Source organism: Xenopus laevis, chromosome 4S, assembly GCF_017654675.1.
Source record: "Xenopus laevis strain J_2021 chromosome 4S, Xenopus_laevis_v10.1, whole genome shotgun sequence".
Taxonomy (NCBI): Eukaryota; Metazoa; Chordata; class Amphibia; order Anura; family Pipidae; genus Xenopus; species Xenopus laevis.
The window spans coordinates 15478781-15537525 of record NC_054378.1 but is presented as its reverse complement, the minus strand read 5'-3'; the positions used below and the strand labels follow the sequence as shown (position 1 = coordinate 15537525).

The following is a 58745-nucleotide window of genomic DNA, read 5'->3' as shown; positions in this document are numbered from 1 at the left end:
CTTATTGAATACAAGTTGGCCTGTTTGTGTTATAACATTCTTATTGAATACTAGTTAGCGTGGGTGTTCTAATGTTCTTATTGGATACAAATTGGCCTACGTGTGTTCTAACTTTCTTATTGGATACAAGTTGGCCTATGTGTGTTCTAATGTTCTTATTGGATACAAGTTGGCCTACATGTGTTCTAATTTTCTTATTGGATACAAGTTGGCCTATGTGTGTTCTAATGTTGTTATTGGATACAAGTTGGCCTATGTGTGTTCTAATGTTCTTAATGGATACAAGTTGGCCTATGTGTGTTCTAATGTTGTTATTGGATACAAGTTGGCCTATGTGTGTTCTAATGTTCTTATTGGATACAAGTTGGCCTACGTGTGCTCTAACTTTCTTATTGGATACAAGTTGGCCTATGTGTGTTCTAACTTTCTTATTGGATACAAGTTGGCCTACGTGTGTTCTAATGGTCTTATTGGATACAAGTTGGCCTATGTGTGTTCTAATGTTGTTATTGGATACAAGTTGGCCTATGTGTGTTCTAATGTTCTTAATGGATACAAGTTGGCCTATGTGTGTTCTAATGTTGTTATTGGATACAAGTTGGCCTATGTGTGTTCTAATGTTCTTATTGGATACAAGTTGGCCTATGTGTGTTCTAATGTTGTTATTGGATACAAGTTGGCCTATGTGTGTTCTAATGTTCTTAATGGATACAAGTTGGCCTATGTGTGTTCTAATGTTGTTATTGGATACAAGTTGGCCTATGTGTGTTCTAATGTTCTTATTGGATACAAGTTGGCCTAAGTGTGTTCTAACTTTCTTATTGGATACAAGTTGGCCTATGTGTGTTCTAATGTTGTTATTGGATACAAGTTGGCCTACGTGTGTTCTAATGTTGTTATTGGATACAAGTTGGCCTACATGTGTTCTAACTTTCTTATTGGATACAAGTTGGCCTATGTGTGTTCTAATGTTCTTAATGGATAAAGTTGGCCTATGTGTGTTCTAATGTTGTTATTGGATACAAGTTGGCCTATGTGTGTTCTAATGTTCTTATTGGACACAAGTTGGCCTGTTTGTGTTTTAATATTCTAAATTGGCCAAGCCCCATTGTTGCTCTAATGTTCTTACTGGATATAATTTGACCTATAAGTGGTAAAGTTTTCTTATTGAACACAAGTTGGCCTAATCCTTTGAAATTCTAATGTTCTTATTGGCTACAAGTTGGTCTAACCTTGTGAGTGTTCTAATGTTCTTACTAGGTAACAGTTGGTCAAGCCATAGAACTATTATAGTTTTCTTGATGGGCACAGATTGGCCTAGTCCAATATAAATTGTAATGTTTTTACTATAAACAGATTGGCCCAATCCTGTGAAAATGCTAATGTCCTAACTGGCCTCAGGTTGATCTATACCTGTGAATGTTTCAATACTTGAAACAGGCTGGTCTAGCCCTCCAAATGTTCTAATGCTTTGACTGGGTATATTCTAGTCTAACCCTTGCTTTTTTTCAAATTTGGATAGATACCTTGGAAGTCCAATAATCAAATGCATATAGGAGTCCTACATAAGATCAACTGTTATATATTTGTGTGATGCTTTGTGCATCTAAACAGTTCAGGGCTATTGAGACTGATAGCAAGAATCCAGCTGATGAGTTTTAATGGTGAAGAAAAGATATCATGGCCCAACATGTTCCTAATTTGGATATTGGAGTATTTGTTACATTTTAGTTATGCCAAGGAGGAAGTAGAGAGAAAGTAGAGAGGCAGTCATGCCAGGATTTGTAAATGAATCCCTATAAATAAGGAAATGAGGGATTTGGTCTCTTTATGTAAAGCCTTCTTTTTCAAACATACAATTCTAGTGAAAAATTCATTTTACATAGAGTTTTTATAAAAAACAAAACAAAAACTTGAGCTTGGTATCAGAAACTGAAGCTGCTATTACCTAGCCTAAAATAAAGTAGAACATTTATGGAGGCCAGACACACAGAGATAATATCTTATAACTGATGAATTGGGCAGTATATAGATATATTGATGATATATTGATGACATAACAAATGATACATCCTTAAATAAAGACAGGGGCATCATCCTTTGCTAATGTTGTTCTATAATTGTCATCAGAATGACTCCAAATCTCCAATACATGTCATAATTTGTTTGAGAAAAACTAACCAAAAAAAATCTCAGCCCAATTGATGAAATTACCAATATTCATGAGACCAGAATGTATTTTCCACTCATTCCTTTGACATACGTACATGTCCAAAAATTCTATAAAATCTAAAAAAAATCTGTAAATGTATGACCAGCTTTAGTGCCCAATTTATAAATTACACAATAAGAAATTTGGCAAAATTTAATCAAGTTCTATTTTTTCCCTAAATTTCATTATTTATTAAAGCCCTAATTTGAAAACATGATTGTATTATTTCTACATAAGTTCCTGTTTTTGGGAAAATAAATGCAAAACAAAAATAAGAATAAATAAAAATGAGAATTTCCTGCACATTAAAATGGTATAAAAAATAATGAGATTTAGTGAACATTAGTTTAATTTCCAGTGTCAATTTCAAGTTTGACAAATATTTCACTCTTTAATTTTAATCAAAGCTTAGCTCTTCTACCTCCAAAACAATCAAAGTTTAAGGAAAAGGAATTCCGTTCTGGAAAAACAGTTGATACTTAGAACCCTATAAATCCAGTGGGAATTCCCAGCCAAACACTTTTACCTCCTCGTTATGAGAATAAAAGTTTGGAGATATAGGAAGCAGGAAATCTCAAAGACAGTTTAGGTTTATTAAAGCCTACACCAGTACATTGCATTGCACAATAGACTCTCTGTTTGACCTTTCACTTCTCTAATGAAGAGCTGAAAACACATTTAAAAAAATAGAATAAAAATCAAAAGCAGCTCAAATGTTGAAGGTCTACCCTAAAAATTTTGTTCTTAGTATCAAACAGACCCTAAAGGGAAACTACACCTGAACATTGCAGGCCTGTAAACATATTTCACATATTATCCCATTTTGAAAAAAGTATGAAAGTAAATCATTTTGATAAAATAAATATGGATTAGATTTATCGAAATTATAAAATAAATATGGATTAGATTTATTGAAATTATAAAATAAGTATGGATTAGATTTATTGAAATTATAAAAATTACTCTAAATATCATTTGCTAGGGGGACTATAATACTTATACAAACCTGAAAGAGAAACTATATTCCTTGACATTTCTATAAAATGTAAAAAAAGCTTTTTCATAAAAAAAATATATTTTCCTAATGTATGAGGCAGATTTATTGTAATTCAAGATACATTTTTCTCCATCTAACTTTTTTCAAATTTGATTTATTAATTGAAAAAAATGTTCAAAAATTTTAATGAAAAGGTGCCTGAAATCTGGCAAGCTTCCATAAATCAATGGAAGGTGTATTTTTTTTTTAACATTTATACTATTTTATTTTTCATGTTTTTTTTACTAAACAATTTTGAAAGGAAAGGAATGGAACAATTATATTTTAACTGCCATCTAATTAACATAATTAATTTAAAAAAAAATATAAATCCAGTAGCAACTGAGAAAATCTAAGATAAAAACAAGATTTTTCTGAATTATAATTTTCAAGATTTTTAGCCAAGAAAAAAACAAATCTAGACAATTTTCAATGAAAAGATTTGGTAGCTAAAAGTTCTATTTCAGTCTCTGGGAGGTGTATTTTGAAAATTTGTAGAATACAAAATTGTAAATATTATTGGAACAATCCAATTTTTTGGAAAATTAAAACAATCTTGTTTAACATATTTGTAAAAATGCTAGTGCTTGAGAGAAAGAAGTGGGACTGTGAAGAAAACATAATTTGTTAAAACTGTGAATTATTTTTCAAATTTTGAAAAACTTTAAATTTGAAAATTAATCTGCCTCCCCTTGTCATTGGATGCTCTTGTATACTATAACACTGCCATTTTAATTAGTAAAGTGAGTCCCTCTAGCTTGTCTGAAACTCTGTGCTCACACACAAACCAAGCGCACGCATACATGCTAGGTTACATCAGCCAATGAAATGACAGTACTGGTCCTTCTACACTTCCACACTTCTTCCTGTTCTAGTCAGAACTCTCATCTTTCCTTGTCAGTTTATCAGTGAGTGACACACAGACCATAAAATGGCGGCTCGAGGGAAAAGATGTAAGGGGGAACTATTTATTGGACCTTTATGCCAATCTGATAATAATCTTTGATAGGCCACTGATAAAGGTATAAATTATCTGTTGGCTTAGTTTTCTTCACAATTTAATCTTCCTTTAAATCAATAAATCTTTAAAGGGGAACTGCCAACATTGCAAATATTATGCAGAAAGTTATTTTAAGCAATTCTGAAGACTTAGTCGATACTAAACTAAAAACAACTTTATAGTTTCTTTTGCTTTGCTGGTCATGATATTAATGACTACCCTCCCCCCCCAGGCTGAAGACTAGAACATAAATGAACCTTAAAATTCTGACTTATTTCCCAGATATTTCAAATTAGCAGTGATTCTGAACATCAGGTCAATCCTGATTTTCCAGTTGGTACAAGATGTTGTCAATTAGATCCTCCTACTGCCTGACAGTGTTTATTTAATGGGTTTTCACTCTCCGAGAGGTAATCGCTTTGTTTTAAAGGCAAATTTATTGGTGTTGGTGTTTCTGAAATATTTCCTTGTAAATATAAATATTATGTGGGAAGCTTAGATGCTGTTTAAGACAAAGCTGCTTTCATGTAAAGGCTATAGTAGTCTTGGAAGACTGTGGCCATAGACCATAGAAGTTCAGAACCACCGGCAATGTCATTTCTATGGCGACTTGGGATTAAGGGCTATTGGCTGGAGCAGACTCCTTATTCATTTTACTCACCATTCCACTTGAGATTCTGTAGGTTGTTGTACAGGATGTGTCCGACTGAGCCCGTTGCCTGTGTAAAGTCCTGCAGGGTCATGTTGCACAGATGCTCACCGGAGATGTCAAAATCACTGAAAGGGATACAGTTTGCGTCCAGTTGGTTGGTGTCTATTAGTTGCTGTAGCCATTCCCACACCTGAAACTTGCTCCAATATTGAGGATGAATGTCGTGCCACTGGCCCTCAATATACCCTGCAGCTGGCAAACAAAAAATTTGGTCAGGGGCTTTCTTCTCTCATTATAATGCTATACCACTTATGAAACACTTGTTAAATCGATCAATGGAATATTTAGCTCTTGTAATGACAAAATGCTCTGGTTCCAACCTTACTCTCTCTTCTCCTCTGTTGGCCTCATTCTGGACTAGAGTGTTTCCCTTGATTGTCCCTTTCCAATCCTTTAAACAGCACCCAACAGCAACTCACCCAAAACACTTGGGATTCCCAAGTCAATAAACCATAAAAGAAAACCACTGATTCTCTCCAATGACCTCATGTAAAAATATATTCCCGAACCCAGAGATGCCATCCCTAGTGAGGACCCAAAGCAGTGAGTTTGGGGAGCTAGGGAGCATTAGATGCCTTTTGTAATGTTGGGTAGTCTCTGAACAACACTAAAATGATTGTAAGGAACATATTTGTAGGCTTTTAATACACTGAAGGGGCTCTAATGACGAACCACAATGGAATGGGTCCATTATATTAATATGCCAGATCTTACACCTAGGCAACCCAGAATCTCTGTCTTTTTAGCTAAAAAAAACTTGACTAATATGACATTTATTGCCCCATCCAAAGCTTGAATGTTCTTACTATCGCAAGAAGGGTATGGGTTATTCCAGGTTGGTTGGTGAACAAGCAGGTTGGTGCAATGGTTAATATTCATAATGCTGTTTCCTTGTAAAATCATGATCTGAATCTGAAACAAAAAGGGCAGTAGAGACAGTTAGTAGAGGCAGGGCTCTTCATCTGGTGATGGGCCACAGTTATTCATTTACAATAACAGGACAACTGCAGGTTGGACAGTTCTAATATAAATTGCTACTGGTGCTATTTTGTCCTACCATGACCACTTTGACCTACTACGGACATCTTACACCTTCTATCCCCATACCTGCTATAAACTTCTGCTCTCTGGAACCCATTGACGATATAACGAAAGCAAGTTGTCAGTGTAGGAAAGAAAACTACAAAGCAGATAAGTAACCGGCGAGGTCAAGAAGAAAAAGGGGGCTATGGAATTTATGGAGGGAAGTGAATATTTTTGGAGTGTTTTAGAGTAGACCACATGTTCCCACATGCATCACCTTGACAAAAAGCAGAACAAAATATAATTCATATCACCACAAATTATTTACAAGCTATTTCCTCTTAGAGCTTCATTCTCCTTTCGGTGAAGACTGCATTGCTGCTCCAAGGGACTACCCTTCATGCAGGCCCCTTCTGAAGTTTATAGAACCTTTTTAGTGACCCAACACTGTCTGGGGAATATGTGAGCGTGACTTCACTATTAACTATTTTATTAAAGTTTGATGCCTCTTCTTCTGCATACCATCTACATAATTCACACTGGTGCTCCTCAATCCCTGGCTACTCCAGATGAGTACCCACCACAGATAAGGGAAGAGTTTCCCTACAGTGTTTATTACAAAGCAGCAACTGAAGGCACAAGTTTTTGGGGGCATCCTACCCTTTGCATCTGAGCAAGGTAGTTTGTGCTGTCTGGCTTTACTTTGCAATAAACACTGTTGGGCAATACACACCAAGAATTCCATGTGCCTTCTCCCTTCATTTGTGGTCTTCTAAATAATGTCATGAAATGTCTTATAATGATTTTATGATTTAATACAGACCCCAACCTCAGGAATATTCACCCAGGACTGAATGAAGCAAGGAGTGGTTCAAACAGTTAGTTGTTTTGTTATCCTGGCCATTCGGAGTCAGTTGTGGAACCACATATATTCCTACAGGACAATGGGTCTCCTAGAGGCAAATAGGTATTTTGCCCAGGCCTGATCAATGTTACCTGTGAGCATGGGTGTGTCATCCTCTTTACTAAATTTAACTTGATCCTTCTTCAGAACTACCCTTTGTAGCTGGTTCCTAGACTAGAAGACCGCAGGTTGCAAGTATTGGGTAGGGTTTTGCTAGCAATAAGTTCCTTTGGTAACTTGGTACCTTACTGAGCAACAATTTGTTGCACAGTGAGGGGTTTATACAGTAATGAATACAAAACACCCAAGAATTTTCAGCCATAGGTGTTAAGGTAGGCATATTAGCAGCATTGTCTTTTGTGAGTTGCTCCACAGGCAGCACCATATCTCACACCTTGTCCAAATTCCCTCTGTATTTAATTACCTGCTGTGACAGAAGAATGGTGTTATATTAGGTCATTCTCACTGTATCAGATGTTTTGGATTTGACTAGAAATCAGCTGCAATACTTAGAAACTACTTTGCATTATTGCCGCATTTCAGCTTTATCTCAAAAAATGCAGATATCGTTTTAAATAATGTCGGAATGAGAAAAATTCATATTCTGATATTAGTCTGGGGCAAAACAGGTGCCTTTCATGCACAACCCCGGGGCTGTCATTAACAGTGGCAGAAATCACCAAACAGACTTTGTTATTTATAGAAAGGAGGAGAGTCTCATGTTGTTGCTATGTTGTTGAACTTTCAGCACCTTTACAGTCTTCATATTCATTGGGTCCTATAATAGTCTCTCCGGTCCCTGCCCAGAGACTATTATCCTACTGCTACTATAGGCACAATCTTCCCCTACTATACCTGCTATCCCACAGTCACACTCCCTTCCCAGAGACTATTATCCCACTGTTACTATAGGCACCATCTCTCCCTACTATACCTGCTATCCCACAGTCACACTCCCTTCCCAGAGACTATTATCCACTGTTACTATAGACACCATCTCTCCCTACTATACCTGCTATCCCACAGTCACACTCCCTTCCCAGAGACTATTATCCACTGTTACTATAGACACCATCTCTCCCTACTATACCTGTTATCCCACAGTCACACTCCCTTCCCAGAGACTATTATCCCACTGTTACTATAGGTACCATCTCTCCCTACTATACCTGCTATCCCACAGCCACACTCCCTTCCCAGAGACTATTATCCACTGTTACTATAGGCATCATCTCTCCCTACTTTACCTGCTACCCCACAGTCACACTCCCTTCCCAGAGACTATTATCCACTGTTACTATAGGCACCATCTCTCCCTACTATATGGGCAGGTTCACCAGTCACTAGTAACCAAGAAAACAATCACATGTTTGTTTTAATTATTTTAACTTCCTTAGACCCATTAAACCTAATTGTCTGGGTAGATTTCTGTATTTGCTATTTACTTTAGCACTCCTAGTAGCAAAGACACATTTAAACTTATGTTTGTTAAAATGTCATGCAGAAAGTAGAAAGTCTTGTGAGCCTTTATTTCTGTTCCTGTAAGTTATATGTCCTTCTCCTGTCCATAGGACTCTGGGAGTTGAGGTACAAGAATACATCTTAAGAAATGCAGGTTGCATAATGTATGTTTGTACTATATATATGGCTAGACTGTTTAATAAGTAAGGATGATCAGAGTAATGGATGAGTAATGAAAATGAGGACCGCCATAAAACCAGGTATTGAGCCGCTGCTGCTGGCAGGTAGGTAGGCAAGCTGTTTTCTGTGGATACTAATGAAAGAACAAGCCGTTTGACTTGGCAGACTCAGCAGGTTTCTGCACCTGTTCCCTGACTCTGATACTGTCTCACATAAGCTCTGATTTGCTAATAAATAAACATCCAAAGCAAAGAAAGGCATCTGCCTCAACAGCTCCCATCCCTTCATATGAATTTCTGCCGAACTGCTAAAATTAACCCCATCACGCTTTATTTATTACCTGCAAATATTTTCCTATGTTAGTATATGTATATATATATATATATATATAAATATATATATATATATATATATATATATATATATATATATATATATATATATATATATATATGTAGAAAGTATATTAAGTGCCACAATCCTGGGGGCATCACATTAAAAGTGTGATGATAACAATCTTTATAATTTATTACAGAAGAAAGTACTCCGCTTGTAACCAACAATTAAATTATCAATAGGTCACTTTTTTATAACAATATGTATAATTGATACTATTCAACTTATCTCTGTCTCAAATATTTGTATCCTTGATTCCAATTTATTGATTCCAATTAATTAAATTGTTGGTTACAAGAGGGGTACTTTCTTCTTTAATAAATTATCGCGATCAATTAACTCTGACAATAGTCAGACCCCGGCAGTAACTATCAGGATAATATTTAGGGATGCACCGAATCCAGGATTCGGTTCGGGATTCGGCCTGGATTCTGCCTTTTTCAGCAGGATTCGGGTTCGGCCAAATACCGAACCGAATCAGAGTCCTAATTTGCATATGTAAATTAGGGGCCCCATAATGCCAGTAAGGGGCATGCAAGCAGATCGCTGTTACCCACTTCCATATATGCCCTTAGGAAAATCACATGACTTTCATAAAACAAGGAAGTAGAACATTTTCCCCTTCCCACCCCTAATTTGCATATTCGGATTCGCTTCGGTATTCAGCTGAATCTTTCGCGAACGATTCGGGGGTTCTTAGGGGATTCAGTGCATCCCTAATAATATTATTATTTTTTAAGTGAATTAGGGCATCCATCTATTTTTTCTACTATAAAGTGTGATAATAATGTAATAATCTAAGAATTATCATTATTGATCCAGCCTTAAGGCCTACGACCAGAGGGGCGGATTACTAACATATCGGTCAGGACCCAAATCACCAGGTGGGCATTCCTACCTAATATAGGTCAGAACCCAAACATGAGTTGCCATGTTTTTAGTGTTTATAATGGCGATGTAATATCACCAATATCATGACCACAGGCAACCAATAAAAAGGGGGTCTTTCCAACAACGAAATAAGAACATTTCCCCTGGACCCTCTGCAAAAACACCCGTTTGATGCCCCCTCCACAGTCCCCCCATCTATGTAAAAATGCATATTAGAAGGCGTCGGCTCCTACTTCATTCCAGAGGGATTGTCACTTTGGCGTTAGATTGTTTTTGCCATTATTTCTTTTGATTGCAGATAAAAAGCCCCTGGTTTGTCATTGAAAGTCCCATTTGCCGGCTTGTGGTGACACCGGGTGACAGTTTGCAGCACAAACTTTTTAATGCACAAACTCATAGTTTTACTTCTGTTTTTGTTTTTCAAATCAATTTAGGATTAAATGTGAAGGGAACGCGATGGGCGAGAACCACATCCTCGTGATTGTGCTGGAAATGTGAGAGAATTTTGGAGACCGCTGATTTCTGCCCTGTTCCCCAGACTGGTTGGAAAGATTGAAGGGTTGCACAAGCAGGGTATTGACTCACAGATGTTGTAGGGATTTTCTCATTTATCTTCATGTTTTTGGGCATCATCAGTGGTGTATCCATAGGGGGAGCAGGTCATGGGGCTGCAGTGGGAGCTTGGGGAAGAGGGGACTTAGGTAGGTCCCTGGATGTCCATGGTTCCTCCTGCCAATTGCACCTGTGGTACCCACAATGCCAGTGGAAGGCGGTGGTGGAAGCTATCCCAGCTTCTAAGGAACATGCATCCATTGGGCAGCTAAATTTTAGCTCTGGTTGTGGGATGCTGGGACTTGGATTTCAGCAATGCAGTATTCCTGTCTTACTTGAGAACATAAATGTTTTAACAAGGATGTTAAAGTCTTTAAAAGTAGAGTTTCTCATAGGACACAAAGTATTCCTGTACCCACTCCACCCCCAGCGTCACCATTTGCTAAAGTTCAGGAGGATCCCTGTCTTCACCTCAATGTACCATATCCCATATCCCTCAAATTTTAAAGGGATGCAAGATTAGCCAACAGGAAATAAAGGAATTTCTCCAGATCTGCGCTGCCAGACAAGGAAACATTAAAGTTATTCAACCTCTGAAGTCCCTTTATTTCCAGTTATTTTTAGAATGAATATTATTTAGAATAATATGTATCAATTTGGCAAATTTGGAATTCAACTTGCCCGTATTTTCAAGCTTTAGTGCTTTCAAAATAGACTTTGAGGACAACTTATCCATTTTTGAATTTCCTTTTCATGGCGATTAAACTCAAATATTTTCCCCTGGTTGTGATTTTATTTTCTCAACGTCTAGCAACAACACCTCGATCTTTTTAATTCCCCAAAAAAACATTTTTATTGCTGTGAAAAGCATATTGCTTCATTCATTTTCTAAGCTTTTTCAACTTTTTTTTTTTTAGAAAAAGTAAAACATTCTAAAATAATTTGAACATTGAAAATACAACTCCCATCATCTCAAAAAGCTTGCCAGGTTTTAGCTGACAAATATTTATACATATAAAACCTCAAAAACTGAAGTTTGGAAAAACTCAAATTGAAAAATAATGAAATTCATAATTTTCTGCTGAGATTGTCTCGAATAGTGGCAAGAACTGAAAATAGAATTTCAATAAATTTGTTATAGAGGAGGGTTGAGATACAACATTTACGAGTGTTTGCATTGTTGTGTGTTGCACCCACATGACAAAGGAGTGTGTATAAACAATACAGTATGGGGCAACTGCTCAGCTACTGATTGAAGTTTGAATCAGGTCTAGTAACCAAGATCAACCAGTTGCTTGAACCTATTACTGGTCAACAGTAAGAAAGCACCTGATTGGCTGCTATGGCTTACTGGATTTGACCTTTTTATATAGTGCAAATGTGCACAGAACCATAACCATGAAACATTTCAAGTATAAAATTATAATACACTAAAGCCATGAATATCTTGTGAATTATATCGTTATAAACGGTGAGTTCTGATGTCATCAGTTATAAACGGTGAGTTCTGATGTCATTTCTGTCACATGACTCACTGAAATTTGTGTATTATAAATAAAGTACCCCCAGTTGTAAAATATGAGGATATTAGAAGTTACCTCTGAGTTCCATGACCTGTATAAAAACACTCAGGCCTTTGGCCTCGTACTTTTATATGGTCATGAAACTCCTCGGTGACTTGTAATATCCTTATATTTTACAAGAGGGGGTACTTTATTCACTATATAATGTGCACTTAATGTTCTGGTACATACCCCCTTCTTACTGAAGTGACAATGTTTTATGAGGACTTATTTTGGTTCTTATTTGAAAACCTTTGCAATTAATGTAAGGGAGTACACAACTCAGCTGCAGTTTAGATAGAAATAAAGAAATTAATGGGACATATATGGGGTTATGTAACCTTTATTTAACAAATTATACAATATAGAGTTAGAGTTCTATTGTGTCGATAGAAAATTCCATCTCTGTTTGAATCGATCTTTTTCTATTAATCTACAGAATCTATCGATTTATCATCTATCTATCATCTGTTTTTCTCTTTCTTTATCTAACTCTCTCTCTCTGTTTCTATCTCTCTCTCTTTCAATCTTTCTTTATCTATCTCTCTCTCTCTGTTTCTATCTCTCTCTCTCTCTCTTTCAATCTTTCTTTATCTATCTCTCTTTCTTTATCTCTCTCTCTTTCTCTTTCTTTCTTTCTTTTTCTTTTCTCTAGCTATCTCTCTTTATCTGTGTTTCTATATCTCTCTTTGTGTATCTGTCTCTCTCTCTTTCTTTAACTATTTCTCTCTTTCTATATCTATTTGTCTATCTATCTATCTATCTATCTATCTATCTATCTATCTATCTATCTATCTATCTATCTATCGTCTATCTGTCTCTCTCTCTATGAATCTATCTCTCTGTCTGTCTGTCTGTCTCTCTCTGTCTCTCTATGTTTCTATCTATCTATCTGTCTATCCATACATCCATCTATCATCTATCTATCTATCTATCTATCTATCTATCTATCTATCTATCATCTCTCTCTCTCTCTCTCTCTCTCTCTCTCTCTCTCTCTCTCTCTCTCTCTCTCTCCCTCTCTCTATCATCATCTATTATAGCTGAACTATACATTACAATGACAGAAGGATTTTCCATAGACAACACGTCTCTTTAGGACTAGGATTACTGGTGAGGGGCTGATACAGTGTCAAAATACAATGGACCAGTTGATAAACGTGGCAGGACAACTATTAAAGCTATGTACCCTGAACATTATCTCTGCTGCAAAATTCATTCATATTAACAGTACATGTATCCTTTGATATCTTAGAATAAAAACAAAATAAATAAAGAATGTAAATTACAAAAGTGCTTAGAATAGGAATCTCCTTAATTGTACATTCACTAAAGGTTTACTTATCCTTTAAGAGATACTCTCTCCCTTGTACAACTATAGTTTCTGCTTACAAACACCAGAGGTGACGCATTATACAATCCTGGTTTAACCTTATACAACATATTTATTTCTTCTTTTTTTTTTACTTTTTGCCTTTCATTTTTTCCCCCCCAGACACCAGATAACAGTCAATAGCAATTGTTCAAAGAGGATTTTTTTCTACATGGGGCAGATTAAGAAAAAAACATTATATTCTGCAAACTGATACTTTTCTTTTTTCTCTTTGCTGATCTCCCACCGACTGGACCCAACACACCATCAAACCACAACTTATTTCTGCAGCACAACAACAACAAAAAGGTAAAAAGTTCAGTCCATTGTTCAGTTCCCTAAAAAAAACCTGCAATGAAAATCTTGCTCCGTCCTCACTAGTTTCTTTCTTATGAACCGAAAGTATTTCCCTGGAGCCCTGGAAAGGCTTGTGGTGTCAGCTCCTTTGAGACAGAGAATTGTTTACGGATTTATGGCCGTCTCTCAAGTGGGTATGTCAGATTTTTTGCTTTAAGTTATTATTTAATTATATTAAATTATTTTTAATAATTCAATATAAATAATCATGTCAGATTTTGATGATGCAAAATCCTTATCAAGTCATATGTGTGGATTCTTATCAAGACATAAAATATACCATGTTAATATAAGATTATTAAATCTCAATAATAGGGTATTCATTTACTTGTACAGATATCGGACCTGTTATCCGGAATGCTCAGGACCTGGGTTCCGGATAAGGGACCTTTGTGTAAATTGGATCTCCATACCTTAAGTCTGTTAAAAAATTATTTCTATATTAAATAAACCCAATAGGCTGGTTTTGCCTCCAATAAGGATTAATTATATCTTAGTTGGGATCAAGTACAAGCGACTGTTTTATTATTACAGAGAAAATCATTTTTTAAAATTAGAATTGTTTGTCTATGGGAGACGGCCTTCCAGTAATTAGGAGCTTTCTGGATAACAGGTTTCTGGATAACATATCCCATACCTATACAGGTATATCTGTATTTCATGATGCTCAGATTATTGTTTTTGGAGTGTATTTTTTTTAACATATGACAAGGGTGACCATTATCTCTGTGCCAAATAGCACAAATTACTTCCATATTGTCTCTTTTTTTTCTAGACTTCTCTTGCTCTTATCAAATTCTCTCTCTTAATAAACTGACTGCTGCTGTTATAATATGTTTGCTTTGGGGCTCTGTATAACTATCAAATACACAGTGCCAGTAATAAATATATAAACAATAATAATAATAATAATAAATCAATTAAATAATCTAAAATAAAATAAATGACTCTGAAAAAATGGCATAAATAAATTAATTATTTTTTAAAAACACAGTACCACAAATGAATAAATATTTTTCAATTGATCTCACTAATTAATCTCAGAAACACAGTGCCTTAAATTCATAGGGAAAAAATGTAAGAACTCTCGAAAACACAGTAACAGTGGAATAAATAAAAATGTTTTTTAAAAACTTTCAGTTAATTAATTAAAAAAAAACTCCAGAAAACACCCACCATTAATAAATTAATTAGAAACCAATCAAAAGCACTGCTATAAATAAATTATTTAAAGGGGTTCAACTTTGAGTTAATGTTTAGTATGATGTAGAGAGAGCGATATTCTGAGACAATTTGCAGTTAGTTTTCATTTTACATTATTTGTGGTTTGTGCGTTATTTGTCTTAAATTTTTGCAATCTGATAGCTATAGATACAAATTCCCCTAGCAACCATACACTGATTTGAATAAGAGACTGGAAAATAAATAGGAGAGGGCCTGAATAGCAAGTTGAATAATAAAAAGTAGCAATAACAATACGTTGTTTTAGATGGGGTCAGTGACCCCCCCCCCTCCCAATTTGAAAGCAAATGGAAAGAAAGTCAGAAGAAAAAAGCAAATAATTGAAAAAATCTATAAAAAGTAAATATTGAAGACCAACTGAAAGTTTGCTTAGAATAACATACTAAAAATTAACTTAAAGATGAACTACTTCTTACATATAAAAAAAAAATAAAATGAAAAACACAGTGGCAGAAATAATATTTTGCATTATATGATTATCTGTTATTAACAATACAAGGGATCCTATGTCCCTCTCCTTATCTCTGCTGATACCTGTTGCTAGCAGAAGCGCATAGACATGTTGCAGACAGAGGAACGTACCTGCTCGCAGGTGTATATAAGGTAGCATGCAGAGAGCACAACAACAGCAGGCAGGCAGGCAGCTTATCGTATACAGGGCTTGAGCAGTGACAGGTAAGATGACAGATAAAATAGCAGTACACTCTGACTGCTCTGACTCGCACGGGCAGGGACTTTATTGCTAAATATTTGTGCCCGATGCAAGGTTCCAACCTTAATCAGCCAATCAGGGTTTTCCCTTTCACCACTTCCTTTTATATCTCATTAGGTCAGACAAATACATCAGGATGGCATTGGCTGCCTCATTTACATAAGGGTAAAGCAACAAAACTGGTCGGGCAAGGTGACTTTACACCGTAGAGGGGAGAAGCTTGGGGGGGGGTTGAAATATATTTCTACATTTGTGGATTCTTTATGTAATATATCTATGCAGGAAATGTCATTTTATAGGAGAAAGAGGCAGGTGTAAGCAGTGTCGGACTGGCCCACTGGGAGACCAGGAAAACTCCCGGTGGGCCCAGGTGTCGGTGGACCCTTTTGCTTCTAACAATTTGACCTATTTCATGGTGATTCTCTATTTCTTTATGGGAAAAAAAAGTTTTAATAATGGAAGAATAGCGCATAATAAATAGATATAGGAGAATAAAGTGGACCCATGGTCTAAGGTTTTCTGGTGGGACCTTGGCATCCCAGTCTGTCATTGAGTGTAGGGCAGGGGCATTGCTCTTTGGGCACTGGGATGTTTCTGTTGGGTCATTAACCCAAATATTTGAGGTACTGGCATAGATCGGAAATGACATCCAGTTCTAACTCTTGAACATTGCACGAAAATTTGGAAAAGCAAGGGGTCTCTATGCTGGTCCTGGAAGGAAAGGTCTGGGAGACGTCTGGGGTACTGGTACTTGCAAGTACAACACTGCCAGGCATTCCAGGCACCAACTTGAAGAAGTGCATTTGCAGGATAGAGCTCTTTGCCAATTCCAATAGGACCAATGAGCTCCCACAACAGAAAACAATGATTCTAGGGTCCTGGCACGTAATGTACCCTGGGACAGCACAGAACAAGAACAAGAGGAACTCCAGCCATGATAGGATGTAATTGACTAGAACAACTAGGGGGTTCATAACAACCTGACACCCTGATTGAGCTTCCCTTTCCCTTGAGCTTTGGAGCACGAACCAGCAGGGACCTAAGATTTGGTGGGCCATTACACGTAGAGGGGGGAGGCATTATTTTTTGCACAGAGAAGATGGTCCTTGAGAAATGTCATTGCATCTGGTCATACCATGTTCAAACACATAAAGAACAAAGACACAAGCAAACCTATAAGAGCTACTGGGTTGCGATAGTGGGTTGCCCACCCCAACCACAACATCACAGTGCCACAACCCTTCCATTGTTCCTCCTTGGTCCATCTGTCTCCGGCTTGGAGAAAAGGAAGAGTTGAGCACAGGTTCTTTGCTCCAACCTTTTGGTCAGGCAAGAACATTTTTTATATTCAGACGCTAGCTGGGGCCTTATCAAGGCACTCATGACTCTTATTCTTACAGCACTTTTACTGTCCCATCACCCTGCATCTCTTTTATATGTTTTTATATGTTTTTTTCACTTGGGACAGTACAGTCCTTTTTGGCTCTCTCCCAAAAGACCTAGGGGAGGACTGTGCGGCCATTAGGGTCCAGTCCACCCTGAACCTGGCTCTACGTATTTGCAGACCCCTTGGAGAAAGGGACCCTTTCTAGCTGTGAGATAAAGAGAGTCTGAAGACCCTTTAGCTCCTTTTGGACTGGGGTATGGGGTTAAAGGGGCTTTCCGTCACCTTTAGGCAAAGGTGACTCAAAAGACACTGGATTAGCTTTGGAGGCCTCTGGCCTGGGGTTTTTTCAGATGTTTTTTGGAGCCCATCTCTTTTAAGGGAAGACTTACTACCATGCACTGTGCACTTTTTGGGCACTATTTCGAGCTTTCAATTAAAAAAACTCTGCAAGCAGCACCAATACCACAAGATACTGCAGACTGTCCAGACAGAATCACAATCAATTATTGAATTGGATGGTTGTCCTCCATATATGGGACAATCAGCTGCCAAGTATGAAGACCATCTTGGCCATTGTGTGGCCTCAGAAACATCTGGAGATTAGATGGGACCGTTTATAATGAAAGGTTTGCCCAGGTCTAGTAACCCATAGCAACCAATATGTAGTCATTGAGGTTTCTCTTTTCAGCTTTTCCAATGTAGCTTAGAACAATATTTTGATGTCTTAGAAAGACATCATTGGAGTTCTTTGGAAAGGCTGGGAGGGGGATGTATATATTTCTTGAGGGGTCAAGTGTAGGGTTTCGGCACTTCAGGGAAACATTGTACATGACCCATACCTAACCACATTCCTAAATGGTAAATCGAGGATTAGGGTCATGCCCTTGATACACCTTGATAAATCCCACTAAAAGGCCTTGATTGTCTTTAGAAATTCCTTCTACTTTTGGATATTTAGTATGTAATTATGGACTGCTCTGCGCCAATTGTAAAAGTGCCTAGAGATCTGACCCATACATGGAGAATGGAGCTTCACACGGGTAACACAGCTAAGCTTTAGGGGCTACAGCTGTCGAGCAGCAAGTAGCCTAGGCTATAAAAGGGCAAGCAGTTAGGATAGAGCTCATATCCTTCCCTGTGATGCAGATTGGCATATTTCTTTATTTTTTGCCACCCTCCCCTCAGCTTACCATCCCCCTATTGTTGACAGTTGGGCAACAAGACACGAGGCAAATATGTACACAATATCTTGTATTCCATCAGACGTGCAGTATCAGAGAGAGAGAGATGTGCAATAACCACCCACTATTAGTTGGCAGCCTGACTTGGCACTGACGAATGCCATTGTATACATTTAGCTGGCAGGCAAGAAATATAACATTTAGGTGCCAGGGCTTTCATGTCTCTCTGGCTTATTCCTCAATAAAGGGACAGTAAAGCTTGCATTGAAACATGCAAATAACACTGTATGTACATTTTTCTTATCTTGATTGACCTATAGTTTAGTGCTACTGTAGGTGCTCATTTCCCCCTTCTTGTTTAGAAAGGTATCAGGGACAGTGATAAACTTTGCCTTCATAAATTCCTGCTATTATTTCCTTAATATGAACATATATGAATACACACATATATATAACAAAGAAATCCGCACTCATAGGTCTTTTGTGATGAAAAAAATGGCTTTATTCAATGTTTCGGCTCTTAGACTCGAGCTGTCATCAGGAAGGGCCCTTCCTAATGACGGCTCGAGTCTAAGAGCCGAAACATTGAATAAACCCATTTTTTCATCACAAAAGACCTATGAGTGCGGATTTCTTTGCTCTATTGATATTGATATATGTTCCAGCACCTAGGTATTTCCATTGTTTTCTGAGTGCACCTATCCAGTAGTTTGTGTATATATATATAGTCTCAGCGGCACTCACCATACCATCCGTCACTGGCCGGGTGCTCACCAGTATTTATCCCTGAGAGTCGAAACGCGTCGCAACTATGGACGAATTAAGTTCTTTTTTTGTTTCTACATTGCCTAGAAATTGCTAATTCGCCTTGGGTGCTCTCTCTAAGGACAATATATATATTGGGGACCTTTATCCTTGATAAAGGTCTCCAGGTGGGACCGAAACGTTGGACAATGCTGTGTTACAAATAAAAACACTTTATTTCACCTTTACTAGAGTGTGCTGATCCCTGCATCGATTATATCATTCTAATTGATCGTGCACTTCGCCTGCGACAAAGACAGAGTGCGGAAACCCAAGCATCTTTATATATATATATATATATATATATATATATATATATATATATATATATATATATATATATATATATATATATATACAGTGTATATATATATATATATATATATATATATATATATATATATATATATATATATATATATATATATATATAGTACCTATCTAGCGCTACCAATCCCTATTGTAACACTTCCAACACTTTCCTCTTGTCTCTGTGCCATCGGTTCCCCTATTTCATTTGAGCAGTCTGGATAAACAGTGGGGATAAATATACATAGGAGGGAATATAGACATGACCATTGCCGGCTGCTGGACCTGAAGCACATTGCACAGATCTATAATACCCAGCAATCCTCGCAGGGCAGGAATGTGTAATAAGGGAAATAGTGTCACCTAGTGGCTACAATGAAAGTCACAGTATGGCCATGGTGGCAGTTGCGCAGATTTCCCCACCATCACTGCTACTGCCCCTTCTGATCCAATACTCTGCCTACCCCTAGTTCCACCCCTGAGTAAATCCCCCCCCCCTGCTTAGGGTTGCCACCTGGTTGGTAAAAATGATGGTTGATCCCAATGTTATTAATAGAGAAAAAAGATAAATATATAGGAAGGCCAGTATTTTCCAGAAAAGGTGACAACCCTACCCCTGTGTGGAAAATGACAATTACGGTAGATTAATAGGAATGTAATGTACCATAAATGGATTCATTCATTTTTATAGTGCTTCACAAACTGAAATGCATGTTTCACAATTAAAACCCGACAGCTCCATTGGTAGGACGACTGCCATTATTCCTCCTACATTAAACAGAAAATAGGGATAACAAAAGCAAAATTGGACCCCCTCTGTTATAGAAAGTTACTATTGCCAAGGCCCAGCTTCCTGAGAATGAAAGAGCAGGCAGTAACCTGCCCTACAGTTTTCCCTTGTATACAGTATGTCGTATGCCATTGCCCTGACACATGGGAGAAGGATTATGCAGTTCCTGCGTAGCTGGTGTATGATTCAGAGCACAGAAACATGATGTATAGCTGTCGGTCCCCCACACATTGTGTAACAGGCAGCAGTGGGGGCAGTTGCTAAGTCTTACACCTGGTAGTTACTGCATGTATGTGCACAATCTGCCTGAATAAACACACATTGAAATGCAAATGTAAGTAACCATGTCTAAACATGCAAATCTGGTTGTACCCTAACATATATATCCCTGGTGGGGGGTGGGGCACTGCCGATAGCATCAGAGGATTAAAGGAACAATAACACCCAAAAATGAAAGTGTCCTAAAGTATTGACAATATAATGTAGTGTTGCCCTGCACTGGTAAAAATGGTGTGTTTGCTTCAGAAATGCAACTATTGTTTATATAAACAAGCTGCTGTGTAGCCATGGGGGCAGCCATTTAAGATGAAAAAGGGAGAAAAGACACAGGTAAACTCTGTAGTATACAATGGGATTCTGCAGTGCTTATCTGTTATTTACTGTGTATCCTGTGCTTGAATGGCTGCCCCCATGGCTACACAGCAGCTTGTTTATATAAACTATAGTAGTACTTATCTGTTATCTACTGTGTATCCTGTGCTTGAATGGATGCCCCCATGGCTACACAGCAGCTTGTTTATATAAACTATAGTAGTACTTATCTGTTATCTACTGTGTATCCTGTGCTTGAATGGCTGCCCCCATGGCTACACAGCAGCTTGTGTATATAAACTATAATAGTACTTATCTGTTATCTGCTGTGTATCCTGTGCTTGAATGGCTTCCCCCATGGCTACACAGCAGCTTGTTTATATAAACTATAATAGTACTTATCTGTTATCTACTGTGTATCCTGTGCTTAAATGACTGCCCCCATGGCTACACAGCAGCTTGTTTATATAAACTATAGTAGTACTTATCTGTTATCTACTGTGTATCCTGTGCTTGAATGGCTGAGCTCATGGCTACATAGCAGCTTGTTTATATAAACTATAATAGTACGTATCTGTTATCTAATGTGTATCCTGTGCTTAAATGACTGCCCCCATGGCTACACAGCAGCTTGTTTATATAAACTATAGTAGTATTTCTATAGCAAACACACCAGTGCAGGGCAACAGTACATTATATTGTCATTCACTTTCATTTTTGGTGTTAATGTTCCTTTAAGCTGTACTGAGTTGGAATATTTAGTAATGTTTGGTAAACCCAAAGGCTCCCTGACTATGCAGAGACCAGCTGTATTTATTCCATATACCAGCTGTGTGTGTCAACACATGCGGCATGCAAGGGCATCACTGGGTTATGTTGCGCTTTAAAGGATTTGGGGGGTTAAGTAACAAGAACAATACCAGTAAATCCTTATGTGTCCCATGAACCTTAGATTTTATCATTTTCAGCTAAATCCGGTGGCCGAGCTGAAGCGGAGGGGGTGTACCCTTCACTTCAATAATTGGCACTGTCCAGATTTAGAAAAGGGGGCTACTCAAGCCCCCTACATAGTTAGAATAGAAAGAGAATGAAAGATCATAGAAAAAAGGTTGGCAGAAAGATACTTGTGAACACAGTGCAAAGTACATTTGCCGATCCCTAGTAGAGTAACAATTCCGATTTTGCAATATAATATTCTTCCTTAGACTGTCGTGGCATTGCAAATTGAAATGGAGCATTGCAAACTTTTAAGAAGTGTTGGAAGGTGTCATAATCTTCATTTCTGGAAATGGCACGCAAAAGGTTAAAGATGAGATTGCTATGTCTTTGGTCGGCTTTCATCTGTTCTGCCACTAGGTGGCGCTCACGGTGCAGGAGGGAAGAAACTATATGGTTTTTGGTGCTTTTATTGAACAAATGTGCCGTACAGTTTTGGTCTCCATCACTGGACATTATTGTATTAGAGAGGGTACAGAGAAGGGCAACTAAGCTGGTAAAAGGTATTGAAAATCTTAGCTATGAGGAAAGACTGGCCAAATTGGGGAGGTTCACGCTGGAGAAGAGGCGCTTAAGGGGTGATATGATAACTATGTATAAATATATAAGGGGATCATATAATAATCTCTCTAATGCTTTATTTACCAGTAGGTCTTTCCAACTGACACAAGGTCACCCATTCCGATTAGAAGAAAAGAGGTTACAGCTAAATATTGGGAAGGGGTTTGTTACAGTGAGAGCTGTGAAGATGTGGAATTGTCTCCCTGAATCAGTGGTACAGGCTGATACATTAGATAGCTTTAAGAAGGGGTTGGATGGTGTTTAGCAAGTGAGGGAATACAGGGTTATGGGAGATAACTCATAGTACAAATTGATCCAGGGACTGGTCTGATTTTGCAGTCAGGAAGGAAGGAGAGGCTTCAGATGGGTTTTTTTTGCCTTCCTCTGGATCAGCTGGCAGTTAGGCAGGTTAGAAAATGTTAAAAGGTTGAACTTGATGGACATGTGACTTTTTTCAACTTAACTTACTATGTTTCTATGTTACCATGTAAATCACAAGCGATGTTTCTATGCAGGTGATTGGTTAGCTTGTATGCATGCTTATTAGTGAAGAGGCGATGACTAGAGCTTAAAGTCTGAGGTCTATGGAAATCTTTACAGCAAAATAAATATGTATTTTTTTTTTGCCTGTAGTGTCCCCAGGACATGTCTTGTTTGTAGGTGAGGGTAACACAACCACACGCCAGGTGTCACTGTTGTATATTTTGTGATAGACTCTTCTACACGCTCAGATGGCATCCAATAGCCGATTATATCTGGATAACATCATTGTGTTATTTATATACTCATTCATTTTGTACCACTAAACCATACTCATTGGTTAATTGGACCTCATTGGTTAATTGGACCCTGATTTAGGAAGGCCTCAATACAGTGAGGTTAAAGTCAAAGTTGGAGCAATGTATATATGTGTGTGTATATATATATATATAGTGAGGGATAGGTTTTCCCAACATAGATCAACCATTAACACAAAAAATAAATCTTTACCTGTATCCAGGCATTGTATAGATGCTGGACACTCTTCTGATGATCTAAAGTTTAGGGTGAGCCAACATATCACAATATATATTGACAATATAATGTAGTGTTGCACTGCTTCAGAAACACTACTATTGTTTATATAAACAAGCTGCTGTGTAGCCATGGGGGCAGCCATTTAAGATGAAAAAGGGAGAAAAGACACAGGATAAACTTAAGCTCTGTAGTATACAATGGGATTCTGCAGTGCTTATCTGTTATTTACTGTGTATCCTGTGCTTGAATGGCTGCCCCCATGGCTACACAGCAACTTGTTTATATAAACTATAGTAGTACTTATCTGTTATCTACTGTGTATCCTGTGCTTGAATGGCTGAGCTCATGGCTACACAGCAGCTTGTTTATATAAACTATAATAGTACTTATCTGTTATCTACTGTGTATCCTGTGCTTGAATGGCTGAGCTCATGGCTACATAGCAGCTTGTTTATATAAACTATAGTAGTACTTATCTGTTATCTATTGTGTATCCTGTGCTTGAATTGCTGCCCCCATGGCTACACAGCAGCTTGTTTATATAAACTATAGTAGTACTTATCTGTTATCTACTGTGTATCCTGTGCTTGAATGGCTGAGCTCATGGCTACACAGCAGCTTGTTTATATAAACTATAATAGTACTTATCTGTTATCTACTGTGAATCCTGTGCTTGAATGGCTGAGCTCATGGCTACATAGCAGCTTGTTTATATAAACTATAGTAGTACTTATCTGTTATCTACTGTGTATCCTGTGCTTGAATGGTCACCGCCTCTTCACTAGTAAGTTGCAGGTAAAACTTAGTCCCTTTGTAAAATGTATAATGAAGCAATTGAATTCTTAATGAATCAGATGAAAATTAAGCGTAGGACTGGCCAGATATGGGATGACTTTGTAGTTGGCCAGCTTAAATATATTGCAATATATGGACAATCCCTGTTTTGTTTAAAGAGTAAGGCATTTTTCAGTAGCAGTATGCACAAAATGTCTCTGTCTTAAATATATTGATAATGGGTTGAGTGCAGAGGACTCTTGTATTTGTGTATATATATATATATATATATATATATATATATATATATATATATATATATATATATATATATATATATATAGTGAATAAAGTACCCCCTCTTGTAAAATATAAGGATATTATAAGTTACCGAGGAGTTTCATGACCATATAAAAACACGAGGCCGAAGGCCGAGTGTTTTTATACAGGTCATGGAACTCCGAGGTAACTTCTAATATCCTCATATTTTACTTTATTTATTATAATACACAAATTTTAGTGAGTCATGTGACAGAGTCATGTGACAGAAATGACATCACTACTCACCGTTTATAACTGATGACATCAATACTCACCGTTTATAAGGATATAATTTACAGGATATTCATGGCTTTTGTGTATTATATATATATATATATATATATATATATATATATATATATATATATATATATATATATATATATAAACTATTGGAGGCCAGCACAACACGTAAGTAGGTAAATGTTGCCTGGGTGCGATAAGCCCAAAAAGTAGAACAACAGCGTCGAGGAAGGTACGCACTCACAGGTCTTATGAAGAAAAAATGGTGTTTATTATTCAAAGCAAAGACTGACGTTTCGGCTAGCACTCTAGCCTTTATATACTGTATATACATATACAGTATATATACTGTATATGTGTGTCTATAGCTATAGAGGCGACCATCCAACAGCTCATACATGGCACATTTAAGATGCTGATTTGGTATTGTAGACTAATTCACCAGCTTATCTGCCCACCTGACCAATATCTGTCCAAAAATCAGCCAGATGTCGATCTGGAAGGTTTCATTGAGTTGATGCCGTCCTTACTCTGATGGCTCTTATTCCCGCTATTTGGGCCAACAATTGGATTAAGCACCATATCGCTCAACTTGGTCATATCTAGGGAAAGATCCACTCATTTGGTAACCTTGCCAAATGAGCGGATCTTATAGTGTATGGCCATCTTAACTCTTACCCCCCTTGTATGTTGGGGGATGGAGCGTCCCATAGTCTTCCTTAGACTTAGGCCAGGCTACCCCTAGAACAGTGGTCCCCAACCAGGGGCTTGTGAGCAACATGTTACACTCTGACCACTTGGATGTGGCTCTCATGTGCTTATTTGTGAATACCAGGCTTGGAGGCAAGTTTTGGTTGCATTAAACCAGGTGTACTGACAAACAAAGCCTCCTGTAGGCTTCCAGTCAATATAGGGACTATTAAAGGGCCAATCACAACCCTTATTTGCATTCCCCAACTTTTTTTAAATTTGAATGTGGCTCATGAGTAAAAAAGTTTGAGGACCCCTGTGTAAGACAATGTAAACGATATCCGTGTAGTGGATTATTACAGTCGCTTCTTTGAGCTGGAATGTCTGAAAAACACTTCTACTTCCAATGCCATAGAAAAACTAAAATCAATATTTTCACTGCATTGCTACGCTGGGATACAGAAACACACCAATTGATGGCATTGGATCACCAGCTGTCTGTGTTACACACTACCCATGGCACAAAACCAATTACCACCATCAGCTCTTGTGAGTACGGAACTACAGGATAAACAGCAAAGATCATCCAGATACTACAAAAGATCATTATCTAATCTGTAGGAGGGAGATCAGGTCATGGTGCAAAGCCCTGGAAGAAAGTGGCAACCAGGCCATGTCAGTTCTAAGTTACAAGGTCCAAGATCATACCTGGTACAAACTGATAATGGTGGTTTAGACAGACAGAACCGTAAACATTTGGTCAAAAACAGGGTCAAACAACCGCTTTATAAGAGAATGGCCCAACATTAAAGGGCTAACTCGTCAGGGCTAGACTATCTACATCACAAGGGAAAGGGACACTCTGTTGAGGACATCAATGTGCACATTTTGGATAGCGAGGACAGATAGTTTGAATGAGGCGTGAAAGAGGCAATTTATGCCAAAGTGAAAAAATCATCCCTGAACCGAGGAAGGGGCCTGTGACGCCATTTGTCATCAATATACAATGCCGCTTTAACATCCTTATCCTGGCGGCTTCACAACAATTCTCACTTACAGTTGTGTACATTGAAAGATTAACACCTGCCTCAATGAAAATCATGGTACCATTTTGACTGGATCAAACTTTCACATTCAGCCAACACCTTACTGAAGATCAGTGGAACCATTGTGATTGGATATCGTTGACCAGCGTTGGACTGGGTTGCCAGGGGCCCACCAGAAAACCTTTGGCTGTGGGCCCACTAGAAAACCTTAGACCGTGGGTCCTCTTACTATATTCTTCCATTATGAAGCAATTTTTTCCCCATAAAGAAATAGGGAATGACCATGAAATAGACTAAATGGCCCTTGGGTCCATCGGAAGCAGTCAACCACAGTGCAAACAAAGTCATAGATATGAGGCAAGCACTTCACCCCAATCCTTTGGATGTAAGGCTGGAGGTCACATGCAGATGTTCATTACATGGTGCAGGCAGTGTATTGTCTCCACAATGTGTTGGGGGTTAGAGAGCATCTTGGACCCTTAGGTGGTTTTCAAAGCAAAACAAGGCTGTTCATATTGCTGATGCATGCATACATTGGAACTTTGTATTTGGCAACAACTCAGGTGAACCTCAGTCTATTAACATAAAATCTAGGTGGGGATCTATCATAGCTTGGTTGATAAATGGATTGGATTATATTTGCTTGCCATTAGGGTGCATCTCATCTCTGCTTTTGCTTTCATTTCTCAACATTAATCATTCATTTTATTCAATTCATATGCCAAAATTCTTCTTCTGGTAAGTAAAACCATCTCTCTGGTTCTTATCTCCCAAATGACAATTGTGTTGTGTACCAAAAACAGTGTCAGAATGGGGTTCTGGTTCTCATCTGGAAAGATTATACCACACATCTACTCTCTATACTATTTCTCCTCCTCTCTTTACTAATCTAGTCTCTTGACTTCACATACATCTATCTTATCTTCTATTTCTCCTCTTTGGTCTTCTACTGGTTTCTGCTACAGCTGTATTATATATAGTAGGGTCTACTGGTACGTGGTATCCTAGTGAGCCAGGACAACACTGTGTGAGTGTAGAATAAGGATAATCTATGGACAATTGTATCTGACCCAGTGACCACTTTTGGTTTGATGGTGGTTCTGCAATTATTGGGTATGGTGGCAACTGCTCTTTCAATGTATTTCCATTCCAGCTGTCCTCTCCCAGCATCTCCCTGGCATCTGACCCATTGCAAAGCCAAACAGAATGTTCCCATACTACAATGACGTAATCTCTGGATAGGGGTGTAGGTTGGAATCTTTAGGGACAGTTGTATATATATAGATAATATCTTGACTTCATATAAAATTTTGTTTAATATTTATAAATGGCCTACTGCAAGTTAATGTAGATGTGTTCTTACAGACTAGGATTAAAATAGTTAGAAGAAAACAAGGTGCTCCAGAATGAAATATAAAGTGACTCACCGAACAGTGAAAGTGGTCCGGATGCACCAGCCCCAGACCCCCAGCTTTAGGGAGCCGTACAGCAACGAATATGGAAGCAGAGCTGACCGGCACTCAAACGGATCCACAGGACCAAGGGAATTCAGTTTTAAATAATTATTTTATTTGTAGAAAAGTTAAAAGTATATCTGCATCTCCATCTACCCTACGCGTTTCGCACCCCTAAGGGCACTTAATTAACTTTTCTACAAACAAAATTATTTTTTAACTGAGGATCCATTTGAATGCCGATCAGCTCTGCTTCCATATTCCTTACAGACTAGGAACCAACCATTCAGCCAACCAAATACTTCTACTGCTAACGTTCCTGCTAGGTGGGGGAATCAATTGAAATGCTGCCCACTAGGGGAGCCGTAAGTCATGTCCTTGTTCAAAACTGTGCAAATGCTGCTCCAGTGTTGCTCTTCACCAAAGCAAGCTGCAGTCTACAGGATCACAGTAGGCAATGATGCAGCTCTGACCCACTAGAACTTTCCCAGAGGAAGACATAGGCCATCATAAAATCCCATAGCCACCAGTAAATCCGAAAACCACCAGAAGCACGCGCATAACCCCCAAAACTGGGGTAGAGTTTGATTTGAGTGTATCAATATTAACTGGATATTTAATATGTGCTGATAAAACATATCAAACAAAGCTATATAAAAAAAACATATAAAGGCTTAAATGAGGTAAAAACAATGAGAACTGGAAAGTGCAAAAACTGTGCCGTCTACTGATCAGTGGTTATAGGACTGTTAGACCTTTTGCCAGGCTGTAGATTCTATTTTGCTAAGCACTTCTAGGGTTAAGGAAAGGCAACAGCACCTTCCTACTTTTAGGGCACAAAAGCCATTACTATAGAACAGAATATAAAACATGAATGCGACATAACAAGTGAGTCACTGTCTGAGAAATCTGAGTATAATTTCACCATCTTACTATAAAACCCCACCTTCTCTATCTACTGCACCAACACCATTGACATCAGGAACAACCAGTCCTTCATCAGGACGCTCAATGAATGTCCCCACTGCAAGCTTCCATATAAGATAGATAGTGTTTGTTGTTGGGACTTTTACTGTAGTATTTCCATAGAATTTTGGTAGCATAGGAAATATTAGCATATTATCTAATACAAGTAATTCAAAAATAAACAACTGGACTCGCTGAGTAATTATTGAAGACATTTCACTGCTCATCCGAAAAGCTTCTTTAGTTCAACTGACGGTGTGGGAAGTTCTCGTTTTATAAACTCTTCCACTAATCCAATCACAATGGCACATTGTAACTCTTCAAAGAGGGGACATCTGAAGAAATTCACAAAGGTGTTGATTCTGTGTAGTTACTGTGATAGGATTATCCAATGTGTTATGCAACTCCTAGAAACAGGTGTTACTTGTGAGAGTTGCATGAATGGATGTGTGAAGTGTTCTGAAATCGTAGGGGGTACAGATGTCAGAACAGCATTGTATGTAGCAGACAGGTAGTGTTGAAGGCCCCCGGCTCTGTTCAGGGATGGTTTCTCCACCTTGACATGAATCGCCTCTTTCACGCCTCTTTCAAACCAGCGATCTTCTTTATCCAAGATTTGGGCAATGCTATCTTCAAAGGAGCGTCCCTTGTCTTTTGCCATTCATTTTGGAGAGAATACTCTAAAACTGGTTCGGGAATATGAAAGAACAGCAAGAAAACTGGCGAACTATCAAAACCATTTACGATTTAATCTCAGATGCCGACATCAAGGAATCACCCCTTCTAGCCTACACCTGGTTTCCACCGTAAAAAGATTTTACAAAAAGCCCAAAAACATCTACTAAATGAACGGGTCAGACAGATCAATTTTACCATTGAGGTCCTTAAGCACGAAATTGGATATCTGAAACAGAGTCTGGCAAAACAACTACCTGATGTAACTCTGGAAAGGGAGGTCGTTTTTGTTGAATATTCACAGATGGCCCAATACATAAAGAGTAAGGCGAGACAAATAAGCAAATTCATCACCTTACTGTCACAAAGCAGCAGTTGGAAAAAGACAGAAGAACTAACCTGGAGGCAGAAAGATGGGACACCAAAGACACGTGGGTTAAGAACCTATCAGATATGGTACTAACTCAGCCAGAAAAGGACCTGCTAGCCAAGGAGTTGAACTATGCAGTGGCACCACAACACATCCCAGTAGTTGAACTCATCACAGCCACAGAATCTGCCATCAATAATAATCCCATAAAAAAGGAAGAAGAGGAACAACTCCGATTAAAAGTGTCAGCTGCCTTGTCAAGTGCCAAAACACCTCCCTCTAACCCAGTGGTCCCCAACCAGTAGCTCGTGAGCAACATGTTGCTCTCCAACCCCTTGGATGTTGCTCCCAGTGGCCTCAAAGCAGTTGCTTATTTTTGAATTCCTGGCTTGGAGACAAGTTTTGGCTCCATAAAAACCAGGTGCACTGCCAAACAGAGCCTCAATGTAGGCTGCCAATCCACATAGGGGCTACTAAATGGCCAATCACAGCCCTTATTTGGCACCCCAGGAACATTTTTTATGCTAGTGTTGCTCCCCAACTACTTTTACTTCTGAATGTTGCTCACGGGTTGTAAAAGTAGGGGATCCCTGCTCTAACCTTACTACACAAGAGAGGAGAGCTCTCAGTTCTCTGAGTAAGACCCCGAACATCACTATCCTGCCAGCAGATAAAGGGCGATGCACAGTTGTACTTGTTGCGCGAATCGCCGCCAGCGAATAAATTCGCGAAACGCCCGCCCTAAAAAATTTGCCGGCGTCAAAAAATGTTTTCAGTGGCGTAGAAAAAAATGGCCGCCGGCGCCGTTTCGCAAATTTTTCACCGTTTCGCAAATTTTCCGGCGAAGCGAAATGGCGCAAATTCACCCATCACTAACTATCACTTCAAGATAACAACACTATTCAGTGATAGCAATACATATGACCCATTAAGGAAAGACCCAACCAGCTGTTACAAGAAAAAGGTAAAATATTGCCTACAACAACTTGAAAACGAGAAAGCCATCGATCGAGTTTTTTTACCACCGCCTGTACCCCAGAGAAGCCACACCATGCTTATACAGACTCCCCAAGATACACAAAGAAGGAGCCCCACTAAGGCCCATTGTCAGCAGCATAAATTCAGTGACATACAGCATTGCAAAATTCTCGGCTAACATCTTAGCCCCGTTGGTAGGCAATACAGTGCATCATATCCAGAATGCCAAAGACTTTGTAATCAAGATTCATAGCGTTACACTAGAGGCAGAAGAAACAATGGTATCATATGATGTCACTTCATTGTTCACATGTATACCTACGACAGAGGCAATTGAGACTGTAAGCAAGATAACACCCTCAGCAGCAGAACGAAGCTCAGTCCGAACCAAGTATGTTTGTTGCTAGATTTGTGTCTTAACACCACATACTTCATGTACAAGAACCTTTTTTATAGACAAAAACATGGCTGTGCAATGGGTTCTTCAGTCTCTCCCATTGTAGCAAACCTGTACATGGAGGAAGTGGAAAGGAGGGCCTTACTTACATTCCAGGAAACTATGCAGAGTCACTGGTTCAGATATGTGGATGACACTTAAAATCAGATCCAATGAAGTGGCAGCCTTTACAGAACACATTAACTCAGTGGACAATAACATCAAGTTCAAAGGGAAGATGTCCACGGGAACAAACTTGCCTTTTTGGACTGTTTGATATGCATCCAAGAGGGGGGTAACTTGAAAACGGAAGTATACAGGAAACCCACTCATACGGATCAATATCTGTTGTTCGATTCCCACCATCCGCTGGAAAAACAAACTGGGTGTCATTAGAACTCTGCACCACAGGGCGGAATGTGTGGTAACTGATATAGAGTCCAAAGACAAAGAGCAGGGGCGTAACTACAGAGGAAGCAGACCCTGCGGCTGCAGGGGGGCCCAGGAGGTACAGGGGGCCCCATGAGGCTCTCATTGATGAGCAATTTGAACATATATTGGTAAAACAGGACAAACACTGGATATGTTGGGGGCCCTCAAATTAATTTGCTGTGGGGCCCAGCAACATCTAGTTACGCCGCTGACAAAGAGCAAAAAGATCTTAGAGGATGTGTGTGGCTACCCAGACTGGGCCTTTGTCAAAACAGCAGCAACCAAGCCCAACAGGAACACCAAAAGAAATAACCGTCCGGAGACACATAGTAGGCAAAACATAGTCATCCCATATGTAGCTGTAGTGTCGGAGAAACACCATGTCCCTGTGTTTTTCAAACCTAGCAACACACTGAGACAAAACCTAGTACACACTAAGGATCCAACGCCTAAAGAAAAACAAAGCAATGTGGTATACACAGTCCAGCGTAACGAGGAGTGCACTGATCTATACATTGGGGAGACAAAACAACTGCTCACCAAGCGAATGGCTCAGCATAGGAGGACAAACTCTACGGGGCAAGACTCAGCTGTCTTTCTACACCTAAAAGACAAGGGACACTCCTAGCAATGTCCAAATCTTGGATAAAGAAGACCGCCTGTTTTAAAGAGGTGTGAAAGAGGCGATTCATGTCAATGTCAAGGTCAACCACACCAGTCAGTTGAACTGAAGAAGCTGCTCGGATGAGCAGTGAAATGTCTTCAATAATTACTCAGCAAGTCCAGTTGTTTATTTTTGAATTACTTGTATTAGATATACAATGACCTAAATGAATTTAAATCTTCATAGTCATATTAGCATATTAGTTCTCCGTTCGTGCCTACCAGAGATCTAGAAACTAGGGAGCCTGAACTTAACTAGAGATGGCAGTAGATGTTCCACGAAGAGTCATCCCTACCAGCACTACATCAGTCACTCAGCCAAATCCTTGATGTTTGTTGGGCACAGCTCCCATCCCAGGATCATTGTTATGGAAACTGTTCTTATTTCTAATTAGGATTGGATTGCTCTTATGGGTTTAAAATGTCAGGAATCTCCCTGGTGGTCTATATTAAGTGTATTAAGTGTAGCAAGGGTATTGAAGTTTCAGTTAAAGCCAACTTGTTCAAGTTTGAGTTTGAGTTAAAGCGAATAGTTGTAAAGCCAACTTTACATCTATACTCGGATTACTGCAAATGGGTCTTCACCCATTTCACCCTCTGGTTGTTACCCATTCCAAATGGACCCCAATTATGTAATGTTGGGATCCAGTCATGACTTTTTCGTAAACTATGGTTGGCAGAATATCTAGCCCTTGTCTCTCGTAACAGAAGGGCGTGTGCGCTGCAAGTTGCAAAACCAACCTAACCTGTAGCAAAACCTGCTGCGTGTGCATATTAGACAAACCAAAGCTTCGGTGTGGAAGAGACAGCTGTTTTTACCTTCAGCTCTAGGAATCAGCCCGATACATCTGTAAGGTGAGCATCCCTCTCTTTCTAGAGATCAACCCAATTAGCTGTAGAGTCTTAAGGAAAGAAAGGTGATGACCAGGAGCTTTGTTATATGCTTAAACCTCATATCCTGCTGGGGCCCATGAAATGTGAGTCCTTATTAGGTCCATATGGGTATAACTATAGATTAAGCCGATTTGGCAACTTCTATCGGAGCCAGAAGGTATAGGGGAGCCAGCAAATGTTCAGAAACAATGTCTTATTCTCAAAGGGACCCAGCAACTTTAACTTATGCCCCCCAATCCCCATGGGTCCCCTTGTAGTCACAGGTTTTGAAGTCCCTGTACTTGCAGCACTGTTAGTCTTCTGATCTTATACAGACTTGTGTAGTTGAAGTGGAGATAGACCAACTGCAGCTGTGTTGCCTGAAGTCCCACCAGTGCCCAACCGTGAGAGCTTTGTAATGGACAGGGGGAGCCGGATGAGCTGTAAAGGGCCCATTGGTTACTTACAATGATGTTCTCATTCCTCTTTATATGCCTTCTATCTTTTTACATTTCTCTCCCTTCTGTCTTCTTTTCTCTCCCTCTCTGTCTCTGCTCCCCAGTCTTTCTGTCCTTTAACTGACCCATCACCACAGGTCTCAATAACAGAGCCTGGGTACCATGAGAGAAACCAGAAATCGTTAGTGTCCAGAAACATTTATAGCGAAATCCCTTACCATGCCGCATATAGCGCGCCAACTTCATGCCAATTAAAGGGGCTCCTCACCTTCCAAACACTATTTTATTCCAGTTTTCAGATTGTTCACCAGAAATTTAACATTTATTCCATTACTTTCAGTGTTTTCTTTTAGACTGTTTTTTCAAAAGTTAAATGTTCCTGGTCTCCGATGTTGCAGGAATAGAAAATAGGAATTAACTAAAAAAAAGTCTTTCTTTCTGGTGAACAATCTGAAACCAGCTGAACTGAAAAAAAGTATTGGAAGGTGAAGAACCCCTTTTAAATGGGAAGAAGGGGCTGAGTGTGAATCTGTGGACGCTTTACTAACTAGGGGTTAATTTACCCTTTGCATGCTGCACCCACATGCTATTTGTATTGTGCCAACTAAAGGGCATGGAAGAAAACACCCATGCCACCCATGCATAACAGGAGAGTCTGCGCGTGCGCTAATTGCGACAAGAGAAGCAAACCCCCCCCTGAGCTCAGTGGCTGAATTTGTCTTGAGCTGGGGTCAATTTTTTTGGAAACTGTTTTTTTTAAATATATGCTATTGCCCTGGGTACGGGCCCTCAGGAGCTTATATAAAAAATGCAGCCCTGCACCGCATCTCATTATTCTCTTTACTGCATTGCAATATACCATACCATTCAGATGAAGGGGGTACTCCAACCAAAACTGATTTGGCACATTGAAAAAAAATGGGAATTTTCACATTCATTCAAAAATGTCACCATTATTCATGTCTGAGCCATTTTATTCTCAGTGTAGAAGTCCTTTCTCCTCCAGGTCTGTTAAACAGCTGACTTCTGCTACATTGCTTCAGAAGTCTAAACCAGTAGTGCAGAGATTATAAAAAGTCAGACAGATGCTGCTCCCTATAGCATTTACATTTCCCCCGTAACTTCAAAATCACCGAAAATGTGGAATGAAAGCATATTAGAAAGCCACTTACAAATTCCATTTTCTTTCAAAAGACACAGAGCTGTTTTTGGGTGGAGTTTTTCTTTAAAATAAAACTATTTTTGGTGTATTATGGGGTTTAGTCGGTACATTTACTGGCTTGTCATAACAGCCTTAGCTTCCTTCTATGAGGTAAAAGGACTTACCGGAATCCCTGGATAGGAGAGATTCCTCTAATTGCACTAATTATACAGTGTGGGCAGAAATCAATATATTCTGAGTTCCATGATTTCTTGCATTTTTATAGATATTTTTTTCTAGTTTTCAAGATATAGGCAGTTTTACCCTGATTATATAGTGAATTTGAAACAACAGTGCCACCTTCTGTTCAGTCTTTCGATATTGCTCTGATTGGCTGACCATAGAAGTATCAGATGACTCTTCTGTCTTCACTAACTTCATTCTCTGAGCAGAGACTACAACAAGACTTTCCTCTTCTCGCTAACATAATTTTCTGCCGATTGTGTCTAGTTGGCTGAGATTAACAGCAGGTGGTGCTGTTGTCTAGATTTCAATCTAAAATCAATTTATCTACTTGAAATCAAAACGTTTTATAGGGGAGCTGCCCCTTTATCCAAGCCCTTGAAACAAAGCAGGATCATGTATGTGCTGTTTGTATGTTGCAGGGAATGCTAGATTCTGTTGCACATGGCGCCATTACGCCGATGGATTCAGAACCTCACTTTTGGGCGGATTATTTCTGCCATGATCTGTATCCAGTGCCAAAACAGCAGTCACCAGGTAAGGAGTGTCCATCCTGTAGAGGGGGGTGTTCTCTTTTATAGGGTTAGAGCAAACAGCAGCAATCTCTCCATGCTAACAGGGAGAGGTCCAGGGCAGGCACCCCTATTTGTACCAATTAAAGGTGCTCTAAATTATAGCTTAGGCCAAAAAGCCCTACAATGTAAAGTAGAATAAGGGATCCAAGAGAAGTGAAAGTTTGGTTCTTGGGTTTTAAATTGGGTGAGTCTTGCAGGGGGAGTTGGTGAGGTTTGGGCAAATTGTTGGTGGGGTTTGTGCAAAATTAAACAATACCTGGTGGATTAGGGGCTTGACCATGCACAGACAAAAAATGGAGGGGGGATCTTCATTAAAATAGCTATGGAAAGCCTTGTATAAATGATGAACCGTGTATATAGCTGCTCTTGCTTGAGAACTTGGCCAGCTGAATGTCCAACTTGTTGGTCTTTGCAAAGGGATAGGTCCTATCCATGTTATCTTCTCTCCCCAAATTGAAGAACCAGAGAGGTTAGGGAGTGGAGGTGGTTACAAGGATCTGAAAAGCTACCTGCAATAAATTAGGTAAAAGCCTCCTTAAAATAGAAGATGATGCCATTTCCAAGGCTACACACAAACTTCCACTATGCAATCCCATTCCCTTATCAGAATTCTTCCCATTCCTTGATCAGCATTAATTAGAGGAAGTCGCTTTTAATTTGCATGCACTTCTTGACTTACAGTATCACCAAGCTGACACCCTTGGCTGTGACTCACATCAATTTAGTCACCTTGGGAAACCATATAATGTGCGGGCCCTATGACGTCCCTGTCAGAAGAAGGAAAAATCAAGAGGAATTTTAACCAACATTATCATATTTATTCTGGGCATTCATGGTTTCCAGCTAGAGAAGCTAAGGAGGTTCTACTTCACTGGATTAGAGTGGCAATGTTGCTAGAATTAGTGGGCCCCACCAGCAAAATCTGCCTAGGGACCCCAGACTTAATATCTATCTACCTAATCCCAGGGCCCATATGGTTGAATGCATGATTAATTAAAGGACAAAGAAAGTTAAACTAAAGAAGTAGCTAGAAATGGTGTATGTCATTTGGACTTCTGTGCTAGCCCCAGACAACCAAAGCCCTTTAGCAGTAAAGATCTGTGCCTCCAAAGATGCCCCAGTAGCTCCCCATCTTCTTTTCTGCTGATTCACTGCACATGCTCTGTGCTGCTGTCACTTACTGAGCTTAGGGACCACTCACAATATACAGTACACATAGAATAGAAATGTAACAATTTTAATTAATACAGATAATTACTACATGGCAGCACAGAAACCAGTACAATTAGCATCAGAATTGAATAATCAGCCCTGTAGCATCAGCTTATATTACAGACCAACCTCATTTTCTGCTGGATAATTAGTGACGAGCCCTAAGCTTAGCTTCTCAACAGCTGCTCAGAGCCCACTGAGCATGTGAGTGTCACAGACACTTTCCAAGATGGTGACCCCCTGTGACAAGTTTGAAGTCCTGGATCATTGCTGCTATTGACAAGCTGAAACTTTAGGCTGGTGCAATAAGTACAGTATATAAAACGTTGCATTTTTAGCCACATTAATTTTTAGGGTTTAGTTATCCTTTAACCATGGCTTGCATTTTATTCATGTCTAGCAAGGAAACAACTATTCCTTCTCGTCTGAACTAATGAGCAGGAGCTGCCATGTTTTTTACCTCGGTTGAGGCATAAACAGTACAACCCATTGGCCACTAGATGGCGATATGCTCTGAATAACATGCATATCAATGCCTATTAAACCCAATATTGTCAGTTCACATAGTACCCATTATATAAATAATAACTGAGGCTAGCTGTCCAATTAATTTCTCAATAAATACTCCAACCACCAAAAGCTTAGATCGACTGTTTTGGGGCACGGTGGAAGTGCGGCACAATGACCATTCTGGATACTGGAAATGGTTATAGACATACAGGAATACCTATTAAACAAACCAGTCCTACCATTAGCACATTCCTAATTATCTGTCTGTTATTAAAGTTCCGGTATATTAATCACCGCACTGTACCAGAAGGAAATCAGCTCAGGGATTTTCCCTCATTCAAGTAGGCAAATGAGCAGAGCAGGTTGATGCAGGTTGAAAGGTATAATTGTGCCCTATTTATAAGACTGCCAGCTCAATGTATGGAACTGAGGCCGCCAGTAATAAAGCAAATGCACATACAAACACTGGGTGCTTAGGTGATTGACTACATAGATAACCCTTGTAATTTCCTTCTTCTTGACCCAGGGATCTCTTGGACCTCTTTGCTCCCAGAGCACTGGTCTAAGCACAATGTCTGCGAGTGGCTGCAGTATTGCTGTGACAGCTACAAACTTGATGCCGACTGTATCCCCTTCAGCCACTTTAATGTGTCTGGTCTGCAGCTTTGTAAAATGACCAGCGACGACTTCACTGAGGCAGCAGGAACGTGTGGGTACTATCTCTACAGTCTTCTACAAGATATCCGCACACAAGGTTAGTACCAACTCTACAAACCCTTTCAGAATTTCAGAGATACATAAAGTCACGTGATGGAGATGTTTGTGGACAATGCTATTCTGCTGATATCTACAAATCTATTGTCTCAAGGTAGTTCATGAGAGACCTGTTGGTGCCCGCTGTTCTACAAGAAGATTGAGATCTACTGGTAGATCATAAGAGACCTGTTGGTGTCTACTGTACTAAAATAAGTTTCAGATCTATTGACATATCATGATAGACTTGTTGGTGCCCATTGTCCTACAATAAACTTGAGATCTACTGGTAGGTCATGATAGACCTGTTGTTGCCCACTGTCCAACGATGAGCCTGAGATGTACTGGTAGATCATGATAGACCTGTTGCTGCCTGGTTTCCTATTAAAGCTTGAGATCTACTGATAGATAATGATAGACCTGTTACTGCCCACTTTCCAGATATGTGTGTGGAGTATGACCTGTGGCCAAGGGAACATAGTCAGTTGTCTTGGGTGAGTCACCAACAAAAATCTGAGGAGTTCACTGTGATTTCAATTAAAAGTGCACATTGAACATAATATTTTGGAATTTGAGAAGGGCACACAGCTAGGATGACCATTATTGCATCGTAATGTGACTTTAAGGAAAGAGAGGTCAAGCCATTAACTGTACAGCATGTTCCCATGAAGTGCTTGTTCTTTGTTGTGTACTTTTATAAATGTATTTTTGAATGTGTTTCTCCTACAGGGTTCCCATGCTATACCAACACAGAAAACAGAAGTCCGCCAATATCAAACAGTGAGTGCCTTCTTCCATTTTGTTTATATAAATACAGCAAATACTCTCATTCTTTGCACATAAATTATTTTTTAATTAGAGCAAGGAACAGTGAAGGGTGACGCCAATGTTATATGGACCTCTCCGAAGAGACATTCATAGTGCTTCATAGATGCTTTGTGGGTCTACACAGGTTCTTTTTATAGAGAACTAAACATTGCTATCGCTTGTCATTTCAGAAGAAGAAAGAGTAGAAGTGAAAACAGAAGTTGTGAAAAGGAACAAACCTTCCACAATCAACAGACCTGGTAAGAACAGAATTTAAAAGTAGTGGGGGTCCAGTGGACAGACAGTGTCAGACTGGCCCACAGGGATACCAGGAAAACTCCCGGTGGGCCCAGGTGTCTGGCCCTCATGCTGCTAAACATTTGGCCTATTTCATGGTCATTCCCTATTTCTATGAGAAAATAGACTAAATAGTTGGAATAATAGATTATAGTATGTAAAGAAAAGAGACTAGGAGAATAGAGGTTGAGTGAGTGAGCAAGAATAATAGTACTGAGAGTGGACCCCTGGTCTAAGGTTTTTTGGTGGGCCCCTGGTCTAAGGTTTTTGGGTGGGCCCCTGGTGTCCCAGTTCGACACCGTAGACAGCTATTAGGTGTTTAAAGGGCAAAGCAATGTATACCTACCCCTATAAAAGTCCTCCTGCCCAGAACCACGTCACACACACAATATGGCCCTGCCCCCCTACCTGGTAACAATAGGCAGAGTAGTGCCTAGTAGGAGCATGTACAGTTGAAGTCAGGACCAGATCAGTGTATCTTATAAGAGAGACAAAAAACCCAGTTAAGAAGGCTCTGACCCAATTTCTTTGTTCTGTGTTTACATGTACCATGGGTGTTGAACCTGTATGTGTTTGTATCTCAGCTGTACACAGTTCTCACTTGTGGGAATTCGTGAGGGACCTTTTACTCTCCCCCGATGCCAATGATGGGATCCTGGAATGGGATGATAAAGAACATGGGGTATTCCGAGTGGTGAAGTCTGAAGCCCTGGCACAGATGTGGGGCAGGAAAAAAAAGAACGAAAGGATGAACTATGAAAAACTCAGCCGAGCCCTGAGGTGAGTCCCAGAATTCTCTAGTGAGTGACAATAGAATTGGCAGCAAACATCTATATGTTGGATAGAGGTTACTTGGTTGTACATTTGCCTACATTTTAAAATAACAGTTAAGGATGATTTAGCCTTTGATCCAATCTGTCAAACCACCAGTTATGCTCCCAATCTGACCAAACATTGGCATTTATCTATCATTGGCCATTGGTGACATATAAATGATGTAAGCTCATCACTGAAAGCAGAACTTTCTTTAAGGGGGACTAAACTGAGTTGACTACCAAGTGTCCTACACAAGTAGGACACATTAGTATATATAGAGGGTCAAGATGACAACCAAAAGGCAAAATGGTGGCAGTAGAACAAGAAGGCCAATTAAACCTTTATATCAGCGTTGTCAAACCTGCAGTCTTTAGATACAACTTTCAGGGCCCACTTACAATGGAAGATATCCAGGGGTTCTTGGAGATGTAGCCCAACAACAAATAAAGGGACATAGGAGGGATAATCCAACATTATATAAATAATGAGGTCCCACACGGTCTGTTTCATCCTAAGCCCCATTAAAACTAGAGACAACTCTACCTAAAAGGAAGCACCAGTATGTACTTGCCATGGGTACTCTTCAAAGGGTCATGTATGTCTTCAGCAGTTCAAAGCTTTGGGCTGCCATCTTTCCAATACAGGGAGGATGGACATCAATCAGAATAGATAACTAGAATTAAATGGGCCAGCCAGAATAACTGGGCTTGAATGACTGGGGCCTTTGTATTGCATTGAACCACCTGCCCAACAAAGGAGGAAGGAGAAACCCAGGAGTAGACAAATAGCATGTCTATACCTGGGAAGAGGCAGGATCAGGCTAGAAGACTCTGGACAAAAGTCCACTACGGGGCATGAAATTTCAAGCTAGTGGTGTTCCAGAGTATGAAGGAAGTATTTCATATAAGGGCAAAGTGGCCCAAGCTTTACGTAAGAGATGATCCGACCATTCTTATTTGGCTAGGCTGTTACTCTTTGTTTTATTCCCCACTGATACAATTTTCAATCTATTTGCAGACACTATTATAAAACTGGGATCCTGGAACGTGTAGACAGGAGGCTAGTGTACAAATTTGGGAAGAATGCCCATGGTTGGAAGTGACCATGCCCTAGAAGTTTGTTAAGTGCTATATGCCAGGGAGAACTATCAGTGATGGGCGAATTTATTTGCCAGACGCGAATTCGCAGCGAATTTGCAAATAAATTCACAAAACCGCAGCGAAAATTCGCCAGCGTAAAAAAAAATTGGACGCCGGCGTCCAAATGCCGGAGCAATTTCGCCAAAAATGGATGCCGGCGTCCAAAAAACAGACACTGGCATCAAAAATGAGACACCGGCACCGCTTCGCGAATTCTTCGACATTTCATGGGAAATTCGCAAATTATTCAGCGAAGCAAAACGCCCCAAATTCGCCCATCACTAAGAACTATCGATACTACCATATGGACTGTCTGGCAATAAATGAGAACTGGCAGATAAAGCATGGTGGAGATGCCTACAGCAGAAAAACATGGATGGAGATCTTCTGCAGATTCCACATGATGGACAACTCCCTTTTAGCCACAAGCAAGTACAGTAGCTGAGACTCACTTGCCATTTGTATAATACAGGATGGAACTACATTTCCCAAACATTCCTGGCTTCCAACTTTGTCCTAGTCCTTTAAACTGCCCAAATATGGCCACTACAAATGTTCTACACCATAAATGTAGGGCTGAATTTACAGAAGGGGACCCTAAAACCCAACACAACTGCAAATGTTCTTCTGCACTTTCTGCTATTTGGATAATACCCATTTTATGCCATCAAAACACTAAAATCCAGGCTGAAACCCTAATGATGTACTGGATTAAGAAGTAAAATGTTTGCAGAAGAACAAATAACCCATATCAGCAGCTAGCATTTATAGGTTGCCCTATTAGAATATATTCTCATCCTACATTATTAGTGAAAGAGGGGTACAATTTAGGCTATGCCTCTGATGGGCCCTGGATACTGTGTCCCAAAACTGCAGCAATAGCAAATTAGACATAAGGTAAGAAACATATTTGGATAAGGGCAGCCAATCACAGCTCTGCCTTCCCATGAAATATAAACTGCAGTTCCCTCTCAGGTCCACTCAGTTGCTGATAAACTGGCATCCTACAGGGCTAAGAACTGGTAGCAATTATGGATGCACCGAATCCACTATTTTGGATTCGGCCGAACCCCCGAATCCTTTGTGAAAGATTCGGCCGAATACCGAACCGAATCCGAACCCTAATTTGCATTTGCCAATTAGGGGTGGGAAGGGGAACAATTTTTCACTTCCTTGTTTTGGGACAAAAAGTCACGCGATATCCCTCACCACCCCTAATTTGCATATGCCTGCTGAAAAAGGCAGAATCCTGGCCGAATTCCGAACCGATTCCTGGATTCGATGCATCCCTAGTACCAATTACTGTTCAGCTGTTTAGAGACAATCATCAGATTGGTTGTAATGGGTTACTAGACCTCCCAATGTTGCCTTTTTCATTAAATGACCCTGTTTGTTATTTAGTCAACAGTTGTCCTCATCTCCTGCCATTCACTGACACCTAATACTCTGTAAATAAAGTTTACAAAAAAAAATGTGAATGTATTTTGAGAGCGTTTAATTGTATTTCTTGCAATTGTACAATAAATCTGTATTGTGTATTTTCTGCTGCCTGCAACTATAATGGAATTCCGGGGGGAAATGCTTCATCTTTGGGGGGGGGGGTGTTTCACCCATGTGTGTGCCAGGGATCACCCTTCTACGCAGCATATTCGCAAGGGCCAATCAGATATGAAGAAGGGTGCCAGCTTCTACTCAGGTCCCACTGGCAGTGAGCTGCTGGGTTAAAATCAATAATGTTATTTTTCTACTTTTGGAACCCAAGGGCCATGTCCCTAAATCTACTGCCCTATGCACAGCCCCTTATAACCCCCTATGTGTTTTTCTCTGCATAGCATAGGACATTGGCCCAGCTCTTTCTTAGAAAGTCAATAAAGAGCCAAAGAATCATAGTCAACAGCAAAGCCTGTCAGTTCCCAGCATGCACTGTTCTTCATTTATATATTTGCCAGAGGGTGACCCCCAACTGATACTGTGTGTGCTTTAGGCACAATCATTAACCTCAATGCTAATAATTCACTGACAGAAAACAATGCTGTCCATTTGCCTAGTCATTAACCCCTTCCTTGCCACTGACACAATAGCAATGTGGCAGTCCTAATTTGTAACCTTGTTATGAGCTAAGGGGGCCCAGCCTGAAGGCCAGTTATGGGGAGATTTGGGGTGAGTGCTTATTTGTGCCCTGGGTACCCCTGGAACTATAGCAGGGTGACTGTTACCCCAATGTTTCTATATATCTGTAACCTTGTTATGAGCTAAGGGGGACCAGCCTGAAGGCCAGTTATGGGGAGATTTGGGGTGAGTGCTTATTTGTGCCCTGGGTACCCCTGGAACTATAGCGGGGTGACTGTCACCCCAAAGTTTCTATATATCTGTAACCTTGTTATGAGCTAAGGGGGACCAGCCTGAAGGTCAGTTAGGGGGAGATTTTGGGTGAGTGCTTATTTGTGCCCTGGGTATCTCTGGAACTATAGCAGGGTGACTGTTACCCCAATGTAACCTGAAAAGAAGCCTGAACCCAGATACTCTTATATAATGTTGTGTAATTGAAATTTTCATGGTCTGACTTTTTAAACAATGGTCACACACATTCTTACAAATTATACAAATCTGATAATTTGACCCAGAAGCCAAATGAAAGAATCACATGGTCCTGGTCAGGTGGCCCAAATAACTAAATGATTATTATCAATACAATCATATTAAATTGCTCCTAATCTTTGCACATGGCATGTTTTCCAGTAGGTGCAATACAGCCCTAGCTACATTACATTCTACATGATTGGCCATGGGCTGCTGGTAGCACTTCTCATTCGTATCATTGCTTCAGAACTCAAGGAGATCCCATTGTTTTGCTTACTTGCCATTGTGTGCCAGGAGTCTAAAAGATTATTATACAACCTCATAGCAGAGCTACTTGGCCCACCAGTCCTCAAAAATGGTTCTCCCACCTCCTCTTCCCTGTCTCCTTCCCCTTTGTACAGACTTTTGCTTACATAAGTGTCAGATCTCCTGTCCAGTCCTCCTCCTCCTCCTACAGCCACTGTCCAGTGAAGGCTTCTCTCTCCCCCCATCAGGGGCCCACGATCGGATCAGCCCGATATCACCCACCTCAATGTGGACATATTGGGGAGAGATCTGCTTGCTTGGCAACATTGCCAAATGAGCGGATCTCCCTGTGTATGGACTCCTTACTCTCCAAAGCCCAGATTATTTCTCTTTGTGCCTGCAGAACTGATACAAATGTGCAACAAAAGGTTTTTTCTCTCAAAAATCTTACAAATATCCCCCCTATCTCAACTTTTTTCAGCTCTCCCTCTCCACCTCTTGGGCTCCTTTTGTTTGTCTGCTCTGAAAAAGAGGACCCGTCAGTAGAAGTATGACTAAATAAACTTCAAGTTATTATCCTTCATGTATACATCGCTGATAGCTTTACACAGCAGTTACTGACACTGTTCTTCATTCACTTCAGCCCCTCCTCCAGTGGAGCTTACAAGGTCATATAATACTTTGGTCAGTTTCCCCAGGAGACAATTAACCTACCCTACACACTCCATGCAGATAGTGCCCTGCACTATCTCAGCACCTCAAATCACTGGTAGGCAGGGGGACAACTTTGGGCCTTCACCTGCCCACTACTCATGAAAGTACCTCTGCTGAAGGCCATCTACTCTGCCAGGGTATGGGTGCAAAGGGCAAAAACATGGAGGATTGCATCTGTTTTTTGCACTTTACACCCTGCCTTGCATGCCATAAATGACCACTAAAAACGTCACCTTTCCCCCTGGCACTGCAGGGTTTGAGTCACATTGCAGAAGAGATTGTGCTGCTGCTGTCTCACCAAAATGTAGTCATTGTTTGGTCAATTACTACATGGACCTTCTACCCCTCTAGACTTGATCAGTCACCCAGCCAAAGAGCATGTGGGCATCAGTACAAGATCGTTAGCCATGTCTGTGACCAGTTTGTACTAATATCTTCATCCTGCATCATACATGCCCAGCTTTAAGCAAATGTTGCCTTTATTATAACATGGTCATTATACTGCTGGTGTCCCTTACACAACTCATTAGGGCTATTCCACACGGGGAGATAGCCACGCGTTTGCGGTCGCGGCGACAAAGCGCCGCGCCAGTCGCCGCGACCGGCGCAGGCGACAGTTTTGTATGGGCGCCTATGTAAAAACGCCTGTGCTAACCACACGAGGCGATGCGCTTTTCAACAGTCGCCTGAAAATGCCTCGCCAGGCTTTTTCAGGCGACTGTTGAAAAGCGCATCGCCTCGTGTGGTTAGCACAGGCGTTTTTACATAGGCGCCCATACAAAACTGTCGCCTGCGCCGGTCGCGGCGACTGGCGCGGCGCTTTGTCGCCGCGACCGCAAACGCAGGGCTATCTCCCCGTGTGGACTAGCCCTTAAAGAGGGTTATATCTACTTTGCAATGTTACTCAACCCTGGCTTGTCCAATTCGTGCTGGACCATTACTGTTATGTAATACTTACTTATTTTTAGGCGCTTTTGGCTATTTTGAGGTTACTCATGACATCACACAGTACTGCAAGGCCAAAGTATTTGAAAAGGTTTAAAAGGGAACTTCCGTTGCCGCCCGATTCTCCACCATCGGTATGATAAATATTATTGCAAATATAAGGGTTTTGTAAGAGAATTTCTGTTGACTTAATATTTTCATGGAGGAGTTTAACATAATGGACTCTGGTCTTTTTTCAACCCAACTTAACTATAACGGTGCTTCCTGTGAAAATGTATTTTTTGAAGCTGAAAGAACCCAACCATCTGGTCATAACAGAGGCCTACACAGGCCTGTTGGGAGAGGATCATATTAATGTTCCAGTGGGGTCCCTGCCCGATGGGATTTCCAAATCTGCCCAAAGATATCTACCCGCTTTGGGTCCATACATGGGAGAAGTTGCCAACTTGGTCTCAAGGAGCTGAATGGCCAGCTTTACTTCAACTTTCTTTTGGAGAATACTCTATAACAGAAAACCTGCAAAAGGAAAATCCTAGAAGCTTCACACACCATAGAATATTCTCTATTTTTCTGATTAAAGGCAGTTTTAGTTGCAAAAGTTTCCATGTTTGGGGACTTTGGATTTGATAACTCTCCTTGCTGGAATCTGCCAGACCCAATACACATCATTCATCTTATCTGACTTCCAAAGAGAAGTCCAACCTGTAGCCTCAAACTTTTTGAATGGGCTTAAATCTTGTTGTGTCCTTTTCTGTTTCATTACCATTTAATTCTGTTAACATTGCTCTGGGTAACTTCCCAAGGGGAACGAAAGGCACATTATTGATGATGCCTCTAGACTGGGATCCACAATCCTTTCATGTTAAGGTGGCCATGTATGGGCACCTGTTGAGCAAAAATATTATCTCCAACCAAAGGTTGAGAAATCCCTCACTCCAGATGGGGGTAATAGTATTTGTTTTTTTTTTCAATTTAATCTTTTTTAATTTCCCCTCCCACCCAGCACTAGGTCACCCACACTGGGAGGGAGCTCCCACGTCTTGCATAGCACATGCGCATAATAATGAGCAAGTTGCAGCATTCACTCATTATGTGCATGCATGAGCCCCAAAATATCCCTTGTGGGTGGCCTAGAGTGGGTGGGGGAGGGGTAATTAAAAAAAACTACTGTTACCTCCAACCAGAGTGCAGGCTTTACTAGTCTACTCCTTTGGTTGGGGATAAAGTTTTAGCCCAACAGGTGCCCTTTAAGCTGCCAATTTGCCCCCTGCATAGAATTTTGGAAGTTTATCTGCCCATGTATGAAGCTCTCTGACCAATGTCTGACCAATGTAAGCCATGTCTGATTTTTGGGAAGTCCCCTGACAGCAAAATGCATTATATAATTTGGGGGATACTGCCAGGGTCCATATATAGGCCCATGTATTCATATTGTGCTACATGAGATAAAAGCAAAAAAAGAAAAAGCTTTTTTGGGGGTAAATCAGGGGTATGCCTGGGGTACATCAAGCTGGTTCTAAATTGTTCTGCTTTTAATAACATAAGCAAAGTTTCCCTTTAAACTTGAAGAACTCTACTGCCCTCTCCTGTTCTTCTGTCTCACTGCAGGTAATTCACATTTAATTTCACCCACTTTACAAAAAGTTATAACTGCAGATACTTTTCATTAAGATTTGGGGAAGCTAAGCCACCCCTAACCTATTTGCCTAAAAAAGATTAAAGAAAAATTCAAAGAAAAAAAATAAAAATCCTCTAAATGACCAATGTGTCTGAGCTTCTCTAGGAAGGGGCAGGGGGTGCTGCTGACTAGTGTCTTTAGAAAAAAAATCCCTACCTGGTAAAAGTTTTTAAAGAATTTTAAAGTTTAATGTTCGTGTCTCTAGTGTTTCAGTCTGGCATCTCAGTGATTCAGGAGCATCTGAATTGTTACAATTTGCTACAATACAACGATCAAAATAAAATCGTTCTATCGTACGATTGAATCGATCAAAGGATTTTCCTTCAACCGCTAAAGACTTAGAAAAATGTATTGAAGTCGAAGTTTTATTTAAAGAGATAGTACTTCGATTATCAAATGGTCGAATATTCAAATGATTTTTACTTCGAATCGAAGTCGAAGTAAATTCGAAGTCATAGTATCCTATTTGATGGTCGAGGTATCCCAAAAATTACTTTGAATTTCAATTTTTTTTTTCTTTGTAAATTCCCTCGAATTCACTTTGACCCTTGATAAATCTGCCCCACAAATATTGTGTTGATGGTTGAATGCAAGTGTTTTGTCAACCTCATATATTGTGTTACTCTGAAACTGAAATAAAAAGGCAGCTATACTTTTTTTGCAAGGGGACCAAAATATATCTGCATTATACTTTCTATATATAAGAACTCCCATAAATGACAGTTAACTAGTGATGGCCGAATATATTCGCCGGATATGGATTTGCAGCAAATTTCTGCGTTTCGTCGCACGCAAGTGATTTTGGGAAACTGCGGCAAAAATTTGCAGCAACAAAAAAAAATTGACGCTCTACAAAATTATTCGGACACCCATTGACTTTAATGCATTTGGGGACGGCAATCACTGCCACCACTTTTTCCAGGTTCACATTGTCTTCTGTTAGTGGCTGGGAAGAAGAAACATTTAAACAACTGGGGCCTTGTAGACTGTGATATTTTCTAATGGTTGCCCTGATCGATCCCTTTATAAGGAATAATAGTGGCTGCTACGTCTTGTGTAATGGGAAGGAGATGTAAGTGTAGTGTTCTGGTTTAATCCACCACCCCCAGAACAAATCACCATGGGGCAAATTCACTAAACGACGAAGCACCTAACGCTAGCGTGAATACGCCAGCGTAGCGCATTTTCGTTAATTCGCCGATTCACTAACGGACGCTGGCGTAAATTCGCTAGTGTTACTTCGCACCCTTACGCCTGGCGAATTTGCGCAACGGACATAACTACGCAAATTCACTAACGCGCGAATTATTCTGAACGATACCTTTTATGCCAGACTTCCTTCGACACCTCAGACCAGGCGAAGTGCAATAGAGTAGATAGGGATTGCTTCAAAAAAAATTAAAAAACTTTCTAAGTCCCAAAAAACGCTGGCGTTTTTTCATTTTTTATGAGTGATAGGCTGAAAAAGATCAAAATTTTTTTTGGGGCTACCCTCCTTCCCCCTACATTTCCTAACTCATGGCAACTTAACTATACAGTGGGCAGATGTGTAGGGCAAAATAAAAATTTTGTTTGATGTTTTGAAGGTTTCCCAGCCATTTGTAGTGCTGCTACATATTCCTCCATTGAAATTTGAATTTGGCGCCGTATGCAAATTAACCATCGCTAGCGTAACTCCGCTTCGCTTAGCGAATCAATGCTAGCGCAATTTCGCAACCTTACGCTACCCCTGAGTGCAAATTCGGATTTTAGTGAATTTGTGAAGCACTGGCGAAACTACGCCTGGCGAAGTGCGGCGAAGTGCAGCGAAGTTACGCCTGGAGCAACTACGAATCTTGCCCCTATTTGTCTTAGCCAGATCCAGCTCAGAAAGCTTTATAGAGGCGCCAGTAGAACAGTCCACTTCTGCAAACACAGCATGAAAGGCAATTATTAAGGAACTGGGTGGGTACCCAGAGTACCAGCAAAACAGCCTGGGGAGAACACTGCACTATAGTTCCAGGGGTACCCGAGCACAAATAAGCACTCACCCCTAATCTCCCCCTAACTGGCCTTCAGACTGGGCCCCCTTAGCTCATAACAAGGTTACAGATATATAGAAACATTGGGGTAACAGTCACCCTGATATAGTTCCAGGGGTACCCAGGGCACAAATAAGCACTCACCCCTAATCTCCCCCTAATTGGCCTTCAGGCTGGGCCCCCTTAGCTCATAACAAGGTTACAGATATATAGAAACATTGGGGTAACAGTCACCCTGCTATAGTTCCAGGGGTACCCAGGGCACAAATAATCACTCACCCAAAATCTCACCCTAACTGACCTTCAGGCTGGACCCCCTTAGCTCATAACAAGGTTACAGATATATAGAAACATTGGGGTAACAGTCACCCTGCTATAGTTCCAGGGGTACCCAGGGTACAAATAAGCACTCACCCCAAATCTCCCCCTAACTGGCCTTCAGGCTGGGCCCCCTTAGCTCATAACAAGGTTACAGAAATATAGGAACATTGATGTAACATTCACCCTTCTATACCTACAGATATGAGCGAAATACCACAGGGTACAGGGTTGAGCTTTACATCCATTTACTGGAACTGGTGAAACAATAAGAAATATACAAATATAAGTTCTTTGGAGGAATTTCCCCTCCGTTTGGATGGCTCACTATTGGTTCTGCACAAGGTCACTGTGGTCACCGCTACACCTGGGCGGCTTCATAACGGTTGTAGTTGTGCAACGGCTCCTTCATGAAAAAATATGACAAAATAATTATTAACAATAATGTTTAACGTGTAATGTTATTCTTACTACAGAAGCAATTCATTATAGGTTATAGACTGAATATTGATTTAAATCTTTACCCTATAAAAATCAGCAGCACTAGTTACCCTTTTACAATCAGTCTTTCTGGACAGAGAAGCTGCCATAATGGTTTTTACCATATAGCTGAATGCCCATTGCTTACCAACAGGTGGAACCTCACTTCAGTCTCTTTCTATACGAGTGCTGCTATTAAACGCTCATTTGCCCTTAACTACTGCCTTTACAATGGCATTTATTTCTTTCAGTTAACTTTACCTTCTTTCCACCTTCAGCATTCAATTTATCCAGCAAGGCCTTTATCCGGGCGCCATAATCTGGATGAACGTCACTGAAATTTTTAACCTTGGGTGGGAAATACACATAAATATTATAAATTCCAGAGGTTAAAAAAAAGGAACAAAAGGAAATAATTTTGGTTATATCTAAGGGAGGAACTCCCCGGACGATTTTGGAGCGATCCAACGCGCTGCACAAAAACGCAGGCAGGACATCAGATACAACGGAAATGAGGTAAGTGAATGCATTGTCTGATGGTGTTGCAGCGTTGATCAGACGCGACACGACTGTCGGATGCAGATGAAGGGCACATCGTCTGCATCCGACAGTCACGTTGTGTCGGATCAACGCTGCGACACTATCCGACCATTACTTACCTTATTTCTGTCGCATCCGACGTGACGCCTGCGTTTTAGAGCAGCGCGTCGGATTGCATGAAAATCGTCCGTGTAGTCCTACCCTAATATTGTGTCTTTTGCGGGCACCACATTTCCAATCTGTGTTTTACAAATATTTCACTAAAGTCTCTGAAATCAAAGCAAGCAGTAACCCTTCCAACACTTTCCTCTCGTCTCTTTCCCTTTATATTAGGCACCTATCTAGTGCTCCAAACCTGCTGACCAACTGCTGCAGTCTATAAGGGCCTGTCAAAAAGGGCCAAAAACATTGGAATATAGCCCCCAGCTCAAAAGGGCACATATATCAAGTCCAAAAGTATATTCCAAAACATTCTTTCACAGTTTAAAAAATTATTCTTTATTTATCATAAAAAGTAGGCATACGGACCAATTGATGCTCTGCCTTATGTGTTTCGTACCCACCGGTACTTATTCATAGGCAACACGTGATTGGTTTTAATTTTTGGGGAGGGATCTCCTGGGGTATAAATTTTGTGACCAAATGGAACAACAGTAATGCCTATGAATAAGTACCGGTGGGTACGAAACGTGTAAGGCAGAGCATCAATTGGTCTGTATGCCTACTGTTTAATATTTATGCTAAATAAAAACTTTGAAAGAATGTTTTGGAATATATTTTTGGACTTGACCTATCTAGTGCTACCAATCTCTATTTCTGTAGTGAAATGAGAGCAGAGCAGTAACCCTTCCAAACCTTCTCTCTCCCCCTATATACAGGATATCAGTCTACCAATTCCTATATCTGTAGGGGTAATTTAAAGCAGGCAGTAACACTTCCAACACTTGCTTCTTTACCTTGCACCCACCCACACTATGCCTCTGTGTTTCACCTTATTCCTTGTCTCCCATGTATAATGGTATATCATTTATAGGTAAAAATATTATCATATAATCATTATGAGGTAGTGCATCTTGATAAAGGTCCCAGACCATGGACCGAAACGTTGATGCTTTTAATATGTATCATCTAAGATAGATAAAAGTAAAATTTTATTGAACCGGAGTGTGTGCTGCCACAGCTTTTCTTATATATATATATATATATATATATATATATATATATATATATATATATATATATATATATATATATAAATTCACAATGAGATCACGTGAGCACCTATCTAGTGCAGTCATATTTAAAACAGATACTTACAGCTCTTTCTTGGATGAAGATCTGAGCTTCACTCAAGTGTCGGGCGAGGTTCTCACACAGTCGCTGTCGCTCTTCCTCAGTCAGAGTCTGGGTGTAGAATGATCTCACCTGGATGATGGAAGCCAAATAATATATATATATAACAGGTATATACAGTAGATAGTATAGATACATTAATACATTCACCAGCACACCCTGGCATGAATTGGGCAGGGGGACCCTCTTACCTGGGACACATTGTCCTCATCACAGCAGTCATGTCGATCCACATCTCCTGAGGCCACGAATGTGGAGTCTTTGCACTTTGGATCATCCCGAGGAGAATTGAAGCTGTTTGGATAGTAATTCGGCATATGGCCTAAAGGGTAAATGGTTGGTAGGTTAAAATTACGATATTTTGTTTGTGAGCTGCTTCTATGGCCAGAAATAATTAAATTTGGAAATATGAAACATTTCCCCTCTACAGGCCTGAAAGTTGAGTTGGGTTGAGTTCTTACTGGGGGTATTAAACATGCACATGGGCCCGTCCCGCTGGTAATGAGCCACTTTCACTCCCCGAGGACAGTTGACAGGAATGTGCAAATAATTTGGTCCCAATCGATACCGATGAGTATCCGGGTATGAGAACAGGCGACCCTGTAGAAGTAACACAACTGCTGAAACCTGCAACACTGGTGGAAGCCAAGAGACCATTTATGAGACTTTAAATGTCGACTTTTATGGCACAGCTCAAGCCCGTCTCACCTGCAACATTTTATCCGGACTGGCTTCAATCCCTGGGGGCATGTTGCTTGGATCAAAGGCGACTTGTTCCACCTCTGCAAAGTAGTTCTCTGGGTTCCTGTTCAGCACCAGTTTGCCGACGGGGATGAGTGGGTAATCTCTGTGTGACCAGACCTGAAGAAGATCAAGGAGAAGAGGAAGATGAAAACTGCTTCCCATGTCTCTCAGCCGGCCTATGGACCATGGGAAACAACCCAGGAGCAGAAAGTACAGAGAATCAGATGTCTGCAGAGATATTCACATTTTTGGGTCAACTCTCCTTTTTGCCATTTTCCAATGTGTCTTTTTCACCCTTATACTTCCTTCCCATTTCTTTCTAAAATATTCTACTCCTTATCATCTTATTAACTCTACGTCTTCTCCTTTCTGTTCTGTTTTTCCCACTCTCCTCCTTCACACCCACCTTCTCCTTTCTGTTCTGTTTTTCCCACTCTCCTCCTTCAACACCCACTTTCTTCCACCTTATCTGCACCCCCTGCACTTGGCTGTGCTGCCTCTGGTCTGGACAGATAGATACGACCACATTTTTTTGAACTATAGAATACGTTTGGAAGACTTTGGGGGTCACTTACTTTTGTGAGGTCAAAAGGATTGAAAGGACATTTCTCTGCTTCCTTGAAGGTCATGACCTGGATGTACATGGTCCAAGATGGGAAGTTCTTCTTGGCGATAGCCTGGAATAGGTCTCTGATGCCGTAATCTGGGTCACTCACCACCAGCCTGTCTGCTTCTTCCACTGAAAGGTTCTTAATCCCTTGATCCGTCTATAGGAAATGAAAAGACTGAAAGTTCTCCTTTTGCCATACATCTCTCCAATTAAAATTTTGTGGACTTTACTACTCCTTATCCCTGCTGCCAGAATTAAAGCTTTCTAACTGGTAAATAATGTAGGTTGCTTAGATCCCCTTAGCCTAACTGATATGTCTTTTTGAGGGCCACTTACTCTATCCCCTATTTGCCTCACACCGACTTTTTACCTTATAATGAAACTTGCAGTAAACTGCCTTTCCTTCCGTATCCACAAGCTTGAAGGTGTGAGACCCATAACCGTTCATATGTCTATGTCCATCTGGAATTCCCCGGTCGCTGAACAGGAAAGTAACCTTTAAAGAAATAAGAACACACATCAAGGTCTGGGGTGGGGAGCAGCAGATTCAGTACAGAGCCCGTGATCACAGCACAAGTCACATGACTGGAGGCACCTGGGAAACTGACATGTCTAGCCCCATGTCAGATTTCAAAATCAAATATTTATAAATCCATTTGTTCTTTTGAAAAACACTGGAACAGCACTATTAACCAATGAATTTATATAAAAAAAACATGTTTTCCCATGACAGTATACCTTTAAGCTAACCCACCAACCTGGTGCAAAGTCTCGGGACGCAGGCTCCAGAAATCCCAGACTGTATCTGGATCCTTCAGGTGAGTCTGTGGATTTCTCTTCTGACTGTGAATGAATGATGGAAACTGCAGAAAAGGCAGAAGTTACTCCATTTATAACCATAGAAATTGATACATAACTACTCGTTAATAAGTGTTAATTCCTGTTTCACATGACCAAGCTGGCCTGGGTGATTGCTGTGATTAAAATGACTAAGCAACCATGTTAACAAAACATTAGGGAGCAAGAGGGATCCATAATTCAATTTATATGATTCTCTACACTAGAGGGCACATTTACTATTGGTCGAAGTAAAACTCTTCGACTTCGAATATCGAAGTCGAAGGATTTATCGCAAATACTTTGATTGTTTGATTCAAAGGACGATTCAAAGGATTTTCCTTCGATCAAAAAAAGCTTAGAAAGCTTATGGGGAAGGTCCCCATAGGCTTACATTGATGCTCGGTAGGTTTAAAGTGGCACAGTAGGTAGTCAAAGTTTTTTTTTAAAGAGACAGTACTTCGACTATCGAATGGTCGAATAGTCGAACGATTTTTACGAAGTCGTAGTCAAAGGTTGAAGTAGCCTATTCGATGGTCGAAGTACCCAAAACAAAACTTCAAAATTCCAAGTTTTTTTCATTCTAATCCTTCACTCGAGTTTAGTAAATGTGCCCCTAAAGGAATGTACAGTTGGGATTACATCTAAATTCATCTCAGCCACATCCCAAGAACCTCCAAAATGTATTTATTCTTCTAACAGAATTTACTCGTTACTTCTGGGCTGCATTCTTCTCCATGGCCCACCAAGAGAAAGCTTGGAACTGTCTAACACAGCTAACTGGGGGTTTCCAATTACATTGCCATCTATAAATGAGGAGAAGACGAATAAGGCAGTCTGAATGATGAAGACCACACTAACCAAAGCTCTGTGTTGCCTATAGTGACCACTACAATCGGAAAACCTTGAAATTGGCTTTACATTCATAAATGATCCTCAGTGGGCAAATGAACACAGAAACAGGTCTAATCCCAAGTGAACTTATATTTAGCTGGATCACATGCAGATGTGGATGTAGAACATGAGTCTGTAGGCCAGTGTGCTTAGCCTATACTGTCCTAAACACAAACTGCACATCTTCTGCAAATGAGCCTGGAGTCAGAACTGACCAATATGGGATCTCTGATGAAGAAAATGGGGGTGCTGTTTCCAACCAGGTCCCAGATTCCTTCTTCCGTGTAGAATTTTACTGCAAAACCCCGCGGGTCACGGATAGTATCTGCTGATCCTGCTTCCCCAGCTGTAGAGAGAGAAGGGCATTAAGGGACCACTTATAAGAAGGGTGCTGAAGGAGCTTTACTTTGGCACTCTTTGTTCTTGGGCACTTGCACTAAAGAGTTTAACAGAGGCTGGTGGGGGCCCTTTATACCAGATACATGAAGGGGGGGGCAGAATTCTTACCAACTGTGGAAAATCTCACTGCAACGTCCGTCCTTTTCCCAACTTTTTCAAACACCTTGGCCCTGCAGTACTTTGTGATGTCGTGCGTCACCTCGAAATAGCCGAACGCCCCTGGAATCAAGAGCAGAAGTGTCAACAAGTTTCTGGCAAGTAGAACAATTAAATAACTGGTCACCAGCAACTACATTGCCTTTCAATATACACAGAACAGATGAAGGTATAATTCTAACAACACACCTGCTCCTTTTGCATGTACAACTCTTTCCGGTATCCTCTCCCGGTCAAAATGCGCCATCTCTTCGGTGAACACCACATCCTGCATCAGCATTGGCCCCCGGGGGCCGGCCGTCAGAACATTGAGCTTGTCCCCAGTGGGGATTCCGGCTCCCGTAGTCAAGATGGGATGAGTCTGCAAATAAAGATTGCATTATACACTCTGGATTGGGACTGGACCTTTAGTTGATTGTGACTACAGTTAAAAATTAGCAAACAGCATGGCAGCTTCCTGTTAAATGGGATAAGAGGAATAGGCACTACACCTAGCGGGGCTGTTTCAGGGATTTCCAACTTGTTGCAATTTAGCTGTTGTTGAACTACCACTTAAAGCAATCTGAAGAGGTTCACAGCAGCCACAGGTTACACAATTTCCCCTCTATATGGTGGCGCTGAAGAGATCCATAGTAAAATTGAGCTGAACATGACTAAGCAGATCCCCCAGCTTGTATTAAGGAGGAAATGTGACTTTTGCACAACAGTCAGTGGAGCAATCACTAGAAGGAGATTAGAGTCAGAACCACATTCATGTTATCCTCACCCCTTTGCAGAGCTCCTGCTGATAGGCTGAAAAATTGCTAATGACACCTTTACTACAACTTTCCTGATAATGATGAATGGTGTCTTTCAGTAGGAAACTCTGAGATGGGGTGACTGCCCTGAGAACCCCAAATTTTAGGGGACCAGCAAAAAAATGAGAAAAAATAGCTACAGTAGGCAAAACGCCAACAGTACAGCTTTCACCTGACTCACACTAACGCATTCCTCCATCACTTGACACCTACAGATTCTGTCCCAATTCCACCTCTCTGACTCTTTTTTTACTCAAACCCCTTCTCACTCAGCTCTGCTCCTTTTTTACTATACAGAACGGTTCCCATTATACTTAATTAACTGATTTGACATCGTGGGTTGGAAAGTCTTTGGGGTCTCAGCCAATAAGCTGCTCTTGGGAGCTCAGCAATGGGACATGCCTGGGGTGGTCTTATGAATATTTATCAGGTTCTAGAGCCTCTCCCCCTCTTCCTCTTCATGGGACATCCCTGTTTTGCCCATCACTCTCCTTTCCTGAGTAACCCCCATGTCACGGAAACAACCCTTGCAAATTGAGCCATGTTTTTCTGAATATGTTTATTTATTATCCTATAAGCTTATCATTCTCATCAGTACCTGACCCAGTAGAGCTTACAATCTAAGATCCCCAGCACCCATTCTCACGCGCAAACTAGGGTGAATCTCATTAAGGGGCAGAAGAAAGTGTCACGCCATGTGTAATGTAAGGGCTTATAAATAAACACCATAGAAGCTTCAAAAGCAGAAAACTGCAATTAGTAACTTGTTCTTTTGTTTAAGAGCAGATGCAGTTAGTCTCTCCTTCACCTTCTGCTACCCATTCCAGTCCTAGCCTGCTGCCTTGGCTCCCATAGAGGGTTTTACTCAATTCCATCCCCACCCAGACTACTCTGCTCCTATTTACTGTATAGTACAGTTCCCCATAGATGCACTGTGGGATTATTGACATTCTATGTAGTTAGTTACCTGCTGTGCCATACTGGGCAGAAAGTCTTCAGGGTGTCACCCACTAGGCTGCTCTTAGGTGCTCAGCAACGGGACTGTGAATGCCCAGGGAGCGGTTACACTAACATTTATCAGATTCATGGCCTCCCCCCTCTTCCTCTTATTGGGACTTCCCCTCTTTGCACCAGAATGCCTTTCCCTCCCCAAAGCAAACTCTGTACCCTCCTTTCATAAGTAACCTCCATGCCAAGGAAACAACTCCTGCCAGCTGTATTTACCTTTCATCTCGATTATTATAACACTGACGCCCCAGTATGACACAAACTCATTTATTTAACATTAAACAAGAAACCGTTTATCAAATGAAGCTCAATGGGAAGCGATTCTCCTTTAATATTAAAAGAGGGATTACGCCATTTTATCAGGAATATATATACCTCTAGTCACACCTATATCAAATGTAAGGGCTAAGGCTGCTAAACATGAAGGGTCATTTACATTCATTATGTTAAAAATAAAATACCATTGCGCCTTTTTATGCAGAGATACCATGGGGGTTCACCCCGATCTAAAATACAAATGCTCTGTATAGCTACAAATGCATAATGCATAATTATTGTTACTTTTTATCACTTATCTTTCTGGTGAGGCTTCTCCTATTCATATTCCTTGGGTGTTAGGGTAATTTGGATCCTAAAAATCAGACTGCAGAACCTGCAAACTGGGGAGCTGCTGAATAAAAACAAAATAACTCAAAAGCTACAAATAATAAAAAATGAAAGCCAATTGCTAATATCACTCTCTGCGTCATACTAACCGTTAACTCAAAGGTGAACAACCACAGCTGAAACTCCCCTGGTGATGCCAACAATGTGGATTCTGGGCAGAAAAAGCACTGTAAGAAAAAAATGGCAATTGAGCTCAAATTAGCACTTTCCTCACTGCACTTGCAGTTGTAAATGAACTCTATGGTGTTTTCTGACATGTACTGACATGAGCACAAAACTGCTGAGAATATCTGCTGCAGTGGGTCGGGTACCCATGGAATATACACAATCAGTCAGGGTTCAGGAGGAAAAGACCACAAGTCCTGACTGTGCAGAGCAGCATTGGACCTCAGGGCTACCCCAACTAAATCACAAACTCAGAACCTGCTTACACTCACCCCCCAATGTCCTGGACCACAGCGAGGGCCCATGTTTTTTTTCCGGCTGTCCTGCCTGTCCAGTCCGACCCTGGTGCAGATGGACCATGGGAGTTTGTGGGCAGTTTTAAAACCTAAAAAAATCAAAAATAAAACCCATGAGCTCCCCAGTGTTTTTGTCAATTTGTGATATCACCAGAATAAAGATGCAGCCAGCTGGGTG

General features: G+C 40.3%; 3 protein-coding genes across 3 annotated transcripts in view; 1 reads left to right on the top strand and 2 right to left on the bottom strand.

The window, feature by feature from the left end:
* ehf.S (ETS homologous factor S homeolog) overlaps positions 1 to 15639 on the bottom strand; it is a 22100-nt gene extending 6461 nt beyond the window's left edge. Inside the window, exons 1-3 of the mRNA XM_018260260.2 lie at positions 15483 to 15639; positions 5767 to 5872; positions 4910 to 5152 (exon numbers count right to left, since the gene is read on the bottom strand). Coding sequence (XP_018115749.1) covers positions 4910 to 5152; positions 5767 to 5863 — 340 coding nt within the window. The 5' untranslated portion in view covers positions 5864 to 5872; positions 15483 to 15639. The remainder of the gene's footprint in view (positions 1 to 4909; positions 5153 to 5766; positions 5873 to 15482) is intronic.
* Positions 15640 to 33049: 17410 nt separating this feature from the next.
* LOC108715067 (ETS-related transcription factor Elf-5) lies at positions 33050 to 41204 on the top strand. Its single transcript, XM_018259914.2, has 7 exons — positions 33050 to 33151; positions 35434 to 35548; positions 37835 to 38062; positions 38791 to 38841; positions 39060 to 39128; positions 39750 to 39945; positions 40999 to 41204. The coding sequence occupies exons 2-7, from the start codon at positions 35437 to 35439 to the stop codon at positions 41081 to 41083; spliced, it is 741 nt and encodes a 246-aa protein (XP_018115403.1). The 5' UTR covers positions 33050 to 33151; positions 35434 to 35436; the 3' UTR covers positions 41084 to 41204.
* Positions 41205 to 49853: 8649 nt separating this feature from the next.
* Positions 49854 to 57972, bottom strand: cat.3.S (catalase, gene 3 S homeolog). The gene is made up of 13 exons (XM_018260259.2): positions 57400 to 57972; positions 55825 to 55996; positions 55588 to 55698; positions 55296 to 55426; positions 54108 to 54212; positions 53720 to 53845; positions 53315 to 53506; positions 52704 to 52856; positions 52457 to 52595; positions 52187 to 52317; positions 51960 to 52067; positions 50364 to 50450; positions 49854 to 50028 (listed from the first exon to the last, which is right to left on the bottom strand). The coding sequence occupies exons 1-13, from the start codon at positions 57409 to 57411 to the stop codon at positions 49984 to 49986; spliced, it is 1512 nt and encodes a 503-aa protein (XP_018115748.1). The 5' UTR covers positions 57412 to 57972; the 3' UTR covers positions 49854 to 49983.
* Between the last annotated feature and the right edge of the window lie 773 nt (positions 57973 to 58745).

Bases quoted from the DNA above. Each gene is read 5' to 3' on its own strand.
- LOC108715067 (XM_018259914.2), top strand. From the start codon at position 35,437: ATGCTAGATTCTGTTGCACATGGCGCCATTACGCCGATGGATTCAGAA. The intron at 35,549-37,834 runs GTAAGGAGTGTC...TTCTTGACCCAG, and splicing joins GCCAAAACAGCAGTCACCAG to GGATCTCTTGGACCTCTTTG. The intron at 38,063-38,790 runs GTTAGTACCAAC...TTTCTCCTACAG, and splicing joins ACAAGATATCCGCACACAAG to GGTTCCCATGCTATACCAAC.
- cat.3.S (XM_018260259.2), bottom strand. The intron at 54,213-55,295 runs GTCAGTTCTGAC...CCTTTTCTGCAG, and splicing joins TCATCAGAGATCCCATATTG to TTTCCATCATTCATTCACAG. The intron at 53,507-53,719 runs GTAAAAAGTCGG...CATTTCCTATAG, and splicing joins ACTGCAAGTTTCATTATAAG to ACGGATCAAGGGATTAAGAA.